Source organism: Callospermophilus lateralis, chromosome 11 (assembly GCF_048772815.1).
Source record: "Callospermophilus lateralis isolate mCalLat2 chromosome 11, mCalLat2.hap1, whole genome shotgun sequence".
NCBI classification, from domain to species: domain Eukaryota; kingdom Metazoa; phylum Chordata; class Mammalia; order Rodentia; family Sciuridae; genus Callospermophilus; species Callospermophilus lateralis.
Window position 1 is genome coordinate 42,542,977 of NC_135315.1, and position 72,089 is coordinate 42,615,065.

The 72,089-nt window shown below is 37.3% G+C and overlaps 1 protein-coding gene across 1 annotated transcript; it reads right to left on the reverse strand.

Moving 5' to 3' along the window:
• Positions 1-657: 657 nt before the first annotated feature.
• Nufip2 (nuclear FMR1 interacting protein 2) lies at positions 658-27,972 on the reverse strand. The gene is made up of 4 exons (XM_076871749.1): positions 27,624-27,972; positions 21,064-22,788; positions 9,915-9,947; positions 658-7,678 (listed from the first exon to the last, which is right to left on the reverse strand). The coding sequence occupies exons 1-4, from the start codon at positions 27,901-27,903 to the stop codon at positions 7,626-7,628; spliced, it is 2,091 nt and encodes a 696-aa protein (XP_076727864.1). The 5' UTR covers positions 27,904-27,972; the 3' UTR covers positions 658-7,625.
• Between the last annotated feature and the right edge of the window lie 44,117 nt (positions 27,973-72,089).

A 72,089-nucleotide genomic window follows, 5' to 3' on the forward strand; every position in this document is an offset into this window, starting at 1 on the left:
TTAAAGACAATTTTAAAAGATGATTTGACAAGACCTGGCCAGTACATCTATACAACCTTATTTATACACATACATGTGAAGTAAAGCTATTTAGTACATGCAAACTGCAGCGACTGAATCAAATGTGCCTGACTTCTAAACTTATTCTAATCAGCATGAATATTTTTATAAGGATACACATTACCTTTAAAACAATCTGTGCTTTAAGTAACTGAGTGAAACTAATTTCAAAACAATCATTTAGTAAACCAAATTTATGCTAAAGCAATAAAGCTATTTAGGCTATCCTACCTTTAAGCCAGCTTTAAACCATAAATTGTCAGAGCTCCATGTGGCAAAGGTTCTTACTTCATTTCAGTTTGAATTACTTCCCATTTCTTTTCCATGAAACAAACCAATATTCACTGAGAAAGAGCATCCAATGATTTATAAGGGGATAAAACTGCCCTGTTTCAAGAAAAGCCCTTTAATAATACAAGTCAAGCTCTTGTTTAAACTTAACTTTATTAATACAGGTGCCAATTAATTTTCCTCTCTTCTAGTCCCACTCATAAGCTAGCTCAGAAGTGTAGTAACTTTGAGCCATGTTTCCAAAGGTGGTAAAACTAAGAACAGAAACATAATAAGGACAGGTCACTTTTGGTAATGACACACAAATTAAACTTTCAAAACATGTGCATAGCTTTATTCATCTACTTAGATCTAACCTTTTCACGGAGCTTCAGCAAAATTCAAGTGTGCAAAATGCATTTCTAAAACGTAATGCAAGCAAAGCTTTTCACATTTACACTGGCAGGAAATACAGAGAAACTAACAAGTCACATTAGGGAGAGTTCAGTTCAGATCTTTTTGTTTTTAATGACAGGAATTGCACAGTTTATCATTTTGAGACAATTGTTGCAGACATAAATATTTAAAATTTTCTAAGCAAGGTGCTTTAACAATAAAAAAAATTTAAGTTGGAAAGAGCCAATAACTTGGATTAAAGCTCACACAGAATTCCCAATTAACCTGGACTCCATTATCTCCCTATACTTTGCAAACAATGCTTAACAACACTTTTTATAACACTAAAGGAGACAGCAAGCTCAAACTTTTTTCAAAGCACACAAGAAATGGTGTCATCACATTACTTAAAGAAGGTGCTAAAGGGGCAGGAAAGGAAGTGAAGAATCCTTTTACTATTTCCCGCTACAGAATAGCCACTAACAGACTTAAAATTAAAAAAAAAAAAAAAGAAAATCACTTCCCCAGTTTATAAAATAGTTCCAGTTTGACAAGATCTATAACTTTTAACAGAGAGCACCAGTTGGGCAATAGAATGAGCATTTCATACTGCATAAAAATTAGTGAGGTGGTTAAGAACCATCAACTATCTCAGGCATTACTACATGGTCTTTCCAAAAATTTTTTAATATACATGCAAGGCACATTGATATAAAAATAGATCTCTGGCCAACAAATATATTAAATAAGCAAATTAAAATTTTGGCTCTGCGATATTGGCAACATCAAAATATAACCAGATAGCTTTGGACCACACATCATTCTCATATTCCTCCACCTCATTTGGTGTTTCCCCTGCCTTGTTTTGGGTTCCATCTCCTTCAAGTTTGGGGATGTGCTTGAGAAATTCTTTTCCTTTTTTCAAGTAGCATTCCTACTATATTTAAAGTTTACCTTTGCTAAGTAAAAATTATACTAGAGAAACAGAAGAGTTGGGAATTTTGACCGATTTAACTAAAACCGACTGGTTTAGAACAGCATTCTCTTTTGTATATAAGCAAAAAGTAAGATCCCCAGCTCAGATAGCAGATAATTGTTTTCTAAAAGAACAGCAACTTCCTTTAAGTCATTCTTCCTCTTTTTGAGGCAAAGGGAATAATAGAAACAAAACTAAGATTTAAAATATTTTTCAGTAGTAGAAGACATTTTAAGGCCAAAAAGTGTAATATTAAGCAAATCTTTTACTTTCCTAAGTTATTGTCATTCATAGGCCAATACCAACTATGGATTAGCTACTTGTACAGACAGATTCCCTCCCAAAAATAACTGTAAAATTCACTCACTTTTGTTAGTGGCTGTGCTACAGAAAAGGTACCAAAGCAACCTATGGTATATGTATGGTATATAGTAATGTAAAAAGTGCATCACATTCTTGATTTTCAGTTTTTCATAGCAGCAGCAGGATTAATCTAAGACAGAAAACAGCTGTATTTTCATTCAAAAAAAAAAAAAAAACAATACCTATTGAAATGTACTCAAGATCATAAAAGAATTCACCTCTATAAATGAGAAGAGACATTAGACAAACAAGGGCAAACTAAAGGCAATCATTCATATTTACATATTAAAACTTTTCTGTTAACACCAAATCTTTACACTAGATCTAGTAAAAGAAATAATGCATTTTAATAAAGCAGATGTTACTAAAGCAGTATCCATTTTTGGAGCCTTTGTTTGTTAGCACCTGAGGAAAAAAAGGGTATATAGAAAGCTATGTAATTTACCTCAAGTTAATTTGTTGGTCTATATAGACTACAACTTTTAAGATATACTGTGAAAGTTAAAACTGAACTGGAAAATAAACATTTGTAGGTGTTTTTAATAAGGCTGTAGAAAAGGGATACTGCACTATCAGAAAATGGTTTCAGAACCCTGAACACAAAACTTTATGTATAAAGAGGGAAGTTTGAATCAGCAACTATCACGTGAGGATGGGTGTTCCATAGTTTCTAGCCCATATTTGACATTCCCAGTAATATAAAAGCAATATACCATTCTTGCTTCACTGGGTGTTTATTATTATGGAGACAACTTAAAAAAAAACATTCATAACATTGCTGGAATCCTTTAACTACTTTAAGATCTTTCTTGAACAGCAAAACGGTGTGGAACTTAAAACTCAGTGAAGCAGTGAGCAGAGTCGATGTTTCATCATTCTTTAAACCAGCTCCCGGTGGTTCTGGTTCTCACACATCTGAATAGACTGATGTTTAAAAAGAAACCTTTAAAGACACTCATAGCAGAAGCCCATCTTTTTTCACCATAAAAGAATCCTGGTGCCCAGTCAATTAATAAAAGCAATATTGACTTTAAGAACTACCATGCCTCTGGCAAATTCAGAGCAGCAAAGTCTAGCCTTGTCCTCTGTCCTTTCCTTTTCCTTAAAATCTAGAAGCAGGGCTATCAGAAAACACCGTCTTATTAGAATCCACCTGCTGGTGTAGCATCAACAGGTCTTACCATAAAAAATTGTCATACTTGTATACATTTGTCCTACTACAATATCAATTCTGCAGTTAGCACATGAGGGATCATGTGTTATTTGAGGACATGGCCCAGAGGCACTCCTATACCCATATCCCTTGGAAATTGCACTTTTAATTAATTTATTTCTCCTAAGAAAGCCTTACAAAAAAATGACTCCCCTCTTTATTTGGTGGAATTTAAAATTAAGCAAAGCCCTATTATAATTTCCTTGCCTGTGGCCATTTGTTCCATGACAATTTCACACTAAGTGGCTTTTTAAAAAAAAACTTATTGGCAATTACAGAAAAAAAACCATTAGATGCCTCTAATATGAGTTAGCAACAAACTTAACAGCCAAATATGAAACTACTGCTGCTATGTCATATTTTATGAAGAAACACATTTTGTATTGTGGACAACTGATAGCTGAGGTTTGTCATTTTGCCTAAGAACTGTTACTTGAAAAAACAAATGCAGCACTTTTTCTTTTTAAGTTTTTGCAGATTCTGAGTGGCGACTAAGTATGCAAATGATTAAGGACAGCAAAATTCTAAAATGGAGACAAACTAGCCATTTATTTCAAGGAAAAAAATAAATAAAACAAGCTGCCATTAACAAATCCCTAGTTATTGGCTATCTCCTCCTAAAAAAGCAGGGGAGAAAGATGAGCTACTACAGATAGTGTAAATATATTTTATGTTAATGGTTCATTACTAAGGAAGTTAGAGGAAAGGCTATGCAATTAACTTCAGTCCAGCAAAGTGGGGTGAATAAAGAGAAAGATGAATACACCCTGTCTTTTGTGGGGACATCTACACAAGAGTGGCATGTGACACAAAAGCCTACAATCAAGACAAATTTAAAAAAAGAAATCTTCACCCATAATTAGTATCTTCATAGCTATTAAAAAAATAGGTCATGATTTCATTCTTAGTGCCATTTTTCAAATACTACCCCTTTAAGGATTTAAACCACCTGACTTATTCTGTGTAATGAAAACAAATGGCACAAAATAAATACAAGTTTCATTCTGAATACTAATGTCTTATACACATTCACTAATCTTTTATCCTTCCCTCACATACAAGCACCCAACACACAAACATGCATGCATACACACATACACACAACCACACACACACCCATAGATACACACAGCTTTTTCAGTCTTTTTATGGAGGGATGTTAAAAATCCCCTCTAGACTGTATTTGGTTTATGCTACAGTACTAATACTCTGAGTCGAAAGAAAATTTTATAATGAACAGAAACACATTGTTATTTAAATGTGCTAAATTAATCACAGCTGAAGTTTGTTTAGAAGCTTACACAAAAATAATCAGAAAACAGATCAACTCTTCAGATTTTTTTAATAAGTGCTCTGTAAGGAATTGTGTGAGGACCTAAGGAGAAAGATTGCAACAAGTAGAGTTAAGTGTAACCAAACAGCACAAAGGAGAATTTGTCCCAAAGTCCTGCTTGTACCTCGGCAATTAAGTCCATTAACCCAATGCCCAAAAATACTGACAGTTAATATGATGGGGCACTAGGGTTCCCAGAAAATTAAGAAATTCCTAACCACTATAATATATACCTCTAATCATATAAATTTCAGTTCAGAAATAAAAGTGAAATGTTGCATTGTTTCATTTAGAATTGAGACTCAAAAAAAAAAAAAAAAAAAAACCTTTGGACAAACAGAAGGGTTACATTCTCTTCAGCTTCTCTGAACCCAGAGGCTTGAGGGATATAGGAGGGAATTAAGAAAGCAAAGACTTTTTAAAAAGTATTTAATTGTTGCTTCCAAGGTAAAGGTAAAGCCCAATTCAGATGGGGGTTAGGGTGATTTTTTTTCTTAAATATATGTTCATTCAACTCTGTATGTCACAAACCAAGAAAGTTTGTGAGTTGTGAAACAAAAAAAACTTTAAAATTCCAGGCAAGCAAAATGGACATTTAAAAATAAGAGGTGTGGGGTGAGGGTGGGGATCTGGCCCTAAGACAAGTGGTTACACAAGGCAATTGAACACACAGCAGAACTTTAAAACCTGTAAAACAAACTGGAGCCTTTTTTTTTTTTTCCTTTAATCAACCTTTTATCTTTTTTTTTAACTTTTTGAAAATTTTTATTAAAAAAAAAAAAAAAAACACAAAACACAAGACTTTTTTTCACTTCAGTATGTGGTATGTTGCATTTTCCAGTTTGTTCAATGCTTTAAAGCTCAAGGATGCCTCTGCTTTCAATTGTACATGGGCCTGAAGCATCCTAGCTTTTGGCAAGCAGGCAGGAGACTCAACAAAAATCAAAATAGGAACAAGGCAGACTAAATGCAGGGCACATCTGTAAACATATTATACATTTGAAAATTACAATATCAGTAAAAGTGATACAGTTTACAGGTGAAATGAAACTATCTGGAACTGGCCTACCACAAGTTTCTGAACCTGGACTGATACAATAAGTTATTATATATATATATGTATATATATATATTATGTATAAAAAGTTTTGTTTACATCAAGTGGAATTGGCAATCCATGCTTATAACTTTTTTAAAAATCTAAGCAGGGCAGAAATCCAGACTAAAAAGATATTTTCTCTACATTGAGTCCAACAGCTTCTTTCATGAACTACTTATTAAAAGCCTCAAATAATCAACGAAACAAGAAAACCATCCACACTACAGTCGCTCAAAACTGGACATTTCTTAAGCAAAGGGGTAGAGCAAAAAAAGCAGTTCCTTTCTCCCCATATATTCCTAGGGGATCCAGCTTACTTTATTAGAAGACTACAACTCTATACAAATGCCCTGCTATTTTAACCTGTATTTGACATACATGGATATACTAATTTCTCTCTGTGTGTATATGTGTGTGTGATGTTATGCTGTGTCAGGCCAGAGAACTTGTTATTATATCACTAACATCACCCAATCTTAAATTGGACCCTTAGTTTCTGCACACACACACAAAAAAAATTTATTTCAGCATGCTATACACAAGCTGCAGTGCAACAGGATGGCAATGTGATGATAAGACAGGGCTAATGCTCTTTTCTGCCCAAAAGAAAATTTCAGAATTTCACATTATTTTCCTTAAAAACCCATTTTGCTCTAGTAATAAAATATATTTACTAAGATATAATTAGAAGCTAATAAGCTCAGAAGTATAATTTGCATGAAAGCACACCTTCTATAAGCAGGGTTTGTTACCTCCTCACTGGCTAAAAACATGAAAAGTTTAGTTTTCATTGCCTTTTTTTCTTCCCCTTTTTAGATTTTGCTGAGAAATCAAGAGAATTTACAGAAAAGTACAAGTTTCTCTTAGATGTTTGATGAAAAAACAAGGAAAACTGCACATTTAGTGTTAGTGACGGAGAGCAAGTCTGGAGCACCTACAGTTGAAAAGCAGAATATATTTTTGCTCCCAGTTATACAATTACATTAAAATATGGGCAAAGGATTCCCCCCATATCTAAGCCAATTGCTTGTTCTGCAACTTTTCTTTAAATGACACTCATGGATTCTTCAGTTGTTAAAAGTTCAACATATAACCAAAACAAGTTAACTATGTACCCACCAACTACTCCAGAATTGTAGAACTTCAATGCCCTCCCCTATCCCCACCCCACCAAAAACAAAAGGAAAGAACAAAAAGATTTCCCCAATACCCCACAGAGGCTGCTTAAACTCCTGGCAAGACATGCAAATCATATTTGCTAAAACAAAACAAAACAAAAAAATACAACCCTGCAAACTTCAAGGCATTTATCCAGCATTCTCGCAGGGCTTAAAGTAAAACCAAAAGATCGAGGGAGGAGTAGGGGAAAATGTTGAATCATTCTGGGTTCCCCGTGATTAGTGTATCACTTTAGTCACAGAACAAGATACAGAGATCTTTTAAGTGGATTTGCCTTTCCAGTGGGTCATTTGTTGCCCAAGTTGATGACAGCAGGAACTTTAGAACCACGCTTGTAAGTCTGTATTCATTAATCACTTGCATTCACACTTAAACAAAAACTTACAAATGAAAAGGAAAAAAAAAAAAAAGAGGAAAACAAACAAACAAAACAAAACAAAACAAAAAAAAAAAAAAACAAACTATTCAGTACCGGAGATTAAATAACCATGTGTAGTCTCTTGAAATAAATTTGATTCCTTAAGAAGTCTAATTACTTTCAGTTGCCTTTTTTTAAATAACTATATATATATATATATATATATAAATGTATATATATATATTTGTATATATTATCCTGTGATTCTACTTATGGTTCCTCTGCTGCGTTGAAGATCTAGGAGCATAAAAGCCTTGTGTCCCCCATGAACGGTGGCTCTAATGCTGCAGAAAGGTTACAAACAGGCAGTCTGGTCCTTCATTGATCTGGACTATCCATGGCTTCATTGTAAGTGATTATCCTTTTGGGATCTAGAGGGAAGGTTAAAAAAAAAAAAATGTAAAGATAAGAAATGAAATCCCAAAACAAAACCTAAGTAATCATAGTTTAGGTTGCCCCCTCTTATTAAAAACACAATTTAAAGGCTACTCTTTATAAATACACATCCAGTTCTTAACTCAAAAATAGTTAAGTATTCCGGCACTCCAACTGATTCCTGCAACAGGGTCCTCTAACTTATGATAACCTCAATTCCTACAGACTAGCAATGGCTAAGTTCATTTAATAAAAGTTTTCTTTATATGTTTCTCTGGATTACAAAAGTAGTAAATTTGAGGGATTGGGGTTGGTAGAGAACTTGCCTAGTAAGTGTAAGGCACTGGGTTCAATCCTCAGAACCACATAAAAATAAATAAAATAAAGGTATTCTGTCTACGTATAGCAACAATAACACAAAACGTAAACTTAGCCAGGCATGGTAGCACACACCTGTAACAGGAGGATTACAAGTTCAAAACCATCCTCAGCATCAGCGAGCAACTCAGTGTCTCTAAATAAAATACAAAATGGGTTGGGGATGTGGTTCAATCCTTGAGTGACCCCTAGTTCAATCCCCAGTACCAAAAAAAGGAAATCTGAAAAAAGTGGAGTCCCTTCCTTGCAAAAAACAAAAACAAAAACTTAAACCATCAAATCTTCATACAAAAAACAACAACAAAAACCACTTTCCTCTTGTTCCTTTCAGCAACTGAAGTTAAAATTTATTTTAACTGGTACAGACTGTCCAACAAGGACCAGTTTAATTAAAAACTTAGCAACCAAAAACTTCACTGTAAAGTTTTTGATGTTAGTTCTAATCATGACTCATTGATTCCTTCTTATTTTCCACAAGACCACGAGCCTTCATTCTCAGCAAAAGCAGATGCTGTAGCTCAGTGGTAGTGTGTGTGCAAGGTCCTCCGTTTGATCTCTAGCACCAGTGCATGCACACATATGAAAAGAAAAGGAAAAAAAATTAAAAGCCTAGGATCTTCTGGGTTCAAAATACAAAACTGTCAGAATATGCCCGGGCAAAGCCTGCAGGGGTATTCTAAAGTATTAAATTTCTATTATTTAGCTAAATGCTCCCATTTTCTGAAGGGACAATATTTTTATTACATACTACTTCTACCTATACTAAGAATTTTTTAAAGTACACATACTTCAATGCAAAATAGACAAACCAATAAAACTTGTCACCTAGTGGAAAATAATAATGGCCTGAAAATAGTAACATAGAACATAAGCTCATATCAGCTTAAGAATCAATCTAAGACTGGATTGTAGCTCAGTGGCAGAGCGCTTGCCTAGAACATGTGATACTGGGTTTGATCCTCAGCACCACATAAAAATAAACAAAATAAAGGAATTGTGTCCACCTACAACTAAAAAAAAAAAAAAAAAAAAAATCAATCTAGTCCAGAAATTATGTGGTATCCTTTCTGGGACTCCAAGGCCCTCCTTCTGGCAATCTATTATGAAAATAATGCTCACTTTTAATAGTAGTCACTTTACAGTACAAGGTAGGTCTACTTTTAAGTTGTGTGTTTGATAGAGAAAGTACCCCCCCAAAAAATCTAAATAATCTAAGAAAAAGACTTGACCCTAAGAAACAAGGTGAGGTCAAAGTTGTAGTTAAAACAAACAAACAAACAAAAAAAAAACCTGGAGTAGTGTTAGGACATTAGGGGAACCTACATTCGAATCCTGCCACTCTCTAGTTTCCATACCCGTGATATTTTAATATATTTAGGAAAAAGGCAAACAATAATTAGTATGACCAATTTTAACTTTTTGAAGATTCCAAATAATCCACATGTTGATTTTTTTCTTCCCTCCTGCTAGTCACACCTTGGTTATGGGAGGGTGAAAATAATTGCGTGCACCCACCCACGAGAGTTCCAGAGACTGAATCCAGGATCCCTTGCATGCTAAAAACACTATATCCTTACCCCACTGATCTTCCTTTCTATCAGAGTAAAAAAACAATTCACTGCTTTGTCCAGCAGCTGGAGTATTTTCATACTTATAGTATTACCTGATCCTTATATGGCATATTTATAGTACCTGATCCTTATATGGCAGCTAGTGCCTTGTGACTGCAATAATTAAATAGCACAAAATACAAATTGTATTTGGTAGGTCACTTCATCTGTTATTCCCAGCCAAAAAGAATATGTAACAACTGCTCATTAATACTAACATTTCAGGTAATCTAAACATTCTTACCTTGCTTCTGCAAATTCCAAATAGATTCCATTTCTGCAGGGAAAAAAAGAAAAAGGATTATTTTATGATAACTTTCAAGGAACAAATGCTTTTTCCCTTAAAAAAAAAAATACATATATATAACCTAGACTGATTACAGCTGGGCTAGGGCTGAAAAATAACAATTCTACAAAGCACTGATGTCTTTCTGTAATTCTTTTTTTTTTTTTTGAACTAGGGATTTGAAACCAGAGGTGCTCTATCACTGGGCTACATCCCCAATCCATTTTTAAACATTTTTTTTTTAGTTGTTGATAAGACCTTTATTTTATTTATTTATATGTAGTGCTGATAATCGAACCCAGAGCATCTCACACATGCCAAACAAATGTGCTACTGCTGAGCCACAGCCCCTTTTTATTTAAAGACAGGGTCTCCCCTAAATTGCAGAGGCTGGCCTTGAACTTGCAATCCTCCTACCTTAACTTCCCTAGGTGCTGGAATTAAAGGCTTGCAGCATTGCACCCTTCTAAGAGATGAACCTATAATTCTTAATTGCCATGTTTAATACAGAAAGTTGATTACTGTTATCTGAAATTCGCAGAACAATTCTATCTCCACTAACAGCAAAGTCATGCACAACCATGTTATAAATAAAACGGTATTTCAACAGCTCATCGTTATTAAAAAAAAAAAAAAAAAAAACAAACCACCCACACAACCAAATACTTCATGGCAACTAATCACTTCTGAAGAAGTCTTTTGGACACAGCATTTATCAAATTTGATTAAATCCGATGCTTAATATAAGCATCCAGGCATTTGGTTCTACCTCTACCTACTTGTCATTTTAACCCATAAGGTCAATATGCCAATCCATACCCAGTGACTAATGACAAAATCCTCATTTGCTCCAATTTCATTCAAAACATTGACAAGGAGCGTATTTGGCATTTTCATTAAGAAAATATGAACACACCCAAATGACAGCAACAGAGAAAATGCAGGACAAATTCTACCAGGCATACAAGAAAGCTTCACAAGAGATACCTGAAGCACTGATGAGTAAGACAGTAGATGACTATTATTTTATAAGAATCAAAAAATCGACCTTGAAAGGAAACACTGTACCTAGTACATAAAGTAAATTTAAAAACTACTTAGTAAAAGGAATAAACTATAATAAAAATTAAGAATAAATATTTCTTTTATGGTCATACAACAGTTATTTGGAAAAGCTGAAGATTATTCTACTCTATTTGGATTCTGTGTTAAGTGTAATCTAATTTATTAGCAATCAATATAAAGAAAAATAAACTGGAGCTCATGAGAAGGGATGTATCTGGACACCAGTTACAGCTAAGTCACAATCTAATCCCTCTCCAGATTTAAAAGAAATTAAATGTATGGACCTAAAATTGTAACTGTCATAAGCATATGGATGGGGAAAGGAAATAATATACTCTCTCCCTGCAATGAGCCAAGATCAAAACCATATCTAACCAGCATGGTGGTACACACCCGTAATCTCAACTGAAGCTTTACTCAAATGCTACAGATATCTGCTAAGAAAACTGCATTATCCTCAAATGTAGGATCTGGAGTAGTCAATTTGATTATATCTGATGAGGGAAAAAGAAGATATAATTCATAGCTTAAAAGCTAGCCAGTGGGGTTGGGCGTGAGGGTTGTGGCTCAGTGGTAGAGTACTCGCCTAGAATGTGCAAGGCCCTGGGTTCGATCCTCAGCACCACATAAAAATAAATAAATAAAGATATTGTGTCCAACTAAAAAATAAATATTAAAAACAAATAAGCAAGCCAGGAGCCAGCATAATACAGCCAAAAAATAAGCTAAACTAAAAGAGAATGCAAATTCCTTTCCTGCATTAATATTCCTTCTGTGATTGCTAGCAACTTTATTTCCTCAATGGGGATAAAATTCAAGGCATGCTAGGCAAGTGTTCTATCACTCAGCTACATCCTCCAGACCTTAAAATTTAAGTTTCCATGAAACTCAAGGTTGCAACCAGAAAGAAAATGTAAATAAATAGTCTGATGCCATACTTAACCCTAACTAAGGCTAATAAGAACTAACAATAGATTTGACATTATATTTTTGGCTCCTTATAGCTTACATAAGTCTCAACTAATTATGAATGTGAATGTAACTGGATAAATTAAACCAACTAAGGTTGGAGAAGGTACTTTTAACAATACAAATCCTGATAGGACCTCGCATGTGCTAGGTGAGTGTTCTACTGCTGAGCCCCAGCCCCCAGAGCTAATTTTTTAACTTGACAGTTCTTTATTGAAGATGGATCATATTATATTCAATCATGCATGTCATGAGAAATGCCCAGAGTCAAATCAGATAACTAAATAAATATATTAAACAAAGGTCCATAAATGGCTAAAAAAAAATATTTAAAAATAAACAAAAACAGCTGGGATGTGCCTCAGTGGTAAAGCACTGCCTAGTTCAATCTACAGTTCCAGTAATTAAAAAAAAAAAAAAGAGAGAGAAAGAAAGAAAGAAGGGAAGTTTATTATTAATTATACAGGTGAAGGGAAGTAATTGAAGGAATCATTATTATACTAAATATTAGAAATGATTCTTCCAGGCAACTGAAAAGAATGAGATAACATCAAGTCCAATAAATGCTACTGCAAAATAAGTTATGACAGTTTGTTGTCAGAGACAGAAAAGAAAAATGGAGACATTAAGAGACTGGATCTATATAATCTAATGACAAATTGGACTAATGTTAACTCACTGAGAGGAAAGGTGGGGAAAAAAGTCGGGGTGGGGATACTGGGGATTGAACCCTGGGGTATGTAACTGTTGAGCCACACGCCCAGTCCCTATTTATACTTGGCAAACTAATTCAAATGTATATACACCTTAACTCTGTGTATATAAAATTGAATTCATTAAGGTGATACAACAAAGTAATAGCAGTTTAAGAAGTCTTAAAGTTTAACATACAAGAGAATTGTCTGAGATTATCATAACTTTGTGTAGTATGAAAAAGGAACTCAAGTAATGTCAAAATTTAAGGAACAGAATGATAGAGAGCAAAGAAATTCAAAGTAGATAATTTAGGGAAGGAATATTCAACTACGATGATTCTTAACCAGTATTAAGACACTTGCAACTTTCTAGCCATCTATTCCTTTTTATTCAGACCAATGCCACGGCCCTGGTTCAAGTATAATGATATCTACAATTTACATACCTACATTTCTACTTTCTATAAAGCAGGCACTCTACCAACTGAGCTATATCCCCAGCCCTACAATTACCTTTTAACTTGCCTCTTTGCCATTAGTCAGTCCAGCTTCACTTTCAATGTTTACCACTCTTCCTTTAAAAAGAATTCTGAAGGTCGTGTTTGCCTTGCATGCACAAGGCCCTGGGTTCTGGGTTCTAATCCCCAGCACCCCAAAACCATAACACAAATTTGAAGGCTGGGGTTGTAGCTCAGTGATAGAGCGCTTGCCCAGCTCATGTTGAGGCACTGGGTTCAATCCTCAACACCACATAAAACAATTTAGAGAAGAGCAACTTTTACTTAAATCTAACCAGACATGGTGTCACACACCTGTAATCCTAGTGACTCAGAAGGTTGAGGCAGGAGTATTGCAAATTCTTCCCATAGTGCTTGGTACTATAAATACTGATTTGAATGAAACATTCAAATAAGCCAGGAAATAATACAACATAAAGTAGTAACTAAGTAAGATCCCCTTGATACCATTAATATTCAACTTTTGACCTCCCAAAACAGCAATTTCATATGATCAAAACCGATTTAGTATTCAATTCTAAAATTTCTCAGAGAACAAGAATGAAGTTATGAATCAAAGTCAACTTGAAACTTATTTTGTCTTTAAAATTGAACAATGATCCTATTCTCTGGTTAACAAAATGTTAAAAATTAACATCTAAATTGATGTTGATCAATACATAATAGAACTCTCAAAATAAAAAGTCAAGCCAGATGCAATGTTGCATGCCTGTAATCCTAGCGGCTCAAGAAGATGAGGCAGGAAGATCAGGAGTTCAAAGACAGCCTCAGCAAAAGCAAGAGGCTAAGCAACTCCATAAGATCCTGTCTCTAAATAAATACAAAACAGGGCTGGTATGTGCCCAAGTTCAATCCCTGGCACCTAGCTAACTAATTAACTAAATAAATAAATAAAACATAAGGCCAACTCCCATAATTGTGAGCCCTAAGCCAATCTACAGTTAATCACATTTTTCAACCACTTAGAAGCCATTTTATACCAAATTCCTTAAGATTCAGCAATTATGGTAAGATCTTCAATTTCAATTCTTTTTCCTAACCTAGATTTACCTATCTTTTGATGATACAAACTATCCCAATACTATGTTTTCCTATTCTGATTTCCTTTCTCAACTAGTCAACTGTACACCTGCCTATTCATTTACAAAGAAATCTTTCAGGGGGTGGGGATGTGGCTCAGTGAGCGCTTGCTTGGTAAATGCAAGGCCACAGGTTTGATCCCCAGGACATGGGTGTGTGTGTGTGTGTGTGTGAGGGGGAGGGTCTTTTCAGAAATCTCACCTATTCATTACTTTTTCAATTTGACTGTAACTAGAAAGAGGTACATATTTTCAGATAACTTTGATTTATAGCAGTTAGAAGTCACCACCTTTTCAGTAAACAATAAAACCTTCATCCCCAATTTGAAGCACCAACCAATCAGAATAAGCACGATAGTCTGGACCACCTCTAAATCCATAACAGAAACTTAATAAGTTGGTTTTGTTACTTTTCTCTTTTCTACAATACTTATTCTAATCTGGTTCATACTGTAAGGGTGAAATATCAAATTCAAGCTGCTTGGAATGAAACTTGGAAAGATGAGGCAGGAAGATCAGTACTTGACAACAGTACTTGACAATTCTACTTTAACAGCATGGGTGATTTTTTATTTCCTCCTTACTTAAACTAGTGAAAACTGGGGCTTTAATTTCAGCTTCTTTAAAATTCTTACAAGTGATCTTTTGGATTAATATCAAAATAAACTCATTATTATTGTATTCATAAAGCAGACATAATAAGAAATCAACCAAGCAGTATAGATACAAAACTGGCAAGTCACTAAGGTTCTTAAACCATCTTAGGGATTATCATGTCCTATGAGAGAAAAACAGGGACCCTTTCCCAATCTAGGAAATTCTACCGAGCTAAAACTTAAGCCTCATTACTACCAGGCAAGCTCTCTACTGCTGAGCCACAACCCAAGCCCCCAAACATTAACTTTTTATAACAGATTTGTTTAAAGAAGAAGACCTTTGTTATTTCTCTACCTGGAATATCCAAGAATCTAACTGATCTTCCACTTTACATGGTCACCAGAAAAATGGGGAAGCAGACTTAGGGCTGTAGCTCAGTGGCAGAACACTTGCCTAGCATGGAGAGGGCCCTGGATTCAGATCTCCAGCCCCGCCTGCTACCCCCCACCCCACACACACACAAAGAGGAGAGGCAAAATGAAAAGGAAACTTGGGGGAAACAACATTGTCCAGTTGGGATTTTTCTGCCAACTATGCTCCTCATCCATCTATCTTTCTTTCCTTCCTTCCCTCTCTCCCTCCTCTCCCCATCCCCTCCCTCTGTACTAGGAATTTAAACTGAGACTCTACAACTGCCACCCCCAGTCCACTATTCTGTTTTCTTAAATTAAATATCTTCCCCATCCATCAAAACTCATTTTAAATGCTCCTTAAAAACAAGACTCTGTTCTTTTCCTACTTTCACTCCATTAGAAATTCTCTTCCTTCACTATGACATTTAAAATATTGCATTAAACACTGTGTATTGTTTTATCCTCTACCTGATCAAATTCTGTAAAGGAAAAGATTCACCCTGTTGAAATAATTTTTCCATAAGTAAGCAAAGTACTGTGCCTACATAGGTACTTGAAAAAGGAAAGGAAAAAATACAGAAAATATTGTTCAACTCCTTAGTTAAAAAACAAAGAACAAAAAAACCTACAAAGTATCTGAGAAAAGATTACTTACACTGAGTAAAAAAGTCTTATACCTATCATTCCTAATTGCAACTGGCAATCAGAACTACCCAGAGAGCTAATTTTTTACTCTAGATCCTACCTCAAATCTAGTGAACCAAACTATCTATACCAATAACCTACCATCTGTGGAGATAGTAGAGAAATTTTTAAAAATGTTATGCAACAGTCTACAGTTACTTAAGGAGTATTTTATACCAGTAGCTTCTCCATCTATAGAAAAGACACCTCCCAAAGATTAAAGAAAAAGAGCATCAGAACTTAAGTAGAGTTACTATTCCTCCAAAGTAGTTGATTTAGGTTTCATACACCCTATTTTTAGGACAATCACCTTCATTTTTTATTTGATCATTAACTAATTTTACAGTCAAAAATAGCTTTCATGTTCTCAACCAAATCATCAAGTACATTTTTTTAAATTTTTTTTTTTAAGATTTAGTTATAGATGGACACAATGCCTTTATTATTTATTTTTATGTGGTGCTAAGGATTGAACCCAGGGCCTCACATGTGCTAAGTAAGCACTCTACAACTGAGCTACAACCCCAGCTTCCTCAAATATAAACCTTGATCATCTCTCTAGGCTCTCTGTGTCTTAAGTCAAATTTACCATATCTTTTTTTTTTTTTTAAGGAGGTGCTGGGGATTAAACCCAGGGCGGCCTTGAACATCCAAAGCAAACATTCTGTACCAACTGAGCTATATCTCCAGCCCCCATATCTTATTAGCTTCAATAAAATGTCAGCATTTCAGTTCTCTATATTCTTCAATTAAGTATTAGCCAGGTAAGAAAAATAACAACTCAGCTTAAATTAGCTTTTTAAATACAGGGCTGTTATGTAGTGCAGTAGTAAAGTACTTGTCTCAGATGTTCAATGCCCTAGGTTTGATCCCAGCACCAAAAAAGTCAAGAAGATCAAAAAGTCAACCAAATACACTCTTATCAATCTCTTATTGAGGCTTTAAATGGCCAGGCCATTTAAAAAAAAAAAAAGTTAGGATCTAGAGTTAGAAGCCTTTGAAGACAAATCAGAGTTTCATTAAACTAAGAATTCTGAGTAAGCTACTTCAAAGGAGGTAACAGTTACACATCTTAGGTATATGCATTAAGAGCTATTACTAGCCAGATATAGTGGTACATGCCTATAATCCCAGGAGATCTAGAGGCTGAGGCAGGATGGTGAGTTCAAAGCCAGCCTTAGCAACTTAGTGAGACCTGAATATTAAAAAGGGCTAGGGATGTGGCTTAATGGTTAAGTGCCCCTGGGTTCAATTCCTGATACAAAAAACAAAAAGAAAATTTGTAAACACTGTACATAAAAAAAAAAAGTCCACAGACTGGGAGAAAATATTTGCCCATCACATATCTGAAAACAGAATAACCAGAGAACCCCTAAATCTAAAAAAAAAAAAAAAAAAAAAGCAGACCAAGTCTAAAACCGCAAAGCGCCTAGACATTTTCCCAAAGATATACAAATGGCTAATAAGTACATAAAAAGATGCTAAACATTACTAATCACTGGGAAATGCAAATCAATACTACAAAATACCAGCATGGTGGTGCATTCCTGTAATTCCAGTGGCTTGGGAGGCTGAAGCAGGAGGACTGTGGGTTCAAAGCCAGCCTCAGCAATTTATGAAGGCCTTAAGCAACTAGGGAGACCCTCTCTCTTTAAAAAAAAAAAAAAAAAAAAAAAAAAAAGCTGGGGATGTGGCTCAGTGGGTAAGTGCCCCTGGGTTCAAAAAACTAAACTACAAAATACCACCTCTCACAACCAATGGGACGGTTACCATCAAGTAAACAAAATCTATGTTGGCAAGGATGTGGAGTAATTGGAACCCTTGTGCACCACTACTCATACAATGCAAAACAGTACGGTGATTCCTCAGAAACTCAGAATTCTATCATATGATCTAGTAATCCCATTTCTGGGTACATACCATCAAAGAACTGAAAGCAGGGTCTAATAAATATTTCTACATTTGTCTTTGTAGCAGTATTATTTATAATTGCTAAAATACGCAAACAACCTAGGTGTCCCAACACAAATGAATGGATAAAGAAATGGTGGTTGCCAAGGTTTCTGAGGAGAAAATAATAGTTGTTTAGTGTCTAATGTGCTTGTTGCCTGGCATTGTAGTACACACCTGTAATCCCAGTAGTTCAGGAGGCCGAGGCCAAGAGAAGAACAAGTTCAAAGCCAGCCTTAGCAATCTGGTGAGGCCCTATCATAAAATATAAAGGGCTGGGGATGTGGCTCAGTGATCAAATGGGACCCTTGGGTACAATCCCAGTGCTCCCCCCTCCCCAATGACAATGCTTTAAGGCCAGGTGCAGGAAGTACACCTTTAGTCCCAACTAGGCAAGGGCCAGCAAATTTTACAGCATAATATATATCAAATGCTAAGAAAAATCCCCCAAACTGTAATTCTCATAAATCAATTTTTATGCTTTATTTTATCTTCCCTTCACAGCTGTTAATTGTTCTGAATTAAATTTTTAAAAATCCACAGTACTTGTAAGGCTGCTAGAAACTAATGCTAAACCGAAAAAATGTACCAGCCCTGCCAAGACACACTGGCACATTCCTATAACCCCAGTTACCAGGGAGATTGGGGAAGAGGGATCCTAAAATTATGATGAGCCTGGGCAACTCAACAAGACTCTGTCCCAAAATTTAAAAAAAAAAGGGGGGGGGGGCCCGCTGGTGACCTAACTGCGTACCAGAATGCTTGCCTAACAAGTGTGAGGCCCAATACCACAAAATTAAGTGACACACCTTCCTATCTTAATGAATGGCTTATTTCTGAAGTTAGGACTACACTACAGAATAATACAGGTGCTCTTAATATGCCAATAAGCCCAACTCATTATTACCTCTTCAAAAACTTTTAAGTTTTCATTTAAAAAAATGTCCAAAACTCAAGTTGATGTACTTCACTAGAACAAATATTCTCAATAACACCAACAAAACAAAACTACCCTTATGAGGCATTTAGTTTATCTAAACCATTGTTATCATATGTAATTAGTCCATGTATAAAGAAAATGCATGGGCTGGGGCTATAGCTCAGCAGTAGAGTGTCTGCCTCGCACGTGTGAAGCACTGGGTTCAATCCTCAGAATCACATAAAATATATTGTGTCCAAGTACGACTAAAAATATTTTTTAAAAAAGAAAGAAAATGCATAAGAAATAAGCAAGTCAATACTTCAATTTAGAAAGGCCTGCAATTTTACATTAAAAAAAAATGCAAGGTCTAGCCTGGACAACATATTAAGACCACCATCTCTTAAAAAAAAAAAAAATCACCTATAAGACCACCAACTAACCTACTACTTAAAGGAACATGTCAACATACTTTTTGGAGGTACCCTACTTTCCTAAAAACATCCAACTTCTGGTAACTCAAATTTATTTCCAAAGAGAAGAGCTGAAGAGCAAGTGAAGACAGTAAACTATCTGTTAGGATTCCTACACTAAGACTTCCATAAATCAATCCTTATTCCCATTTCTTAAAGGAAAAAAATATGAAGACGACTTCCATTCATTTTATTGTCCTCCAATTTGATAATAAGGAAAGATATGCAGACTAGGTAATTCGATTAAAAGGTCATATAAACAACTTTGTTATTCATCTCTGAGGCAATGATTTCTTTCAGGCTCCCTGAAAGAATTGGCAATTACCTGGTCCCTACAATCTGATAGGCTACCCCTTTTCTTGGGAGTTCCAAGTCACTGTTTGAATAAGCCCATGTTAAAGATGGGAATGTGCAGTTCATATTAGGTATGCATACACAAATGGGGTATGACTTTATTAGGGTAGGGAAGAAATGAGGCAGAAGAGGTAAGACTAAAATCCATTGTTGTATATATCACCATTATCTCATTACTTTAAAGTAATTATATCATTCAGCCAATTTTTTTTTTTTTAGTCGTCAAGACTTTATATATATGGGGTGCTGAGAATTGAACCCAGTGCCTCATTACAAGTGTTCTACCATTGAGCCACAACGCCAGCCCATTCAGCCTATTTTTAAGATCAAAATCAGTGTTGGGTGCCCACACCTGTAATCCTCAGGAGGCTGAGGCAGGAGGATCACGGGATCAAAGCCAGCCTCAGCAACTTAGACCCTCTCAAAAAAAGGAGAGGGGGGATGTTGCCCTTTGGTTAAGGGCCCCTGGGTTTAATCCTGGTAACAACAACAACAAAATTAAAGTCATATTATAAGAAAGTATTAGCATGGAATTTGAAAAATATCTGGGTTTTATTAAAAAATTAGGGACAGGGTCTTCCTTTAATGTTGCCTAGACTGGCCTCCAACTCCTGAACTCAAGCAATCCTCTTGTCTCAGCCTTTCAAGTAGCTGGCACTGCAGATGCAAACCACTGCATCCACAACTGGTTCCCTTTTAACAGGCTTTGGAGCTATGGAAAGTACAGATTCCCAAGCACCTGGTCTCTACAATGCTCATAAACAAATATGCTTGACATAGTAACTTGTCTAAATTCTTTCAGTTACCATTCAGCACCCATTATTCCTTGTTATAAGAAAAAATAGTCTGACATTCCATTTCTTTGGACTCCTTGAAAAAACACTGTTCTTATTCATTTTAAGCAAATTAGAACTACTAAAGGCTTCACTAATAAAGCAGCATATGATACAAACACAAAGAAGGGAGTATCTGCAAAATATTCTCTACTGTAATATATAGATAGTAAAAAGAAAAAGGAAATATCTGTGCAAAGGAAATAATTTTTTAAAACCCTTATGAAAACATAAGGCAATCCATTCCTTGAGGTAATCTGCCCCCTCACCACCAATATACATACACCTCTGTAGTCTCTGAACTAGATAGGGTCAATTATACCTATTTATATAAAAATATGCTTAAGTTGAAAAACTGAACATTTTTTCTAAACTTTAACCATACTATTTCCAAAGATCCTGAATTAAGACATTCTTGTCTTTGCCAGTTGCTTCTCCACTGTCATTCTCAACCAAGCTCTCCAGTGTCTTAAAGAATCACAGAATATTCAAAATTTACCACAAACAATATGCTAAATTGGCCAATAAGAATCTCTGTATAGGAAACAAATGAATTACCTTTAGTGTGATATACAATAGCAGCCCTCAGGTCAAAAGAACCCCAGCTATCATTCCTTTCTAGGCCTCTCTGGTATCTCTGTTCTTTGGCGGAGCCTAACAAAGTGTTCGTAGGAGAGGCCAGAGGATTTTGATTTTCTATCTCGTAGTCCTTTGAGAGAAACACTAAAGCACCTTGACTACTGGTGTCTGCTTTCTGCAGGTCACCTATATGACTGGATTCCAAGGATAAGGCTCCACTCTCACTAACAGTCCCAGGTTTTAGAATGCTACCCAGAACTTGAGGACTAGTCCGTTTTTCCAGCTCATAAGCCTTGGGAAACACAGGATGCTCCGTTCCTGAGGGGATTATTTCAGCACCCTGTGAAACCAAAGTGGCAGGATATTCTCCTTGAAATGTCACCTCCATCACTTTATGATCTGATGACTTCCCAATAACAGTCTCAGGGCCAGCACTGGGCTCATTTATAAATGATAAACCCCACTGATTCTGGAAGATATCCCCCAGGTTTTGCTGATCTGTCTGAGAGGGCAGATCCACTTGTGCTGTGCTCAACAGCACAGTTTGCATATTTGAAGGATAGATAAAAAGGCTAGACTTAATTTGTTCAACAGCTGCTGAAGTTAAACTCATGTCTTGGAGTACTGAATCAGTTCCAGAAGAGACGGGTGTTAGAGTATTAGCAGCAGTAGTTAGCAGTGGCTGGCCCCCTGAAGGATACACACTTCCATCAGTCCCTGCTAAAACAGGCCCATTGGAAAAGTTGGCAGAAGTAACAGATTTCAGTGCTGACATAGGGACCTGGGATAACCGACTTGAAGACTGGGTCTGAGTTTCCCCAGCAGATGACGAAGAAGATGAAGATGAAGATGGTGAAACAGAAGAATTCTGTATAGTTTTGTTGAGGTTTTCCTTAACTTTGCTTGCATAACTTATTTTAGGAACTATTTTAGCACTGCTATTGTCCACTGGAAAAACTGGGGGTGGTTTAAATAGGGTCCATGAGTCCTCTTTGGAGGCAACAGCTGAGGCATGCTTTCCTTTGGGCCGATCATCAAACTTTTTGCTGCTCACACCAGGTTTAATATCTGAACTTTTACGAAGCATATCACCCATGGCAGGTTTTCCTCGAGTTGTTCCTCCAGGCCCAGTCTCATATTTCCAAATGGGCTTTGAACCATCTACTCGATTTCCCTTTTGTTCACTATAGTCAGGCTTGAAAGTTTCAAGTCCCTGTTTTAAAGTTGGGACACTAGTCTCTTGTTGCATTATTTTGTCCTGCACTAAATTAAGGTTTTCACAACCCTTGGCACTATTGCGCCTAGCTTTCCTTTTTTTAGGAGTGGTATATCCACTCTCGGATCCACTACCATCATTATCTGCTCCTTTGCCCATATAACCATTAGTAATGTAGCCTGAATTATTTGTAATGACACCATTTGGAATTGCTACAGTATCGGTCTTATCTACAGACTGGTTTTCTCCAGATTTATTTTCGTAAGACTTCCCATTCTTTTTGTCCATACTGTTTTTCTGAATGAAATTCTTGGTTTTAATTCCTGCTTTCCCAAAGGTGCTGGCCTTTACAGTCTGCTTCAGGCTAGTGTCTACAACTTGCTGGTTGCCATTGAGGACCCTGGAAATAGGGTTGGTAGCTTCATCAGAACCCAGGCTCTTTAAAGATATTTCTCTTTCTCCAGCATTACCATTTATTTCACCATAGCCTAAGGGAGAGAGAAAAAAAAAAAAAAAAAAAAGACTTAAAAAAAAATCACAACATTCAAATTACAGTGGTTTCTAACACATAAGGACTATTTACTGTGCACTATATACAATGCTTAGTTGTAAGTTTGTTATTATTTCATATCTCCCGAAAAGACACTTGTAAGCTTCACTTTACAAATTAAAAAATGTAATCTACTGTTAAGCAGAAGCAGAACTAAGCCATGCTTCAAACCAAAATCCACAGTATCTGAGAGAACATGACCACCTCTTAAGTATGCCACAACACCCCTCAATCTAAGAATTAACTTGCCCATCATCCTCACAAACCACTGTAAATTTTCCTTACAATTAAGAGTAGATCTACCCTCTGGGCAAAAACCAAGTTTTATTGATTTAATAACATTAAAAGGAGGGCTAGGAGTACCATACTTGAACCTCTGAACACAGCAAAACAAAAGGGTGGGGGAATAGGAAACAAGATTTCATTTCTATGAAATCCTGAGTGGTCAGTCGTCACCAAGTAGTATCCATTGCATCTATCAGACAAGCTGCAACACTTATAAACTTTTTCTAATAGTCAAATTCATTTTGACATTCGATCATACGATACATAAAAAAACAACAACAACAACAAAAAAAAACCTGTATACCATTGTTTCTAACTCTTCTAAACCATGTTTTCTTTATTTTTCATTTGGACAAACAAATTCTCACAGAGATGAAGTAACTTACCCAGGTCACAAAGTGGCAGAACTGGAAATCTGAACTCCAGTCTGGAATCCACAGTTTCCTACCACTATGCAACACTGCCTACTCAAGAAATGAAATATTTACTAACAAAACTACAACCAAAGAAATCTAATTTTCAAGTGTTATGTTAATTAGATATTAGATATAATAATTAGATATAATGAAAGCCTTCAACCACCCAAAAGTTAACTCTATGATTATAGGTGATTCAATTGGGTTAACAACTTTTTCTGCTCCCTTACCAGTATAATAGTGATATTAGTTATCTACCTTTCCTTGAAAAGTTTACAAAACATATCCTGGGGTCAAGTAAGCCATTAGAAACAGATATGCAGTAGAATACACACACATACATTTATGGAAGTTTTTCAGGGTGGAGATCCAATATGAATATAAATTATTTGTTTTTAATTACTTTCATTCATGGTGTTAAAACCCCTGGCCTACCTATGAAAGCTGAAAAGCATGTGAGTTTGTATAATTTTTTTTCCTTCAAAATTTGTTTTAATTTCCTACATGGTAAATATCCATCAATATAAACCACATCAAAAACTTTTTGAGGCCCTCAGTTTTAAGAGAAATAATAATAAGGGGAAATGAAAATTTTTTTGAGCCTGAGAATCATTATGTTTAAAACATGATATAGAATAGAACGGTTGGGAAAGATTCACAAAGAGTCCACTAAAACTTCAGAGAAAAAGATGGAAATACTGAAAATGAATAAACATTGTCTTCTAATATATAAACCTGCCAGAAAATAATTCAAGGTATCATCATTTTTAAAATAGTGGTATAAAATTTGTATCATGAGAATACATTTCATAAAAGTTCTTAACTTCTGCAGTATTACATTTCCATTATTCGGCTATCCTACAGCCAATCAAAAAATTTTGGTGGAAAACTTCTAAACTATATAACAAAAAGGAAGAGATCATTGTTTAGGATGTTTTCTAAAAGGTTTTCTTTAGGAAATCACAAAGTTCTAAAAGGATGTTTTTAACAGATAGAACTATACTCCTGGTACAACTCTGGACCAAAGACAAGAATGACCCACATCACTTACCATGCAAACAGGTTAAACAAATGGCCCATTAGTGATAACTTTTCAAATTCCAATTTATGATAAGCAGTCTTAAATACAAAAATAAAAAATTAAAATAAAATCCAGTGTCCAAACTGCACTGAATGAGAGCAAAGATTCTAGTGAACTAAGTTTACTATCTAGGGACTTAAATATCAGAAAAATACCAAAAATCGCCAATAAAAAATAGCTTAGTCACTGTACTGAACCCCAAACTTCTTTACTTTTTCTGTGCTTGGGATACAACCCACGGCCCCATATGTACCAGTCAAGAGCTGTACTAAAGAGCTATATTCCCAGCCCCCACCCAGAAGTTTTAAGAACCAAAAGAAAGACAAAAAACTCATTTAACTACAAAAAAAATTTTCCTATGGCAACTTTGTGGGTATTGTATAAAAGTATGCCAGAGAGGCATTTTATTTTTAAAGCTTAGGTCTTTAAGAAAAATGAAAACATTAAATTACTGAAAGAAATTAAAAGACTCCTGGTTTAGGGATGCCATGTGACCCCTACTTCAAATAGACTCAGCAAAACTAAATTCTGATACATCTAGTGTTTGGATTAGAAACTGAAATTACTCAACACGTTTGGTCTTCTCTTGCGCCCTCTTCTGGATAAAGAAAAATGATGCCTTTTTATAGGTTTGCGGGTAATGGGTCATAAAATCCCACCTCAAGATATTACAGATAACGTTTGAAAAATAACCTAATATTTTCTTAGCTATTAGCATTGCACACTCTGAATCAATAGTACTGTGTGACTAGGCAGCACATTAATGCTCACCCCAAATTGTTCACATTCTCTCAAAATTGCTAAGCTGTTTCCCTTCTTATTCTTTATTCCAGGATACGACATTGAAGAATGCCACCTTGAACAGATCAGGGGCTGCTTCTACAGATGGAGAGGAGCTCTGCGTTAATAACCCGACTAGTAAAACACAATTTAAAACCCAAACAGTAATCCTGCCTTACATATTCCAAGCAATGAGGTAATACTTTTTCATCTTTTGAAAAATCTAATGTTAAAAAGATCCAGTATTATATAGTTCCTAACAATTTAAACTGCTCCAAATTCTTAAACTCTTATAGATCTATGTGTCCTCTACTGAACACCTTAGATTCACCACCCCCTAAAAATGGAAAATCTGATATGCCAATTTCAATCTTCAAGTTACAGCACATCTGCAACAGAAAAGCTGTTAGTTTTTCTCCAGCTCCCAATAATTGCTGGCATTAAATTTGATATGCTGGATTTAACATGAGCTCTCTAGCCTTCATATCTCAATTTTAATGAAGAACCCCATATTAAAAAAATTGTGCTTGATTATAAACTTTAAAGCTTATTTCATCTCACCAAATGACTTTTTCCCTCAACTTAACGTTTGATAGTTTGGAAATCAATATCGGTTCTAAAATGCGAAAAACATCTTTCATGTTATCATGGAAAAGGACTCATCTGAGGCAAAATGATAGTGGATCCAACCTCATGGAGGAGCCACTTCAGTTCACCCTTAAGGACAAGAAAGGGGTCAAAAAAAACTGCCCGTCTTCCGTATCCAATCAAACTTGTTTAATCCCTCCCCTTAAAGACACTGCCCCAGCCCAGAAGGTTAAATATTGGGTGGGGAGACTGATGGAATACGGTTTGGGGGTTTTAACCCCCCTTTTGGTAGAAAATGAGCCGCTCGAAAGAAAAGGCCCAAGTGAAAGCCTCAGAGGCGGAGTCGTGAGCGAACCTGGCAGGAGACGAGGTTCCTGTGGCAGAGAAACTCGTGACCGGGGAGCTTGGTTCCCGCTGGGTACCCCACCCGGCCAGAGGCACCGCCTCAACCCAAAATGAATCCCCCGGCCCTCCTGCCCGAAGGATCTCCGCGGCCGCCGCCCGGGGCCTCCTTCCCCTCACTACGCTCCTAGTCCGGCTCCCCGCCCCGACCGCCCGCGCCTCCCGCCGAACCCGGGAGCGGGAAACGCGGCCGCCGGCGCGCGGGGCTCGGCACAGGCCGCTCCCCTCGTGGCCGCTTCCCTCCCCCACCCCAACCGCCCCCGCCCCTCACCCCAGGGACCCGCCCGGGGCCGCGCGGCCGCCACCGGGTTACACAACCCGGCCGGCGCCGGGGGGAGGGGCGGCCTAGGGGCCGGGGGCGCCGGCGCCCCCGAAGTGCTGGGGGATAGGCGATGGCCCGTGGGGTTCCCGGGTCGCTGGCTCCGCCACGCCGCGTGCCCCTCTACACCCTTTCCCCTCCGCTCCTCAGTGGGCCGGAGTCGGTGACAGGAATCGGCTTCCAACATGGCGGACAGGAAGCGGCCCCGCGAGGAGGAGAGAACATTCCAGCCGCGCCGGCTCTGGGGGGAGCGGGCCCGGGGCGCCGGCCTCGGGAGGAGCCGCGGGGCCGGACTGCGGGGTCCGGCACCCAAAAAGGGCATTTAGGAGTGGAAGTGACCCCAGAGACCAGGGGTCCCAGTCACCCCCCACGACGGGGGGAACCCCAAGGCCACAGGTGGGCTTGGGGTGGCGGGTGAGGACGCTTCCTTAACTCAGTCCACCTACCCACTCCTCGCCGCCAGCAACAGGGCCTCGCGACACCACCCGGGTCGGGATTCGCTAGGCCTTCCTGAGTTACACCTCCAGGGGATTTTTAGGGAGATAGGTTCACCCCACTTAAGGACTCCCAAATTAAGGTAACTCAGGGCCACAGAAAGGTGAACGGGAAAGGAATAAGGCTGGATCATCAAGGCCGACCCTGCGGGTCTCCCTTCAGCCGGGGCGGGGGCCGGGAAGGTCACGCTGGCCTGGTTGGGCCTCTCCCATGCCTAAGAGAATGAGAGGGTGCTGCAAGCCCCTCCGCCCAGCCCGAGCTTCGGGAGAATGAAACGGGGCATCCCCAGACCCCGAGGAAACACACACACACCCCGACCCCGTCCGCGCTTTTCAGATCTAGCCCCACCCCCAACTCCCCGTCCCCCACCCCCAACCTCCTTCCCCCACCCGTCCTCCCTCCCAGACCTGTTTTCTTCTTCGGCGTTTCCTGGTGCTGCTGGAGGGTGTGTTTCTGCTCATGTTTCAGCGGCTTTGGCTGGGCCTTGGGGCTGCCCTCGGCTCCATGCTGCAGGTATTGGTGAGGCTGCTGGTGATGGTGGTGGTGGTGATGGTTGTGGCTGTGGTTGTAGAAATAATAATGGTGGTGGTGGTGCGGCTGCTGCTGCTGCTGCTGCTGAGGATGATGGTGCGGATGGTGGTGGCTGTGATGGTGCTGAGGCTGTGGCTGGCCGGGCTTCTCCTCCATTGAAAGCGGCTGGGACTCCCTGGCTGAGGCTGCGGGCTGCTGCACCGTCAGGATCTGAGGCTGCTTCTCAGAGCTCGCTCAGTATATCTGAGCGCGTCTCGCCAGCACACTGGTTAACCGAGCGATTCTGCGAGATTGGCAGCCGCGCTCCAGCAATCAGGAGCCACGCTGTGCCGCAGGCCCCGCCCCTAGCCCAAATCCTCTTTCCTTCCCCTTAGCCACTGCCTCCTGGCCAACGCCACTTACCCTGTGCAACCTCACAGGGCCGGGCCTTCAACGTCAGCACTATGGCTCTCTCTTCTGTCGCTTTCTCTCCTTCACCACGCAGTCTGCGAACAGCACTTTCTACACTCTCGCCGGCAAGCAAGCTCCTGTCGAGTGTAGCAGATTCCACTGGCTCTGGGAGCCATCTGTTGGTTTTGCACCTCCTAGAATCTGTTGGCTTTTTTTTTTTTTTTAATCCTTTTCCGGGTAACCAGAGGGGAAGCTCTGTTCCCTTAACCCTGAGACCACTAAAGGGGCAATACAAAAAAAGGAAATAAATACATTTTTTAAGAATACAAGAGCTTCACAATTCAGTAGATCATTTTGTATTCTGGATTCATTTTGCTTTGTATTCATATGCTAATCTCTTCCTTTCCACGAAGGGATTATAGGGTTCCACAATGGGGTATCTGTGTAATTTTCTAAAAGGGCACAAAGGGTTTAAATCATTGTTTCTTTGTAGTTGGAGGCAAGGGAGAAAGAGAAGAATGAAAACCTACACTAAAGATTTTTTTTTTAATTAAACTCTGCAGGTGAGGTCAACTGTGGAACCAAAATAGGTCTTAGAAGAGTTTCAAGAGTAAAGGAGAGAAAGAGTGTTTTAAAGTTTTTAAGGTTCTTTTTGTTTTTGTTTTTGCACTTATAGAGAATATTTAAATTAATTTAAATATTTTAAATTAAAGAAATACTTTTGTTCCGTTTTGTACCCTTGATCTAACTTAAGCTGCATTATCACATAACAGTCTTGATTTTTAAAAGTCAATGTTAAGAGTCATGGTAGTGTTTATTCAGGAAGAAAGAGGTTTGATGAGGGACACTGGTATTCTCGGATAATATATTATTTCTTGAGCTAGGTGGTGATTACACATATATTTGCTTTGTAATTATTTTTTTAAAGTGAGCATACATACATAATACACTTTTTTCAGTGTATATAATATTGGGAACTTTTTTAAATTATGATAAAAATATACATAACAAAATTTACCATCTTAACCATTTTTAAGTATGCAGTTCAGGGACATCAGCCCCTGAACTGCAACATTCACATTGTTGTACAACCATTACATCCATTTCCAGAACTTTTTCATCTTATAAAACAGAAATATCCATTAATGTCATACCCATTTAACAATAAGTCTGCATGGCATGGTGACATACTCCTGCAATCCCAGCTACTCTGGAGGTTGAAGCTGGAGAATTGCAAATTCAAGATCAGCCCAGGGCAGTGGCCCAAACCTATAATCCCAGCCGATGGGGAGGCTGAGGCAGGAGGATTGCAAGTTCAAACCCAGCCTAAGCAATTTAGCCAGGCCCTAAGCAACTCAGAGACCCTGCCTCTAAATTTAAAAAAAAAAGGCGGGGGGGGGGGGGGGGGGGGGGGGGGGGGGGGGCTAGTGATATGGCTCAATGGTTTAGTGCCCCTGTTTCAATCCTGGTAACAACAACAACAATTCTAGGCAATTTAGTGAGACCCTGTCTCAAAACAAGGTAAAAATGGGGCTGGGGTGTAACTCAATGGCAGAACACTTGCCTAACTGTCCAAGGTCCTGGGTTTAATCCCCAGCACCTCCAAAAATAAAATTAAAAAAAAAAAGGTACTTGCCTAGCATGTACTAGACCCTGGGTTCAATCCCCAGTACTGCAAAAAAATAATAATAATTTTTTGTTGTTCTTAAATATTTACTTTTTAGTTGTAGCTTAGGACACAATACTTTTATTTTATTTATTTATTTTTATGTGATGATAAAGATCGAACCCAAGGCCTTTCACGTGCTAGGTGAGTACTCTACTGCTGAGCCACAAACCCAGCCCAATAATAATGAATTAATTAAACCAATAATTTCCCTTGCCCTCCTCCCCCATCCTCTGTTTTCAGCCTGTATGAATTCAACTTCTCTAGGTACCTCACATAAGTGGAATTACAGTATGTCTTTTTATGACTGGCCTAGTTCATTTAGTATAATGTCTTCAAGGTTCATTCATGTAACATATATAAGAATTTCTTTCTTTCTTTTTATTTTTTTATTTTTTGGTACCAGGTATTGAACCTAGGGGCACTTAACCACTGAGCAACATCCCCAGCCCTTTTGGTATTTTATTTAGAGACAGGGCCTCACTGAATTGCTTAGGGCCTCTCTTTTGCTGAGGCTGGCTTTGAACTCCAGATCCTCCTGCCTCAGTCTCCAGAGCAGCTGGGATTACAGGCATGCACTGCTATGCCTGGACCATCTTTTCCTTATTTGGCAATGCATGTGTGAATTATTTCATAATGTATGTTATATTTCATAGTTTTTTAGAATGACTTGAGTTCCTACAAAGAAGCTTAAAAGCAAATACTTGTGTTCTGAAATTAATGAATGTCAACACAAAAGAGTATTTAAACCGGGTTTGGTGGCACACATCTGTAATCCCAGTAATTTGGGAGGCTGAGGCAGGTGAATGGAAAATTTGAAGCTAGCCTTAGCAATTTAGTGAGTGAGACTTTGTCTCAAAATAAAAAGGCTGGGTATGTAGCTCAGTGGTAGAGTGCCCCTGAATTGAATCCCTAGTATTTAAACAAAACCAGACCTTGATTTGTTCCATACAGTGAAGATTTATATTGCATTGCTAGATTTTAAAGACAAATCCCTCTACCCAATTTTGAGAGCTAAAATCCCAATGTTACCATGATAAATAAGTCTTTGCTATATAATAGTATTTCAACACTTTCCCATTAAAGAAGAAATTTAAATATATATAGAATTTAGGATTATGCTGATATATGTATCTTATTTATTTATTTAGTTAGTTAGTTTTTACTGACAGACATTTAGTTAGATGGCTAGAATTCCTGAGTTCTAACTTCTTTGTCTACGTTTCCTACATTATAGTTGTAGGCAAACCAAAAACACTGATTTATCTGATTTATCACACCATTGCCTTCCTGTTTCCTGCTCTAGTCTCTATGAATGCTGTCTTAGTAATATGTAATAGTGTACAGAAGCTCTTGTGATATAATCTAAGAAAAAATGCAAAATATTAAATTATATATTCTGGAGTCATAATTTTGAAAAGCACAAATTTTTGAAATAAGGATAGATATACAGCAATAAAACATGTGTCCCTTTTCTTGTACTTGATTTTCTGAAAGTTGTGTGTAAAATGTATTTGAGATTTGCCATGCATTTGAAATACTCCATTATAATAATGCTATATTTGCAAACCTACCTGAAAAAAAAAAACTATTGGGTCTGCTTATTTCAAGCATATTTTTATAAAATAGAACCTGCATTAGGGGAAAAGTACAAGAAGGAAATACAGCACAAGTCTAGTGAAACTATAGATGCTTTTATTCCTGCTTTCACTATTTTCCATATATTCTATAATAGAGTTATTACTTTTCATAATAATTTTTTTTTCATTTTTCAGTGCTGGGGATCAAACCCATGGCCTGTGTATGCTAAGCAAGCACTCTGCCACTGAACTATATCTCAAGTCCTAAAAACATTATTTTTTAAACTGAAATTAATTTTATTTTTTATTTTTGTTTTATTTATTAATTTATTTATTGAAACAGTGTCTTACTATGTGTTCAGGTTGGTCTTGAACTCCTGGACTCAAGTGATCCTCCTAAGTAGTTGATACTATAAGCACAAGCCACTGTGCCTGACTAATTTTAATAATTTTAATCTGTATATTACTTTGAAATTCACTTTACACAGTATTTTACTTATAGTCAATGAGGAAAGTTATAATGGAGAAACAGAAGTTCCCATATGTGTTAGCTTAATATTTTAACTATCAATATAATCATAATAGTCCATATTTACTGGGTATTTATGTCAGGAAATGTACCAAGTATTTATTTATTTTCATTTCTAATTTGAAATAAATATTAAGCCCATTCTACAGATGAGGAATTTGAAAACTGAAGAAGTTAAAATACTTGCCTATAATTTAAAAGTCAGCAAATTCGTAGTGGAGGTTGAATTAGAAAAGGAAGGAAGGGAGGGAGGGAGGGAGGGAGGGGAAGTAAAAGAATTTTATTACTAAACTGCTAGGGGTATAGCTTAGTGGTACTTAGTATGTGCCAAGGCCCTGGGTTCAATTCTCCAGCACGAAAATACAACCAAAAAGTATTTCTAATGCTATCCAAATGTGATGTGGGGCTTGGGTAGTAGCTCAGTGGTAGACTCTTGCCTAACATGTATGAGGCACTGAGTTCATTTCTTAGTATTGCATATAAATAAATAAATAAAATAAAGGTCCATCAACAACTAAAAAAATATTTTTTAAAATGTGATATGTAGCCGGGTGTGGTGGCGCAGGCCTGTAATCCCAGCAGCTCAGGAGGCTGAGTGAGTAGGATCACAAATTCAAAGTCAGCCTCAGCAAAAGTGAGCCACTAAGCAGTTCAGTGAGACCCTGTCTCTAAATAAAATACAAAATAGGGCTCAGTGGTCAAGTGCCCCTGAGTTCAATCCCTGGTACCAAGAAAAAAAAAAAAAGTGATATGTATTTCTAAACTTTTAACAAACTTCTAAAAACTATTCAAGCTGGGCACCTTAGCACTTGTTTATAATCCCAGTGACTTGAGAGGCTGAAGCAGGAGGATCACAAGCAAAACAAAAAAAGGACTGGGGATGTTGCTCAGTAGTAAAATGCCCCTTGGTTAAATCCCCAGAACCATGAATAAATAAATACATACATACATACTATATCAGGACCACCATGAAGATAGTGTCTAATTATTAACCAAGACAGATATACTGTGAAACTAATGAAGATTCAGTATCCTATAGGATTCCTAAGAAACCCTGGAGGAGCCCTAAAAATGTTTGGGTTTTTTAAACAGGGTTTTTAATTATTAATATTATTTTGTAAGGGGGCTAGGGAAATAGCTCAATTGGTAGAGTGCCTGCCTAGCATGCACAAAGCCCCAACACCACCAAAAAAAAAAAAAAAGTAAAATTTTAGAAAGTAATATATTTTTGTAAATTTTTTTGTAAATGAGTACCATCTGAAGCTTGGATCTACCTTGTTAAAATGTTAAGATTTAAAATTTGACTCAGAAATGTCATAATTTCAAAAGGTATTTTAAAAGGTTATATTTTTATAACAACAGAAAAAATATTTGATGTCATATTTTATTATAACAACATAAAAAATACTGACACTATAACTGAAGTGCAAAAAGCAAAGCCACAAATTATATCTATGAAAACTATAAAAAATGAATCCAAAGACTATGAAAAACTTGAAAAATATTATATTTTTATTCATTTGTTCATATATATATATATATATATATATATATATATATACATATATAAATAAATTTGAATATTTTCGCATGGTACTGGGGATTTTATACCCAGGAGGGCTGAAATACATCCCCAGTCCTTTTTTTAATCTTTTCTTTTGAGACCGGGTCTTGCTAAATAGCCGAGGCTGGCCTGGAACTTTTGATCCTCCTGTCTCAGCCTCCCAAATTCCTGGGATTGCAGGTGTCCTAGCTATTTGGATTCTTGAGTGAGTGGGGAAGGGGTTTTTTTTGTTTTTTGTTTTCTTATTTAAACACTTTTGGAAACTGGTTAAATATATTTCCAAGACCATCTCAATTATCAAATGAAAATCACATTTCACATATCTTTTGTCTTATACTTTGGATTCTATGGCAATTTAAGAAATACAGAGAGCTGGGGTTGTGGCTCACTGGTAGAGTACTCGCCTAGCACTTGTGAGGCCTTGGGTTCAATCCTCAGCACCACATAAAAAATAAATAAATAAAATAAAAGTATTGTGTCCACCTAAGACTAAAATAACATTTTTTAAAAAGAAAGAAATACAGAAACCTTTAACTCTCTGGGTTTTAACTCTCGGTTTTCTCATCTCTAAAATATGAAGAATGGAACTGAGCAAGCGTTATGGCATACTCCTGCAATCCCAGCTACTCAGGAGGGCTTTCCCAGCTATTCTAGAGCCTAAGGCAGGAGAATCCCAAATTTGAGCCCAGTCTAGGCAATTTAGGGAGAAACTGTCTCAAAACAAAAACTAAAAAAATAAAAATAAAAAGCGGGGCGAGGGTGGGGGGTGGAACTGGGATGTATAGCTCAGTAGTAGAGCATATCTGTATTCAATCACCAGTAATGGGAAGAAATCAAATAAAAAAAGCATGAGGCTGGAAGCCTCTAAATTTCTCCTCACTTTAACATTCCATGATCATATTCTCTGTTCTTTCTCCCTAAACAACTCCTTTTTTCCATTATAATAAAACTATGACCAGCAGGAAATTTAGCTGAAAAATGCTAGTTTTTCAACTATAACAGTGACTATAACTTAACAGAAATTTTAATCAGAAACGGTTTTATGTAGTTTTATATAAATGGAAATTGGCTCTCTGATGATAGTTCTAGATTCCAGATGAGGCAAATCACTGGTAACATCCACTGTTTTATTTCAGCAGGAAAAAAATTTTATTCATGTATATTTCTTTTAGATCTTAAAATTTTTGCCTGGAGACACTAACTTCAAAAACTTTCAAAGGAATTGTATAAAGGTATGGATAAATTAGGTTAGTCTTTTAACAACCAGAATACGACGACTTTTCTGAATATGAAAATTTTTAAATATGACATTGCTTTTATGAAAAACATATTATGGGAAATATTTGAGGAAGATGCTGTAGCAAAGTGGTGTGAACATAAATTTTGTAATGAGAACTGATATGTAATCTCTATTCTGTTTAGCTTTATACTTTGTTTGGTCAGATTTCTTAAACTCTCTAAGCTTTAGTTTATTCATCCGAAAAATAGGATAATATTAAAACCTAATTCACAAGGTTTGGTGAGGTTTAAATAAAGTTGTTAAGTTATTGCTTATCGCATCAGCAAGTGGTATTAAAATTTGAATATAGAGACACTAAATTATTAAATATTATATATGTTATGGTTTGGATCTCGAACAACTCCCCAAAGGCTCATATGTTTAAAAGGATTGGTAATGAGCATATGGCACTGTTGGAAGGTAGTGGAACCTTGAAGAAGTGGGGTCTAGTGAAAGGAAGTTGGGTCATTAAGGGATTCTGATACCCTGGCCCCCTCCTCTCTCTGCTTTCTGATTACCATGAGGGGAGCAGCTTTGATGTTCTGTTTTGCCATAGGCCCAAAGTGATAGGGCCAACCTACCATGGACTGAAACCTCTGAAACCATCAGCCACATAAATCCATAAATCTTTCCTCCTTTTTTAAAAAAATATATATTTTTTAGTTGTTGATGGGCCTTTATTTTATTTATTTTATTTTTAATGTGGTGCTAAGAATCAAACCCAGGTGCTAAGTTGCTAAGCCTCACACATGTCTGGCAAGCACTGTACTACTGAGCTACAACCCCAGCTCTTTTTCCTGCTTTTAAATTGTTTATCTCAGATATTTTGTCTCAGTGATGGAATTTACCACAATATATAAAGCTAAACCTTTAGATAGTTAATTGAGGAACTGAGTTTTAGAAAAATTAATTAGCAAGTTAACCAAAAATAGAGGTGTTTCTCCCCCCAAGTTTTAAAAAGACAGGCAAATGCTGTGAAGTGAAATTCAAGAATACCGTTAGTCTAGAGTGTACCCTAAGTAGCAAATTCAAAGTTGACTTTCACTTTCTTCTTTTTGCTTCTCTATTTTCTCTCGATTGTGTGTTAAACATTTATTTCTTTTGTTAAAAAAAAGAAAAGAAAGAAAGAAAGAAAAAAGTATTTTTTTGTAATAGGGCCTGGAGGTAGAGCACTTGCTAAGCACTTATGAAGCTCTGGTTAGAGCCAAGAATTACAAAAAAATAAAAAATTAAAAAATTAATGGTTGCACATGCCTGTAATCCCAGGTAATCAGGAGGCTGAGGTAGGACTATCACAAGCCCAAAGACAGCCAGACCTATCTCAAAATAAAAAGGGACTAGGGATTATCTTAGTGGAAGAGCACTTGCCTACCATGCATAAGGTTCTGGGTTCAATCAACAGCACCTCAATAAAATAAATAAATCTTATGAAGAAAACAAAGTCAACATACAATTGTGAACATAAATTCAGAATAGAGAACAAGGGAATTAAGATGATATTTTGGCTGCATTTTGAGTCTCCAAGAGACAAAATGAATTTATGTTTGAAGAATCAATATTTAGTTGTCAGTATATATAGTCAGAACACATTAGAGTACCTAGAAGTTGGACTGAAGGTGACTCCATCAGAGTAAAACTAGTAAAACTCAGCATAAACTGGATTAAGTTAGTCTGTAAGAGGGAATCTTGTCGGTGTGATTAGAGTGTCTAAGAAGTTATAAGAAAATAGTTTGGGCTGGGGTTGTAGCTCAGTGGTAGAGCACTTGCCTTGCATGCGTGAGGCACTGGGCTTGATCCTCAGCACCACATAAAAATAAATAAAATAAAGATATTGTGTCCATCTACAGCTTATGTGTGTGTGTGTGTATATATATATATATATGAAAATAGTGTAACCATGGAAACTACAACCTATTGATTTTATTTCTTTCTCTAATGTTTCTAAACTAGTATTTCAAAGTCAAACTGTTGTTATCAGTAGTTATTGATTGCTGCGTAACAATTTACTCCAAAACTTAACCAACATTTATTGTCTCACGGTTTTCCTTGAGTCAGGAATCTAAGTGCTGAATAACTGGTAGCCTCCAGCTCAAAGTCTCTCACAAAATTTCTGGAAAAATCCACTTCCAAATTCATGTGGTTGCTGGTAGGATTCAGTTCTCATGACATGTTGGTCTGAGTCTCTCAGTTGCTCACTGGCTTTGGCAAAGGGTTTGTCCATAGGGGTGGCTCATAGTAATTGCCTTCCTTCAGAGTGAGCAAGAGAACGAAAAAGAACTCTCTTAAGATGAAAACCCAGGCTTTTTGAAACCTAATTTCTGAAGTGACATCCTATTAATTCCTCTTTAGCCTATGGTTAGAAATGAGTCATAATATTTTGGAAATTATCTCCTTATTGACCATATATTTATATTTACAAATATTTTCTTCCTTGCCTTTCCTTTTTGTTGATTGCTTTCTTTTTTTAAAATATATTTTTAGTTATAGATGGACACAATATCTTTATTTTTATTTATTTATTTATTTATTTTTATGTGGTTCTGAGGATCAAACCCCAGGGCCCTCATGCATGTGAGGCAAGCATTCTACCACTGAGCTACAACCCCAGCCCTTGGTTGCTTTCTTTGCTATGCAGAATCTTTTTACTTCAGTGTAGTTCTACCTGTTCATTTTCACTTTTGCGTGCTTTTTGTATCAAATACAAAAAACTGCTAAGACTTAGGTCAAAGAGTTTTCCCCTGTTTTCTTTTAGAAGGCTTAAGGTTTCAGACCTTATGTTTAAGTCTTTATCCATTTTTTCAAACCGTATGTTTAAGTCCTTATCCATTTTAAATTTATTTTTATGATGATAAGAATAGAAGGGTCTAATTTCAAAAAATTTTTTTTACATGTGCATATCCAGCTTTTTCAATACCATTTAATTGATAAATGTATGCCTTCTGCATTGTGTATCCCTGTGCCTTTGTTGAAAATTAGTTGACTGTATATGTGCAGGTTTATTTATGGCTTTTCAATTCTGTTTCATCAGTATTTATGTCTTTTTTTATACTAGTACTATACTGGTTTGATAACTATATCTTTGTAATATAGTTTGACATCAGGATGTGTGATGCTTCCAGCTTGTCCTTCTCAATATTGCATTGACTACTTGGGGTCTTTGTGGTTCCATACTAATTTGGGGATTTTTTCTATTCCTGTGAAAAAATGCCAATGGAATTCTAACTGGGATTGCACTGAATCTGTAGATTGCTTTGTGGAATATGGGCATTTTAATATTAATTCTCTGATTCCATGAACACAGGATATAGCTACATGTATTTGTGACTTTTTCAATTTATTTTATCAATACTTTGTAGTTTTCAATATTCACAGCCTTCACTTTCTTGGTTAAATTTATTCCTACTAGTAGTAGTTAACACTAACTACCTGGTTTGAATTTTGTGCTATACGTATGTAAGGTATCAGTATCAGGGAGACTTGGTGGGCACATTGATGCATGCCTATCATTGCAGCCTCTTGGGAGGCTGAGGCAAGAGGGTTACAAGTTGAAGTCCAGTATGGGCAATACAGTGAGATCCTGTCTCAAAATAAAAATGAAAAAGGCCATATCTCAGTGGCAGAGGGCCCCTGGTTGCATCCACAGTACCACAAAATATATATATGTTTATGTTTATGTTGGAGGAGACTGGAGGAAGAATTCCCTATGTATTTCTTGTAACATCCTGTAACTATTTCAAAATTAAAAGATTTTTTAAAAATCCTTTACTATAATAAATTTAGCCCACAATCTCTTCTATAATTTCCCCACTATATATATATATATATATATATATATATATATATATATATATTTTTTTTTTTTTTTTTTTTTTTTTTTTTTTTTGAGACAGGGGGGTCTTTCTTTGCTGCTCTGACTAATCTCGAACTTCTGAGTCAAGGGACTCTCTTGTCTCAACCTCTGGAGTAGTTAGGACTACAGGAACATATCATAGTGCCCCAAAACCTGACTATCTTTAAATATAATTATAATATAAAGTCTTACCTTCATAATATTGACTTAGAACCATGAAGTCTTTTATTTTTTTTTTTTGATACTTGGGGATTAAACTCACTGCACTGGTACTTAACCACTGAACTACACCCCCAGCGCCCCCCCCCCTTTTTAAATATTTTGAGACAGGGTCTCGCTAAGTTGCTTAGGGCCTCAATAAATTGTTGAATTGTTGAGGCTGGCTTTGACCTTGTAATCCTCTTGCCTTAACCTCCTGAGGCTCCGGGAGTATGGGAGTGTACTAGCATGCCTGGTTTCGAAACACAAAGTCTTAACAAGAAAAGATAAGATCCCTATCCATAAGAAGTTTCATTTAAGACAATAATAAAGAGATATGGGGACTTATGTGGCATTTTGTCAACAATGAAAGTTAAGTTCATATACCGATATAAGGTAAAATTGTACTGTTTAGATCAAAGTCACTGTTATGCATCAAAAGGAAAATCATGAGTAACCTAGCAGTACACTATGGATATTTCAACCGTCTTTTGGTGAAAACAGATTTACCATTTGTCAATTATTTAGTAAATGTTCCTTTATCCCTATTATCCATTCATCCAGCCAGCCAATCATGTAGTCATCTATTCTATTTTGTGTGTGTGTGTGTACTGGAGATTGAACCCAGAGGACTCTACCATTCAGCTAGATCCTCACCCTCTTTTATTTTTTATTTTGAAACCAGGTCTCACTAAGTTTCTTAGGGCCTTGCTAAGTTGCTGAGGCTGGCTTCAAACCTGTGATCCTCCTGCCTCAGCCTCTGAACTGCTGGGATTACAGGCATTTGCCATTGAGCCTGGATCCAGTTTTCTATCTTCTATTTGCAAGTCTTCATCTACTTTAGTCATAGGAGTCTTTAATATATATATTAAACTCTTTTTTATACATTTTATACTTATATAAATATATATGTTTGCCTTTTTTTCTCTGTAAGATAATCATATTAAATAAAATAATCTTACCTTTTAATTGGGTTTACAAGCTGTATTTGAATGTCTTAATCTGCACAATTTCCTAAACCTAAGGCTCAGTACTGTGTGAGTGCATTAGAGATTTAAACACAGGAATAATGTGTCCTCACATGCTGCTTTAGACCTGTCCCCTACTAGAGTTACCTAAGACAAATGTAGAACTGTCTGATCAGTGAATATATGATCTGAAAATCAACATGTTTAGTGTATAGAAAAGAGGTGGGACTTGCTATACACCCTAAATTCAGGGAATAAGGGGCTAAATTCAATTCCAGTGGCTGCTGTCACAAGCTGCCACAAACTTGACAGTATAAAATAAAAATTTATTCTTTCACAGTTCTAGAAGCCAGAAGTCCAAAGTCAAGTTGTCAGAACTACACTCCTTCTGAGCGCTCTAGAGGAGAACCTATTCTTTCCCTTTTCCGGTTTCTGGTGTTTGTCAACATTTCTTGGCTTATGATCACATCACTTCAAGCTCTGTGTCTATGGACATATTTCCACCTTCTCTTCTGTCCAGCATACCTCCCTCTTTCTCACTTTTTTTTTTTTTAATTTTAGGGGGCTGGAGATTGAACCCAGAGCTCACACGTGATGAACATGCACTCTACCAGTAAGCTACTCCCCCAATCCCGATTAGGCAATTTTGTTTATTTATTTATTTTTTGTTTGTTTGTTTATTGATGCTGGGGATTGAACCCAGGGGCTCTCAACCACTGAGCCACATCCTCAGCCGTTTATTTATGTATTTATTTTGGGTACCAGGACTTGAACTCAGGGGCACTCAACCATTGAGCCACATCCCCAGACCTATTTTGTATTTTATTTAGAGACAAGGTCTCACTGACTTGCCAAGAACCTAACCATTGCTTAGGCTGGCTTTGAACTTGCAATTCTCCTGCCTCAGCCTACTGAACTGCTGGGATTACAGACGTGCACCACCGCACCCAGCTCTTTTTTTATATTTTAAATGGAGACAGGATCTTGCTAAGTTGCTGAGGCTGGCTTTGAACTCATATTCCTCTCGAGGCCTCAACTTCCCAAACCACTGGAATTACAGGTGTGCATCACTGCACCCAGTTCTTTATTTTTTTATATTTTCAATTGCAGACAGGCATAATACCTTTATTTTGTTTATTTAGTTTTTTATGTGGTACTGGGGCTCAAACCTGGTGCCTCAGGTGTGCTAAGTAAGAGTTCTACTATTGAGCCACAACCCCTCCCTTATTTATTTATTTATTTATTTATTTATTTATTTTTGAGATGAGTCTCACCATGCTGCCCAGGGTGACCTTGAACTCCTGGGCTCAAGGAATCCTCCTGCCTCAGCCTCATAAAGAGCTGGGAATACAGGTACCTGCCACAATCCCTGGCTGCCTGGATAGGTAATTTTATCCTATCAATTTGTTCATTTATTTTTATAGTATTGATTAAACTACTATAATACTTGTTTGCATATACTAAACAAGACTTTTACCACTGAGGTACATCCCCAGGCTTTGAGTAAGCAATTTTTAATATCAGTGATAAATAAATACTCCGGTGGAGGTGGATCACTCCCAACACCTCCCCGACTTCCAATATGGCTAGTCGGCCTTCCTTAACTATTGAGGGCCAAATACTGCAAAAAACAATTTGGTGATTCATCAATGACCAAATATACTCCCTAGTCTTAGTATGACTGAATTCCCGACCTCCAAGAATCAGTAAATGAGGAGCTACGGTGTGGCCCAGTAGTAGAGCATTTCCTAGCACGTGTGATGTGGGTTTGATCCTCTGCACCACATAGAAAAAATAAACATATACATTAAAGGTTTTGTGTCTGTTGACAACTAAAAATATTAAAAAAAAAAAAAAGAGAGAGAGAGAGAGAGAGAAAGAAAACAATCAGTAAGTGAACCAAGCATGTCAGTGAACACCTGTAATCCCAGTGGCTTAGGAGGCTGAGGCAGAAGGATCAAAAGTCTCAAAAAATAGAAAGGACTGTGGATATAGCTCAGTGGTAAAGTGCTTCTGGGTTCAGTTCCCAGTACCAAGGGAAAAAAAAATTGGTAAATGTCGCCTCCTCAAGAAGTTTTCCCTAAAGATCCTGTCTAGACAATGAATACTGTCTCCCACTTATTTCCTGTATTTGTTTGATTTTTTTTTTTCGTAGCTCATGCCACAATTTGCAGGTATTTATTTGTAGGTTAATTTCTTTCCATTTCCCTTCCTAATTTGTAAGCTTCAAGGCTTGTCTATCCAGTTCTCTAAGCTGTCCCCAGAGTACTTGGCACACAGTAGGTACTCAATAAATGTATATCACCACTGAGTTCTCCTCAGCCTATGTACTACCAACAAAGTATATTTGCTTAATATTGGACGGATTCTTCATTTCATGTCTACTACTAAAAAGAAAGCCAGGTGCAGTGCTATACAACTGTAATCCCAGCTACTCAGGAGCCTGAGGCAGGAGAATCATAAGTTCAAGGCCATCCTGAGCAATTTAGCAAGACTCTGTCTCAAAATAAAAAATAAAAAGGGCTGAGAATGTAGCTCAGTGGTGAAGCACCTCTGGGTTCAATCTTAAGTAATGAAATAAATACATAAATAAATAGTCATTTGTCTAATATTGGTGACATTAAGAGCCATTTAGCCACATAACTCAGAAATAGCCGCAGCATCATGGATCTTAGTAAATTGTTTTCTCTCTTTCCAAATTCCAAATCAGCCAATGATTAAGAACATTTTATTCTGAAAATTCACAGAGAAATCCTAGAATTGATTTTTTCAAAAATTTAAATATGACATAAAATTATGAAGGAAGGTCTATATGCATTTTTCCCAGGCACCATAGAAATGACTGGTTGATACCCCAAAACTTACCAGTTTCCATACATAAGTCATCAATATCCTTGCCAAACCACATGTTTCTGTTAATTTCCTTCAGTATTTCCTTCAATGACACAGTTGTTCACCTGGCTAATTCTCCAAAATCAATCCTGAGGCTTTTTTTTTTTTTTTTTCTACTCTCTTTACATTGTCCTCCCATCTCCAAGGGTGTTGCCATGTGCCCCAGTGATCACCACACCTGGCTTCCAAGGTTGAAATATCGTTACTATAATGTCCACTCTTTTTTTTTTTTTTTTAAACTGGGGATTGAACTCAGGGGCTCTTTACCACTAAGCTACATCCCCATTCTTTTTTATTTTATATTTTAGATTGCCCTATCTATTTCGTGGAGGAATGGGTAGGAAGTTACTAAAGGAAATAATACAGATACCAGTAGCTTAGACTAGGAGATAGAACGGATGGGAGAAAGTAAATCCATTAGAATTTATATATTTGTGAGTAGAGCAGTAGGACCTGTGCATGAACTAATAATGGTGAGTGAGGGAGGGAACTCAAGTACGCTTCCAGGTTTCTGGAATAAGTCATTTAGTATAGATGGGGATGGTCAGGGAGAAAGACTTTGGAGAAAAAAAAAAAAAGGTTTGGTTTTGGACATGATAAATTTGAGATTCCTGTGATATATTTAAAAAGAAATAACAAGTAGACAGTTGTGTCTGGATCTCAAGAGAAGACTGAGGACATACCTCAAGAATGAACACTGGGGGCTGGAGTTGTAGCTCAGTGGTAGAGCACTTGCCTAGCACGTGTGAGGTAGGTTTGATCCTCTGCACCACATAAAAAAGAATAATAAGAAGAAAATAAAGATTTTTTAAAGAAGAGTGAACATTGTAACTGGCACAGGATCACATGCCTATAATCCCAGTAGTTCAGGAGGTTGAGGCAGGAGGATCGCAAGTTGGAGGCCAGCCTCAGCAATTTAGTGAGAACCTGTCTCAAAATAAAAAGGGCTGGTATGGATGTGTAACTTATGTGATTCTGCAATCTGTATACGGGGTAAAAATGGAAGTTCAAAATCCACTTGAATCAAATGTATGAAATATGATACGTCAAGAGCTTTGTAATGTTTTGAACAACTAATAATAAAAAGTTTTAAAAAATAAATAAAATAAAAAGGGCTGGGAGCCAGGTGTGGTGGTACATGCCTGTAATCCCAACAGTTTGGGAGGTTGAGACAGGAGAATTGCGAGTTCAAAGCCTGCCTCAGCAATGGCAAGGTGCTAAGTAACTCAGTGAGACTCTGTCTCTAAATAAAATAGGGCAGGGGATGTGATTTCAGTGGTTGAGTGCCCCTGAATTCAATCCCTAGTACCCACCCCCCTGCAAAAATAAAAAAATAAAAATAAAAGGGTCTAGGAATGTAGTTCAGTGGTAAAATGCCCTTGTGTTCAATCCCCAGTACCATGAAAAAAAAAAAAAAAAAAAAAAAGCAAACACTAACTACTTGAAAGGTTGAGGCAGGAGGATCACAAGTTCTAGGCCAGCCTGGGCAATTTTTCAAGACCTAGTCTCAAAATAAAGAGAACTGGGGTTGTGGCTCAGTAGTAAAGCACTCCTGGATTCAATCCCTAGTACCAAAAGAGCTGGGAATGTAGTTCAGTGGTAGAACACTTACTTGCCTAGCATATGTGAGGCACTGGGTTCAATCTCCATCACCATAAAACAAAAACAACAACAACAACAACAATAACAAACAAGCAAAAAAAAAACCTTAGCACATTCTGTTTGTAATATTTCTCCCTTGCTCTTCCCATAGTAGGTTCTTTCTCATCCTAAGGCTTGAATTTTGTTTAATATCTTAAATTGTAGATGGACACAATACCTTTATTTTGCTTATTTAGTTTTTTTATTTTTTATTTTTTTGTTGTTATTGGACATAATAGCTTTATTTAATTTATTTATTTATATGTGGTGCTGAGGATTGAACCCAGGGTCTCACGCGTGCTAGGTGAGCACTCTACCACTGAGCCACAACCACAACCTTTGATTTTGTCTTTTTTGAAATGGGAACTCTCTATGTTGCACACGATAGTTGTGAACTCATTGGCTCAAATGAATCTCCTGCCTCAGTTCACATGGTGCTGAGATTACAGGCACACACCTCCATGCCTTGCTTCTAGGTTAGGTTGAGTCTTTTCTTCCTTGACCTATATAAGTAGATCTCTCTTCTCTTACGATTTATTATATGCAGTTATTTTATCCTATACCTTTCCTTCATAGCAACTTATCCCAAATAATGTATTAGTTCTCCCCACTTGATTTGAAGTTCCAAAAGGACAGAAACTATGTCCTGTTTACTGATGTATATCTAGCTTCTGTTGCAGTGTCTGGTACATTGTTGAGTGTATTGAAAAGGATTGAATAGGTTCCCTATTCTGTTTTGGCCCGTGGGTTACAAGAGTGATGTATTTGCAACAACATGGTACAGAAAAAAGAAATTCTTAATTTTATTTCCATTACTTAAAAAAAAAAAAAAAAAAAGGCCCTCATCTACTGACATAGAGTGCCATTTATCTCTGTAGCACAGAAACAGCTGCAGTGTCATGGATCTTAGTGAAAACAATATTTTTTCCCATGGTTAAGAAAATTTCATACCGAATCTTCCAGAAATTTCAAAAAGAAATTGAATTATAAACTATAGGAAGGATTAATAGTATAAAAGGGGGTAGAACCTGAAAAGTTTTGCCTAAGGTCATAAGATACTTTCTTTAAACTTCTAAGATAACCATAGGGATGTTTCCTTTTGCACACTTTAAAATCATCCTACAAAAATAGACAACATCTGCTGCCTTTGCTGGCCAGAAGTACAAAAGTTGTTTACGAAGGCATAATTAACCCACCCAGAGGCCTTCATTTCCATGAAAAGAGGGGAGGCAAACTAATTTCAGATAAACCTGGCATAGTAATTTGAACTAACAAAAAAGTAGGACTGTGTTTGCCACTCTCTTGAATCGCATACAACGTGACAGTGCCCAAAGCTATAGTGTCCCCCGACTACACTTCAGAACTGGTTTGCATATCCAGCTTCCCAGCAACCAGGCCTCATTTCTATCCCTCAAGCAGACACTCTCTGGGCTAGATTGAAAGTGCTCAAAGCTATAATAGCATTCAAACAATAACAAAAAGGCCTCAGATTTCCTTAGTGTCTATCTTTGAACAGTTCAAAGGCTTCCACAATTTTTTTTTTTTAAACTGGTGCTTTCCTTGTCACACTATGACGTAAGAAGAGCTGAGATTAGAGAACCTGAAGTTCAAATAGTTCGTTCAAAGCCACAGCAAAATTACATGTCACAATCAAACTTCCAAGTAGACCCACTAGACCATGTAGCTTCCCAAGGAATTTGAGACCTTTTGTGAAAAAATTTTAAACTACATGTAATTGATTTTTTCCCTAACCTTCTTAACATAGGGGTGGCGGAGGCGGGGGTTAGTTTGAGGTTTTTAAAATAAGAAGTCTTTGTGAGGACAAGCTTCTAAATTGTCTCATTCTAAATTCACATTGAAATCATCAAAGAAGCAAAAATAAAGGAAAAACCTTTCATATGCCAGAAACTTTGAGGAATTTCTGCAGTTGGAATATAGAAAGGGCCAATTAGAAGGTGAGGACAGGTCAAGATTCCATTTCTGTAAAAATATTTTATCACTCCAATAGAATTCCATGAACATCCCCTTTCTCTAGAATTGAAGACTTAAGTGAGGGCAGATGAGGGATGCACTTAGAACAATTACAGTCTCTAACAGAACTGAAATTCTAATACTTAAGTAATTCTTAAGCAATTCTTTTTTTTGGGGGGCGGGGTACTGGGGATTGAATTCAGGGCACTCAATTACGGAGTCACATCCCCAGCATTTTTTTTTTTTTTTTTTTTTTTGTATTTTATTTAGAGACAGGATCTCAGTGAGTTGCTTAGCGCCTCACTTTTGCAGAGGCTGGCTTTGAACTTGCCATCCTCCTGCCTCAGCCTCCCGAGCAGCTGGGATTACAGGCATGCACCACCAAGCCAGCTTAAGTAATTCTTACTTGTTAACCAAAGCAATACAAGTATACAAGACTTCTCTATGTTAAGTAATCAAATGGAGAAAAATCACAGGATTATGAAAGGATGCAATAATTCAAAGAATGAGGTCCTTTTTAAAAATCAGAACAAACATGTGATATGAAGAACAGATTCAGAAGATCCAATAAAAAATGCATTTTTGTTCCTAATGATGGGTCCCCAGTAGTTGCTCAAAAAAGTATGTGTTGAGTGAATTGAATGAAGCATTAGGAATCTCAGAAGTGGGGACAGAGTAGGAATAGAATCACTAATTAAATAAATTTCTTTAAACTTAAGCTTGCTGGCCAAATGAATGGAAATAAATCAACATTAACCTAGACTAGTCAGGAAATTTTTTTAAAAGCATTTCAAATATAATGGGAAAAAAAAAAAAAACTTTAAGAATCCAGGCAGGAAAAGGAAAGGAAAAATAAATCTCCAAGGAACAAAAATCAAACTAACCTCAGGATTCTGAAGTTTCATAAAACCCATCAATAGAGCATACCCTACCGAATTCGGAGGGTAAATGTTTATCATTTAAGAATTCAACATGCAGCCGTATTGTTATAAAGACCTCAAAAATAAGAATGGTACAAATGATACCACACAGGCTATCTATTCTGAAAGAAAAGATTACGCAAATATATACTTCTGCTGACTGAGAATTCAAGAAAAAAAGAGACAAGTCATGGCCTAAAGGATTCATGCATAATAAGACTTTATTTAAGTGTCTAAAATAACTTTTGTAAGAAAAAATAATGTAAAAAAATAAAAAAGAAAAGAAATGTCTTTTTCCCAAGAATAATAATCAAGGTCTAAAAGGACAAATAGCATAAACGAAATCAAACTGAGAGGATGGGGGAGTGGGAGGTAAAGAATATGGATAAATAAAAGTGTGGTAAATGCCCTATCAAAATCAGAAGAAATAAAGAGCTATTATTTCATTGTGATATTGAAAATAACGAGAGGCTTAAAAAAAAAACATTTATTTAAAGGTAAATACTTTTAGAATAAAAACAGGATGTATAATTTCCAAAGCTTTAAAAACCAAGAAAACATGGTTGGGGTTGTAGCTCAGTGGTAGATCGTTTGCCTTGCACATATGAGGCACTGGGTTTGATATTTGGCGCTGGGTTTGATCCTCAGCACCACATTAAAAAATAATAAATAAATAAATAAAAGCATTTTAAAAAGAGAGATGCATTCTTTAAAAAAGCAAGAAAACATAGTTCATATAGTAAGAAGACAAGAAAAAGATAAAATCACATAGAATACAAAAAATGATTAAGAAAATAAGATGATAAACTGGGTGTAGTGGTGAATACCTATAATCCCAGCAACACAGGAGGCTGATGCAGGAGAATTGCAAGTTCAAGGCCAGCCTCAGCAATGTAGTGAGGCCCTAAGCAGCTTAGAGAGGCCTTGTCTCAAAATAAAGAATAAAAGGGGCTGGGAATGTACCTAAGTGGTTAAGCATTCCTGGGTTAAATCCAGAGTATCAAAAAATACAAAGAGGGGACTGGAGTTGTGGCTCAGAGGTAGAATGCTCATCTAGCATGTGAGAGGCCTCGGGTTCAATCCTCAGAGCCACATAAAAATAAAATAAAGGTATTAAAAAATTAAAATAAATAAAAAGAGGGGCTGGTGCTGGGGCTCAGTAGTAGAATACTTGCCTAGCATGTGTAAAGCACTGGGTTCAATCCTCAACACCACATAAAAAATTAATTAATTAATTAAATGTCTATCAACAACTAAAAATTTAAAAAGAAAAAAAAAGAGCTAGAAATATAGCTCAGTGGTAGAGCAACTCTGGGTTCAATCCCCAGAACCACATACCAAAAAGAACCAAAATAATCTGAAGCATCAGAATGTCTATCCAATCTATCCTTTGTCAGAATAATGTGTAATAAACATTTCATTTGTTCACTTATTATTTTAGTAATTTCATGGAACATCATAAAACATTAAAATAAGATTAGTAAAAGATTTGAATTGTTATAAGAAATTATTATTATTATTATTATTATTATTATTATTATTATTATTATTATTTGTAGTTGTAGATGGACAGCATGATTTTATTTTAGCTGCTTATTTTTGTATGTGGTGCTGAGGATCGAACCCAGTGCCTCACACATGCCAGGCAAGCACTCTACCACTGAGCCCCAGCCCCAGCCCCAAGAAAATATTAACAAAAATGTTAAAAAAGCAGGATAAAACCATTTTGATGATAATTCTAACTTGATTTAAAACATAGAAATGCAGGATAATCATATGGCATATGAGACTGTGGAGTAGAATCAGATCTAGATTTGCATCTCAGATTTACCATTTACTAACTAAGTGATCTTAGGCAAATAAATATACTGTCAGCCTCTTTGTTCATTTGTAAAGTGAGAATGATGTCTTCTCATAGAACTATATTGAGATGATTGCAAGAGATAATATGTATAAAAAGGAAATCAAGGTTCCTGGCATACTCAATAAATAATAGATATTACATATGTGTGCATATGATAACTATTATAATGCATACAAACAAGGTTGACCACTTACCAAGGCTGACCAAGGGTACACCACTGAGCTACACTCTCAGTCCTTCTTTTGTTTCTTTTTTTTCTCTTTCATCTTAACTGCATTATCCAGAATGTACAAATAACATGCTTGTTTCTACAATTAGAAAAATTAAACCATTAATTAAAATAGATAACACAAAGTTTATAGGATATCAATAAGAATAAAAAGAATGTGTCAATACCAAAAGCAATACCCATTGTTGGATGCCTAAAATTCACAAAATTATATTTAAAAGCAGCAGTGTCTTTCATATAGTTTTAGTTCTAGCAAAACAAAACAAATGTCTTTTCCTTTGAATGGTGAATGCCTTAGAGTTACTCCAGAATAATATTGAATTATTCACATTGAATAGTGAATGCCTGGAGTTACTCCAAAATAATATGAAATCAAACTCTATTTCAATAAGAACTTTTAAGCCTAAAATCCTGTAAATTGAATCAGTCTTGGTTCATCTATCTATTCCCAAAAGTAGTCTTCAAATTTATAGAGATTAGGATTTAGCTCTATAAAATTAGATGTGCTAGACAAAGGCTACTTGATGGTGAGAGTAGAGACAGGGAGGAATAAAGGATGTTTAAACCCAGCATCAAGGAATGGAGGTGTCTTTCAATGGTAGAGTACATGCTTACATTAAATCCTGAACAAGGCCCTGGATTTAATCTCTAACAACAAAAAATAACTAAAGAAATATACCAAACACTGACTATTAAAGTATTGTTCATAACATCCATTTCCAGTCCAAGCTATCCTTTACTAGAGTACTATGTGCTAAACAACATTTTATTCATCCATTTATTCCTTCAGTTAATATTTATGTAAGAACCTGGTACACATGCAGCACTGAATTAGGCCCTGGGTTTACAGTGGAGAACAAAACAGATCTGGTCCCTGCTTGCATAGGGCTGACAGCCTAGTGGGAAAGACAAATACATAAACAAATAGACCTGTAATTGCAGATTGTGATGAGTGCTATGGAGGAAAGTAAGAATGCTATGAAAGAGAATGGGGTGGGGGAGGTTAGGGTAGGAAGAGGTTAGTCAAACATGATCTCTCTGTTGGGGGTGGGAAAAGCAAAGGGCAGGGAGAGTTAAGAGAAGGATGGAGAGGCGTATTCCAGGAAAAGAAAATGGCATATGTAAAAAACCATAAAGTAGAAAAAAGCTCAGAGCCTTGGGTAATTGAAAGTACAGTGCAATCTCTTATGGAAAGGCATGTTTAAGCACCACTGTTTCTACTCCAGTTTATTCCCAGCCACACAGGTCTTTCTCTGGTCTGTCACTTTATTTAACTTTATTGTTTGGTCTTTTTTTTCAGGATCTTCAATATGAGAAAAAGGGATTTCTTTCCTGAACCACTTGCAAAAATTCATTTTATTTCATTTTTAAGATACTTGCCCTATTATGATATTACATAAACATATATGCAATAATCAACAAAATGTGGCATTTTTACTATTACAATGCTTGTCCTGAGGAAGAGGAGTAGGAACACCAAATCAGTTTAGGAGAGTGAAAGGAGAGAATGATAGTCACTCATTTGCAATTGTCATTCAATTCCAGAAAGCTAATTATGATCATGAGCTAGGTCATCTATTTTTGTGAAAGTAAACTGTTATTTGCAAGGAAATGGTCTATTTGAAGCTTTCTCAAGGGAAGCCCAGCCAGTGGCTTAGCCTGAGAGTTTTGTTGTAAAGTTTCTAGATCTTCATGACTTTCATTTAAATATACTCCAACTCTGAACCATGTATGAGCACCTAGATAACTATTAAAATCAAACTAACAAGAATATATCCAGAATGAGTCTTACTCTTAACTCCACTCAACATAGCTCTTACCCTCCATGTACCAGTTGCAGTGCTGAACATCTGCATGCAATGGTTCAGTTACAACCCTACAGGATTCAATTAATTCTTTTAATTTATGGTAGTTATGTTTAATAAAAGTGACTGCAACCACTGAATTAATGAATACCAAACTATTGTTCCTATGGAAAATATAAGCATGGCATGGTGGCACATGCCTGAATTCCAGCAGCGCCAGAGGCTGAGGCAGGAGTATCGGGAGTTTAAAGCCAGCTTCAGCAAACAGAGAGGTGCTAAGCAACTCAGTGGGATCCAATCGCTAATAAAATACAAAATAGGGTTGGGGATGGGGCTCAGTGGCCTAGTGCCCCTGAGTTCAATCCTCAGTAAACACAAGGTTACTTTATTGAGAGCCTCTCGTCACAATATTTACATCCACTGAACAGAGACACTGTATTTAAAATATATTGTTGATTCCTTAACGTTGAACTCATAGCCAACAACAATATAACTCATATCTGAATAAACTTATCTAACATGTATTTTCTTTATCACCTTTTTTTGCTCTTAGGAACAATAGTCATAACTTCAAGAATACCCTTGGTGCTATTTTAAATAGCAAAACCATATCCAGCTGGACACAGTGGCATACACCTGTAATCACAGCGGCTCCAGAGATGGAGGCAGAGGATCACAAGTTCAAAGTTAGCCTTAGCAACTTAGCGAGGCCTTAGGCAACTTAGCAAGACTCTGTCTCAAAATAAAATATAAAAAGGGCTGGGGCTACGAATAAGGGGTAAAGTGCCTCTGTGTTCAATCCCTGGTACATAAAAAAAAAAAAAAAAATCCCAAACAGCACAAAATGCAAAAAACAAAAATAAAATATGCTGCTAAATAGACCACAAAAAAATTTTGTTACAGTATGAGAACTGAAACAAAGATAGGCAGAGATTGCCTTGTGCAATCTCAGCTGGGAACATGTACTTTGGGTAACTCATATTCTTCACTGCTTGACATATGTCCAGGGAATTACACAAAAGTGCCACAAGTATTGATTTTAGGGTTACAGATAAATTATAGTAAGTAGGCAAATTCGCAAATATAGAACCTGGAAATAATGAGAATCAGCTATAGGCTGGGGAATCTCATTAGATAAAGAAACTGAAGATCAGAGAGGTAACATCACTTGCCTAAAATCCTTCTGATAATAAGTAGTAGACATGGGATTTAAACACAAGTCTACTCAACACCAAAGCCAAATGCACTTCATCATTATTACCTCTTGAAGTCTTGTAATGAGGAACTAGTTTTAAAAATTATGATATTCAAATTCTACATGAAGTTATATAAGATGATAAAGAGGTAATATTTTAGTATTATATCTCCCTTACTTAATAAAAGCTACCAAATTAGGTCTTCAATGTAATTTGTTTAAGGCTGCATAGCAAATAAGAAGTCTAGTCCTTTAACCTTTTTTTTTTTTTTTTTTTTGCATTGCTGCAAATCAAACCTAGGGTCTCACATGTGCTAGACAAACACTCTCCCACTGACCTACACTCCCATCCCCCAACCGCCTCATTTTTCTTATTCCAAGAATGGTCATGTGACCTAAAGAACACCAAAAGGTCAGAAATTGGAAAATGGAAAAATCTGATAAACCGAATGATAATTATTAAAAACAAATAATAATTATAAAAATTATTTAAAATGACAATTTTTATTCCCAGCAGAAATAAGCTCAGAGTTACATTAGCTGGCATGCATGAAGCTCTGGGTTCAATTCCCAGTGCTATAAAAAAATAAAATAAGTAAGGCAAAAACACTAAGTCTTTTTAAAATATTTTTAGTGTACAACAAAGAAGGAGGGTAAGATAGGGATTTGTCTAGTTAATGTTAATCTATTTAGTATGCAGTTAACAGAGATGTTCACAAAATTTTTATTGCTTGATCCTTATGTTAAAGTTAGTCACTGGGTACAGGAATCAGAAAGAGTAAAGAACAGTAAAAATTATTTGTATTATGCCAAAGGATGGAATGTTCCATATAAATCTTCTCTTGTTTTGATACCAGGGATTGAACCCAGGGGCACTCGACCACTGAGCCATATCCCCAGCCTTATTTTGTATTTTATTTAGCGACAAGGTCTCACTGAGTTGCTTGGCACCTTGCTGTTATTGAGGCTGGCTTTGAACTTGGTGATCCTCCTGTCTCAGCCTCACGAGCCCCTGGGATTATAGGTGTGCACCACTGCCCCTGGCTATCCATATAAATCTTTAGGAAATTTTTGTAATGCATCAAGCAGAACAGTCCAGATGGTGGTCAAAGGCTTTTCTCCCAGTCAGTGCAATACCATTAGGTTTTTAGAAAAATTGTGTCAAGCTTCATATGTGAGTTAACTGTTTTTTTTTTTTTTTTTTTTTTTAAAGAAAGAGTGAGAGAGAGGAGAGAGAGGGAGAGAGAATTTTAATATTTATTTTTTTTTAGTATTTGGCGGACACAACATCTTTGTCTGTATGTGGTGCTGAGGATCGAACCCGGGCCGCACGCATGCCAGGCGAGCGCGCTACCTCTTGAGCCATATCCCCAGCCCCTTAACTAAGTTTTTGACTCACTATCTTCTTCCTTAAGTTCAAACTCCGTCCAGATCCATGGAAATCGGGTACATGTTAACTATCTAGGAAGAGGGCTATTTTTCTAAGAAAAACTAGATCTATTTTAGAAAAATCTGTGAACTAAAACTTTCCCTTGATTGTCTTGCCCAGGTTGTTTTTGGGTGCAACTAACAGAAAGCTCAAGTTCAAATTATTTAAATGATAAGGAAAATACATTATCTCCCAAAGGGGCAGGAGATGGGATGGTAGCCAGAAATTACATTTTCACAGATGTAGATTATCTTTCTACTCTATCCTCTTCGATGTATTGACTCTTGTCCTCAGGCTTGTCTCCTAATGGTTTCAAGATGACTGCTGAAGTTCCAGAAATCATTTGTAGACGTGACCACATCAAATAGAAGAGGAACCATTCCAATGTTGTGGGTGTCTTAATATTAGCAAGGAAAATCTTTCCCAAAACTTTCAATTGACTTTCTTTTTTTTTTTTTTTTGCAATCAATTGACTTTCAATTCTTTATACTTTTGAAGGTTACAGGCCAGTTATTTTTTAGAGTATTGCTGAATATTGCCCCAACCCCAGCACACCTGCTTGCATGTATCATTATCCAGAATTATAGCACATATTCATGCCTAAACCATGACTAGCTTAGACCAGGAAATATTCACCTCCTGGAGGTAGGAAGGTCCAGATATCCATATCTCAAGAAAGCTGGAATTCTGTTAGCAAAAAAACAATGGAAAGGGGACTGAGATTGTGGCTCAGTGGTAGAGCACTTGCCTAGTATGTATGAGATACTGGGTTTGATTCTCAACACCTCATATAAATAAATAAAATAAAGGTTCATTGACAACTAAAAAATATTTTTTAAAAAACGGGAAGAGGAAACGACAGTTGGGTTGGCAAATAATAGGGTTTCTGTCACACTGCTAAATAGAGATTATTTGATGTCATGCCCATAGACTAGGATCAGAAAATATACTGGGTATTAATATCTCATACATACAAAGATGTTATTGATGTTTAACAGTATTCTAATGAGTCACGTACTTAACATCATGGGTTCATTCTACTTTTTTTGCAAGAATAATACAAATAAATTGCTGAGCATGGTGGCACACACCTATAATCCCAGCAGCTCAGGAGGCTGAGGCAGGAGGATCAGGGGTTCAAAGCCACCTTCAGCAATTTATCAAGGCCCCAAGTAACTCAGCAAGACCCTGTCTCTAAACAAAATATTAAAATGGCTGGGAATGTGGCTTGGTGGTTAAGTGCCCCTGGGTTTAATCCCTGGTGCCAAAAAAAGAATAATACAAATAAATCTACCCCACACCTCAATCCATGTGAGAGTTGATAGCATTATACCCTATTACTCACAAATACTTTAGAGTGTAATTCCTACAAACATGAATATTCTCACATATAACCACAATTACAACCATCAAAGTCAGGAAATTAGCCAGATGTAGTGGTGCACACCAGAATCCCTGCAACTCCAGAGACTGAAGCAGGAGGACCACAAATTCATTGCCAGTCTGGGCAATTTCCTGAGACCCTGTCTCAAAACAAAAAATAAAAAGGGCTGGGTCTGAAACTTGGTGGCAAGCACTCCTGGGTTCAATCCCTAGTACTGAAAACAATTTTTTTTAGGAAATTAATGCTGATACATTATTATCACTTTATTCCAGTTTTCCCACTGATCCAATAATGTCCTTTGTAGCTATAGGATTCTATTCAAGATCATATGTTATAGCTGGATGCAGTAGCACATGCCTGTAATACCATCTCCTCAGAAGGCTGAGGCAGGCAGTAGGATTGCAAATTCAAAGCCAGCCTCAGCAATTTAGCCAGGCTCTAGGCAACTCAGTGAGTCCCTGTCTCTAAATAAAATACAAAATAGGGCTGGGAAAGTGGCTCAGTGGTTTAGTGCCCCTGAGTTCAATTCCTGGTACAAAAAAAAAAAAAAAAAAAAAAAAAGTGGTATCTTAGGGAGATTTCTAGGTCATGAGAGTGGAGCCCTTGTGAATAGGATTAGTATGCTTATGAAATAGGGCTAATGGAGCTTTTTACCCTCATGCCATATGAGCACACAGAAGGCACCATCTATGAGGAATAGGGCCCTTGCCAGGTACCAAATCTGCTGACATTTTGATCTTGAACTTCTCAGATTTCAAAACTATAAGCAATAAATTAATCTTGTTTATAAATTACCCAGTCTAAGGTATTTTGTTACAGTAGCCCAAAACTGACTGTTTTCTTTTTCTTTTCTTTTTCAATCTGGAGGTGAGGATGCCAGGCCTCATGAATACTAGGAAAGCACTCTACCACTGAGCTACTCCTGCAGCTCTGACCTAGGTTTTGTGGTTGTTATTGAGTTGTAGGTATTTTTTATATATTCCAGGTGTTAATCCCTTACTAGCTATATGATTTGCAAATATTTACCCACATTCTATGGGTTGCCTTTTCACTTAATTATGTCCTTGGATCCCCTAATTTTGATGTAGTTTACTATATCTATTTTGTGTTCATTGCCTGTGAACATTGTTTGTTTGGTTTGATTTGTGGTGCTGGGGATCAAAGCTAGGGTATTGCGCATATGAGGCAAGTGCTCTACCACTGAGCTGTGGGTCTGTAGCTATTTGGGAGGCTGAGGCAGGAGGATCACTTGAGCCCAGAAGTTTAAGGCCAACCTGGTCAACATAACAAGACCCAATCTTTTTTTTTTTTTTTTTTTTTTTTTTTTTTTTTTTTTTTTGGTACTAGGGATTGAACTTGAGGCACTTGACCACTAAGGCACATCCCCCACCCTATTTTATATTTTTTTAGAGACAGGGTTTCACTGAGTTGCTCAGCGCCTCGCCATTGCTGGCTTTGAAGTTACGATTCTCCCACCTCAGCCTCCCAAGCAACTGGGATTACAGACATGCAACAAAGTACCCGGCTGCAAGACCCCATCTCAAAAAAAAGTAAGGGCACCTTTATCTGGCTAGTGATTTACAGACTAACATCTGAAGTAACTTTATCTAAAGTAAAAATAAAATAAATAAAATAAAGCCCCATTAGATTGCTTTGCTTTCAGAATCAACTTTAGATGAGAAGACTAATTTTTAAAATTTTTCATATTACAAAATGTCAATATTTTACTGGGTATGGTGGTGCACTCCTGTAATCCCAACTACTTGGGAGGCTAAGGCAGAAGGACCACAACAAGTTCAAAGCCAGGCTGGGCAATATAACTAGAGTCTATCTCTAAAAAAAAAAAAAAAAAAAAAAAAAAAATTACACATCTTTTTTCTCTAAATAAAAAAATTTATATATATTTTTTAGTAGTAGATGGCCACAATACCTTTTTTTTATTATTTGTTTCTTTTTTATGCTGCCAGGGATCAAACCCAGTGCCTCGCGCATGGTAGGCAAGCGCTCTACCACTGAGCCACAACCCTGACCCTTAATATTTTTTTAGTTGTACATGGGCACAATATCTTTATTTTGTTTATTTATTTTTATGTGGTGCTAAGGATCGAACCCAGGGTCTCACGTGCGAGGCAAGCTCTCTACCGCTGAGCCACAACCCCAGCCCTCAAAATAAATTTTTTAAAAGGGAACTGATAATGTCCTTAGTGTGTAATGTGTGTCTAGCATGTGGAAGACCCAGGTTCAATCTTGAGTACCCCCCCAACACACACACACACCACTTCAGTTCTAGTACCCCCCACCACACACACACACACACCACTTCAGTTCTAGTACCCCCCACCACACACACACACACACCACTTCAGTTCTAGTACCCCCCACCACACACACACACACACACACACACACACACACACATCACTTCAGTTCTAATACCCCCCACCACACACACACACACACACACATCACTTCAGTTCTAGGCTCAGACAGTTCTAAGCTCAGTTCTGGACTCAGATATTAATTAGTCTGTGACATACTGGCTGTGAAACTTTGAACAAGTCTCTTAAACTCTCTGAATTTTCTTTTCTATCTTTGGAGTACTTAAGCTTGTGAGCTTTGGAATAAGAAAATCTAGTTCTGAATCTTGCTTCAGCTGCTTCTTACCCATGTAGACTTGAGCAAACTATTTAATCTCTTTGACCCTCAGTAAAATACAGACCTAGTTTAGAAGTTTGTCATGGGAAAATGCATGTCAAGTTTTAGGACAGTGTCTTGGCACATATATCCAATTAATTGTAAATTTATGTTCTTCTTTTAATTTTGGGGTGGTACTGGGGATTGAACCCAGGGTCTTGGACATGCTGAATGTGTGTTCACCACTGAATTGTATCCCCAGCCCACCTTTTTCAATCTTAAAATAAGGAGTATAAATATCTACAGCAAAAGTGGTTATGAGGGGGCTGGGGCTGTAGCTCAGTGGTAGAGCGCTTGCCTTGCACATGTGAGGTACTGGGTTCGATTCTCAGCACCACATAAAAATAAATAAAGATTTTTTTTTTAAAAAAAAGGTCACATTTTATTAAAAAAAAAAAAAAGTGGTTGTGAGGAGGGCTCGGATGAGATAATAGTCTCTAGAGTGCCTGGCACAAAGTAAATGCTCAGTAAATATTAGCTTTGATTGTCTCATAGGGTTGTTGTGAGGATTTGTTGGGATTAGATAGCATGATACTCATGATTATTATTGTTCCCTCCTAAAGTGTTTAATTCTCTCCTTGAATTTCAGAGAATTTTGACTATATTGTTTGTAACTTGCATGCAGGTTTTGATTTTATTTTTAAGCCATTCTATACCTACTTAATCCCCAAGCTTATCATTTGTTTATATGCCAGGATGCCACAAAAGACAGTAACTGATTATTTCAACTCAGACCTGGCTATTTGATAATACTCCTTTGATCCAAAGGTCCAGCTCCTGAAATAGCCAGCAACATCCAGTTCTTCCCAGATGTGTGGCTGGATTTGGATGGTGAAAAGGGAAAAGGAAAAGCAGGTATCTTCTTTAAGATCAATGGAAAGGACGGCATCTACCTAGGAAACAACTTCTTTAAAGGCTTCGCAAAGGATAAAAGGAGGAACAGTGGAAAGAGCAGCATCCAATTGCTATGGCAACTGGAATTTTGCAAATAAATACTTCAGCATAGCATTTCTCAAACAAACTGACCTATTCTTTCCATTCTTTGGTTCCCCTCCTGTTTCCTCCTCCTCCTTTCATTAGTACACACTCATTTCTTCCATACCTTGGAACAAAAGAAAAAGAACTCCCTCCTGAATCTCCTCGCCCCTCAAAATGTAAAACCTGGCAACATATTGTTTGTTTACATGCTAAAACGGGAAGCATCCCTATTATGTATCAGGAACTTTATCCCTTCATGGGCGTTGCCTTATCCTGCTGCTGGGGAGGTAAGCCAGGAACCTCCCCAAAATCCTGACAGTTAAAACAATACTGCTCTACCAATGCCTTGCTAAGTCACCAGATTTCTTTAAGTGTCTGTCTGAGTTCACGGGAAAGATATTGCTTAAATTATAGGAAATATGGGCAAGATTTGGGTCATTTGTATTCTTACCCAATTGACCCAGTTTGGACCAGTCTCTTTCCAGCCTAAGCTCTCACTGGTCTCCTGTGCTTTAGCCAAACACGTCTACTTGTTCCTGGCGCACATACTTCTGTGCCTTGGCTCTTGCTATTCTCTCTGCCTGGATTGCCCTCTCCCCTTCTCTTTCTTCCGCCTATTTATCAAACTCTCATTGGTCTCCCTATATACCTCAAACTGAATAGCATCTCTTCCCCTTAGCCTTCTAGATTTCCATAACTGGTAAAGAGCTTGCTTTTCTTATTTGTGTTCTCCTCTGGTATTTGTAGTTGTCTATGTACATCTTTCATCCTCCCTCCCAGAACAAATTAAGCCCCTTGAGAGGAGAGACCCTGTATTCTCCTTAATTCCCCAGCATATTCCAAAGTATAAATGGTCTTTTTCCATGTAGGTATCCCTCCCCAATCAACCCTTGATTTATAAGCTCTTTGAGACCAAGGGCTATTTCTTGTTCCCTCTTAAATACACAGCACCTAGCTCGTTGCTCGGCATGTAGTTGATATTCCAAAAATATTGGTTGCATTAATCAATAAAAATAAATGCTTTGATGGAAAATGAATTCAATTAGTTTGTAAAACTAAGCTTCAGTGGGAAAAGTCTATTGACTAGTTCCAGGTGTATGCAGTGTTTCATTTGTTGATTCAATCGTGATGGAGGCAAATAAGAATCCTGGCTTTATGAAGATTATAATTTAGTGGGACAAGCACGGAACTAACAAATGAAAATAAATAAATAAGGTAAATTCAGATTGTGATAAGTAATGTGAAGGAAATAAGGCAACCAAATAGAGCCACTTTAAGTAGGGTGTTTAAAGTATTATTTGAAGAGTTTCTCAACATCTGCACTATTGACATTTTGATCTGGATAATTCTTTTTTGCAAGGGGGTAATCCTGTGAATTTTAGGATGTCTAATAACATCTGTGACCCTTACCCACTAGATGCCAGTAAAATACAACCCCTCTAGTTGATGAAAATAAAAAATGTTTCTAGAGCTGGGGTTGTAGCTCAGTGGTAGAGCACTTGCCTAGCATATGCAAAACACTGGGTTTGATCCTCAGCACCACATAAAAATAAATAGATCAAATAAAGGTATTGTGTCACCTACAACTAAAAATATTTTTAAATAAAATAACATTAAAAAATGTTTCTAGAGCACTTGCCCAACCACATGCAAAGCCCTGGGTTCAATCCCCAGCACCACAGAGTAGGGGGAGAAAAAGAAAAAAAAATGTTTCTAGATATTGCCAAATCTCTGGGTGATGAAATCTTCTTTAACTGACCACTTTGTTAAAGGAATGCTTTTTTTAAATGTATTTATTTTTTAGTTGTAGTTGTACACAATACCTTTATTTATTTTTATGTGGTGCTGAAGATTGCAGACACAATATCTTTATTTATTTTTATGTGGTGCTGAGGATCGCGCTCTACCACTGAGCCACAACCTCAGCCCAAGGAATGCCTCTTTGAGTGACATGAGCTGAGACCTAAAGGACAAGGTAAAAATAAAATAAAAGTAGGGGCTAGAGATGTGACTCCATGATAAAGTCTGCTTGTTCAGCATATGTGAAGCCTTGGTTTGATCCTAGCACCTCAAGGGAAACTAGTGCATGACTGTAGTCCCAGCACTCTGGGAGGCTGAGCTAAGAGGATAGCTTAAGCCCAGGAGCTTGAGCAATATAGAGAAACCCTGTCTCAAAAAAAAAAAAAAAAAAAAAGCTAGTGTAGTGTATTCCAGTCAGAAAAGTAGACTATAGCAAAAAATGAATATGCTACAATGACTAAAGATAATAAGTGAGGAAGGGAGCGAGAGTGACATATGATGTAACTGGAGAAAAAGACAAGGGCTCAATCTTATAGTTGCTTGAAGTTATATAAGGAAGCTTAGATTTCATTTTAAGGCAACAGAGGCCATTGAATTTTTTAGGCAGAGAAGTAACATGATCTTTATGCTTTGGAAGATACATTGACTGCAGTGTGGCAAATGGATTGGACAGAACTAAAAGCAAGGACACCAGGGTTGGGAGCATAGTTCAGTGATAGAATGTGGTAGAATGTGTACTCAGCATGGGTGAGACCCTGAGTTCAATCCCCAGCATCAAAACCCATTAAAGACTTACTGTAAGCTACAGTAATCAAGACAGTATAGTATTGCCAAGAGAATAGGCAAATAAATCAATGGAAAAAATTAAAGAGGACAGGGAGAGTAGCTTGGTGCTAGAGTACTTGCTGGGCATGTGTGAGGCCCAAGGTTGAAACCCCAGCACCACAAAAAAATAAACATATATGGGCTGGGGTTGTGGCTCAGAGGTAGAGTGCTTACCTAGCATGCATGAGGCACTGGGTTCGATCCTCAGCACCACATGAAGAAAATAAAGACATCATGTTTTCCTATAACTAAAAAATAAATATTAAAAAAAATTTTAAAATAAACAAATAAAGAAGGCTGACAGGAAAGTAAAAGAGAAGGGGAGATGGAAGGAGAGGGATGAGATAGAAAACTGATAGAAGGAAAGTGTCAGGGAATACCAGAACAGGATGTGCTCTAGAGCACTCAAAAGATAGCCTCAGAGAGCAGACTGGAGTTCATTTTTCTTGGAGATTGGGGGTAAAAGATGAGGATTGTTGGTAACACAGAGATATTCATTCAGAAGGGCAAGAAGTAGAAGTAGAAGTTGGATGAATATGGTATTCATCCAAAAATATTTTGGGGGACAAATTTTATGTGCCAAGCCCTATGCCTAATGCTAGGGATTCGAGGGTGCTTAAGGAGTACGGGGGAGAAGGAGTAAAGGATTCAAGAATAATGGTGGATATTTAGAAAGCTTTTTCAGGGAATGGGAAAGCAAAACTGAGTAGGAAATTTTACAAGGATTCTTGCTTCCTGCAAAGGATCCATTGAGAACAGATAAGTTTATGGTAGTATGAATCTATAAAAAAGTTATGTTATTCTTTTTCCCACCATAGTTCAGTAAATAGCCCAGACAAAGTTGGACAGAGGACAAAATGGTAGATTCATCTAAGATTGGAGGTTTATGAGGCAGTGGCAAGAGAAGAATTGAGGTGATAAACTATTGGATGGGACATTAGGCTCTTTGAGAGAGGCAAAGAACAGAGACACCCTCAGTTCATGTATAAGGTGATGACACTCCAGCAGAAGGGAGGAAGCCTAGGAAATTGGCTCTGCAGACAGACATCACGGAGAAATAAAAAAAATGACTAGGGTACAAAAAAGTTTTAACATCCTAATGTCACCTCTGATCACGTGTCTTCTAACTCTCTCTCAGAACTGGTCGCCCATTTGCTCAAAGGACTCTACCATATTTATAACTAACTTAGCTTCTTACTGTCTAGTGCCTCTCTTCTTCTGCATATACTTACTACTCCTCCGAACCCCAGCGATTGCACTGATTTTTCTGTGTGTCTGGATCCAAACTCACCGGAAAGAGGATTTGATTGCATCAGTCAGGCCCGTCCTATATGGATCACATTAACGTTTGTCTTTTGCTATTACTATAGACTTACGATTTAACCAGTCATGACCAGGGTTAACAGGATTATATGACATAAAGCATGGTCACCCCAGGCTACTTTTCTCTGGAGGAAATTGTAGAGTTTCATGGTCCGTCTAGAACTGAATAATAGGGAAGGAAATAAAGGCAGGAGAGAACCATTGGCTTTTGGAAAAATGAAGTGAGTTCAAGGGCTGGGGATGTAGCTCAGTGGGAGAGCATTTGCCTAGCATTATGGGAGACCCTGGGTTTTGATCCCCAGCACCACAAAAAAATAAAAATAAAAAAAAAATAAAGTTCAATAATATTGAAGAACTAGAACGTTAAGAATAGCAGAATGTAAGTGTGAGAAGGAAAGACTGTTGGGGTCAGAGAACAGTTTGGCGAGTTTCAGCTTGTTAAGAGGGTGGAGGTTTTCAGTAGAAAAAAAAAGTTTAAATGTGAGCATAGTAGAAAATTAGATGTTTACAAAGGAGAGCTATTGAAATGGTATATCAAAAAAACTTTGAAGATGGAATCTTAGATGACTCATCCACATGAATGTTGAAGTTTCACAAGCCAAAATATGACAGGCATTGGGTTGAAAATAACCAGATTGCCAAAGTTTGAAACAAATGTAGAGGCATGCCTGGAGGGTCGATCCAAAGCAGTGATAGGGAGAGGTAAAAGGTTAAGATGATAGGAAAGCATGGGCTTCAAAGGAAGGGTAGAGTACTGGTTAGAAAAGCATCTGAAGGATGATGATATTTCCCCTCACCCTTAAGATCCAGGGGACATGAGAGAATGCATAGGGGAGCGTATATTATATATTATATATGACATATAGTTAATGCATATTATATATTAAGAAGTTCTATACAGGATTGGTGTTGTAGCTCAGTGATAGAGCACCTGCCCAGCACATGTTAAGCACTGGGTTCAATCCTCAGCACCACATAAAAATAAAATAAAAGCATTCTGTCCATCTACAACTACAAAAAAAAAAATGTTTTAAGTAAGTGCAGAGGGCTGTGACTGTGGCTAAGCAGTAAAGTGCTCGTGAGGCGCTGGGTTTGATCCTCAGCACTACATAAAAATAAATAAATAAAGATAATGTGGTCTGGGTGTATAGCTCAGTGGTTGAGCACTTGCCTAGCATGTGTGAGGCCCTGGGTTTGATCCTCAGCACCACATAAATAAATAAAATAAAGGTATTGTATCCATCTATAACTATAAAAAAATATTTTAAAAAAAAGATAATGTGTCCAACTACAACTAAAAATTTTTTTTTAGAAAGTGCAGTACAGGGGGCTGGGGTTGTGGCTCAGTGGTAGAGCGCTCGTCTCGAACACACGGGACCCTGGGTTAGGTCCTCAGCTCCACATAAAAAATAAATGAGTGAAATAAAAGTATTGTGTCCAACTATAAAATAAATATATTTTTAAAAAGTGCAGTACAGGGGCTGGGGATGTGGCTCAAGCGGTAGCGTGCTCGCCTGGCATGCATGCGGCCTGGGTTTGATCCTCAGCACCACGTACAAACAAAGATGTTGTGTCCGCCGAAAACTAAAAAATAAATATTAAAAAAAAAATTCTCTCTCTCTCTCAAAAAAAAAAACTTGTAAAAAGTGCAGTACACATAAAGTCTACATACTAGACACAGAAAGGAACCCAGTGCAGTGCAGTGGCACAGGCCTGTAATCCCAGTTACTAGGGAGGCTGAGGCAGGAGGATCAAAGTTTGAGGCAAACCTGAGTAATTTAGCGAGATCCTATCTCAAAATTAAAAAAAAAAAAAAAAAAATGGAAGGAAGGGGATATAGTTCCGTGGTAGATGATGCTGGGTTCAATCCCTAGTATAGCAAAAACAAAAAACAAACCCAGAAATGGATTGCTAATATAGCTCAACGGTGAAGTGCATGTAATCTACATGGAAGAGGCCCCTGGGTTCAATCTTTAGCATCCCTCCCCCTAAAAAAGACCAGAGAAAGTGTCATTCTTTTATTTCCCAATTTTTGTCTGAAATTAGTACATGTGTAAAACAAACATTAAATTTTAAAGTTAATGATTATCTTACTAATATGATTTTTGAATTTTGAAAGATAAAGAATTTACATAAAGCTCAGTGGCTCAGTGGTAGACTACTTTCCTAGCATCTGTGAGGCACTGGGTTCAATTCTCAGCACCACATGTAAATAAAATAAAATAAAGGTCCATCTACAACTAAGAAAAAAAAAAAATTCTCCTGGACGTGGTAGCACATGTAATCCCAGCTGTTCGGGAGGCTGAGGCAAGAGGATCATGAGTTCAAAGCTAGTCTCAGCAATTTAGTGAGGCCGTAAGTAACTCAGTGAAAGCCTGTTTCTAAATAAAATATTAAAAAAGGGCTGAGGGTGTAGCTCAGTGGTTAAGCACCCTTGGGTTCAATCCCTGGTACCAAAGAAAGAAAAAAATATTTTTAAAAAAAGAGGGTTTTAGCTCAGTGATAGTTTGCCTTGCAAGTGTGAGTCACTGGGTTCAATCCTCAGCACCACATTAAAAAAATAAATATATAAAATATTGTGTCCATCTACAACTAAAAAATATTAAAAAAAATAATTTAGAAGGATTTGAGTAGAAGGATGACATTGATGACCCAGATCTGTAAAGTTTGATTTGATTATATTTTTTATTTTTCTTTATAAATTTCATTGTAACACTGAGCATGATGGACATGCCTGCAATTCCAGTGACTGGGGAGGCTGAGGCAGGAGGATTGCAAGTTCAAGGCTAGCCTCTGCAATTTAGCAAGACCCAGTCTAAAAAGACAAAGCAAAAACTCATATAACAAAACAGGAGGTGGGGTTTCAGGGTATAACTTGGTGGAAGAGCACCCTTAGGTTCAATCCCTAGTACCATAATAATAATAGAAAATTTCCTTGTAGCAAGGAGAGGCAGTCACAATTAATATAATGTTCTTCCAACTATTTCTAAAATTAGGAGCTCCATAAATATTATAGTTGATGGTTTTGGCATTTGTCCTATAGAAACCACATTTTAAAGTATTGACTGGTCAAATATTTCTCCCTTTCCCTTTCCTCCTTCTCTACATGTTCAACTCTTAGATATCAATTCAAGTCTATCACTGTATCTCATATCCCCTTAATTCCTTGTACCCCCAACACCACAAGTTCAGGAATGGGTATGTGAACATATATCCAACTCAGGATATTTGAGATTAATAATACCAAGTTTGGGGACCTTTCTTCCAGCTGTTAGGGAAATTGAATCTCTTTTCTACCAGTTGAAAGTATGTATCTCTAGACCTATCAGCAACCAGCCTGGCACCATGATTGGAGGGCCCACCTAAAAATGGAATCATCACTAAGGAAGTGGACATCATTTGAATCCTGGAAACAAATTTCATCAGAAGTGGCAAGAAACTACTTGCCTGGTATGTGAGCCAATAAACAAACCTTTACTTATTTTGTTTTTGTTAAACCAGCTGTGGTGGGATTTTCCAACATTTACAACATAAAGAGCTCTAATTAATATAGATATGTTCTAGCATACAAAACTACAGTCCCCATGTTTCTAACTGTATACAGGTATACAAAGATACAATTTTGGGGGCTGTGGTTGTGGCTCAGCGGTAGAGCGCTTGCCTAGCATGTTCAAGGCTTTGGGTTTGATCCTCAGCACCACATAAAAATAAATTAATTAATTAAATAGAGGTATTGTGTACAAAAAAAAAGATACAATTTTCAACTGTGACTTTTAGAATGCTTAATCTCCTTAGATATACCATCATTTCACTTCACACTTTGGAAAACTATCCAAAAATTTTCCTATGTCTTAAATACAGATTTTGAAAATATATTCAAAAATAATAAAACTGAATGTTATATCTCAAGTCAATTAAGTGGTTGCAAAGTGTAAAGCACTTCTTTCCATTTTCTGTACTTTGCTTTCATCCAAACGTAGACTTAAATATAAACAGATATTTTAAGTGGTTCAACAAAATATTTGATTGATATTTGCTAAGATAGATATAAAATGGATTTCTGACTTGCCACATAGTATTTTCCCCTTTATACCAAAACTTGGAAATGAAGAAGTAAAAAGTGATTTAAACTGAGTGCAGTGGTATACACCTGCAATACAAGCTATGTGGGAGGCTGAGGCAGGAATATCGCCAGTTCTAGACCAGCCTCGGCAACTAAGCCAGCCTGTTTCAAAACTTAAAAAAAAAAATAAATAAATAAAAGGTGTCAGGATGTAGCTGAGTACTAAAGCACCCTGGGTTCAATTCCCAGTAGCAGTGGGAGGAAAAATTGCAGGGGAGCTAGGCATGTAATCTCAGGTACTCAGGAGGCTGAGGCAGAAGGATCACTTGAACCCAAAAGTTCAAGACTAGCCTGGGCAACATAATGAAATTCATCTCAAAAAGAAAGAAAAAGAAAGGAAGGAAGGAAGAAGGAAAGAAGCATATGCAAAGTGCTTTTGGAAGCACAGAGAAGGGTACAGTAATGCTGGCAGAACCAGAAAGGAAGTGACATTTGAATTGTACTAAAAGACGAGACGAAATTTGCCAGACAGCAAAGAAAACAGTCATAGATGCAGAAGGAAGAGCATAAGTAAAGAGATGGCATTTTCAGAGTTAAATTTTTTCCTGTAAGTCTTAGAAAGCAATAGCTGAAAAATAACCTATTGCTATTTGGATCTAGACTTAATAACTGAGGCAAATATAAAGATGGGTCAGAGGAGGTAGATTGTAAAACCCTGAACATCTGATGATACTGTGATTGTCTAGAAGTATAAAGAATCTCTTTGAGTGTAGTAGGACGTGCATTGAGGAACAAAGATCTATGAAAGCAATTGCCTGTTAGCAGCAGCAGTGAGAAATGGGGAGAGGTTGAAAACAACTTTGAATTTTCTTGTTTCTTCACTTAGGTGGATGTTGCTACCAATTTACAAGTGAAAGAACAAAACAGAACCATGTCTGTGAACAGTGAAGAGAATATAAACATTTATTTTAGTCTACGTCTATGAAAAAGAGGATTTCCCTACAAGTATACCTATAGCTTGGAAAGTTAACATTTTGGGGGAGGAGGGATACCAGAGATTGAACTCAGGGGCACTTAACCACTGAACCACATCCCCAGCCGTTTTTTTTTTTTTTGTAGTTTATTTAGAGACAGGGTCTCACTGAGTTGCTTAGTGCCATTGCAGAGGCTGGCTTTGAACTTGCAGTCCTCCTGCCTCAGCCTCCCAAGCTGCTGAGATTATAGGCATGGGCTACCACGCCCGTCTTGGAAAGTTGATTTTTATCTGCCCTATAAATTTTTTGTTTAAATTTATTTTAGTTGTTGATGGACCTTAATTTTACTCATTTATTTATATTTGGTGCTGAGAATTGAACCCAGTGCCTCACACATGTGAGGCAAGCACTCTACCACTGAGCCACACCCCCACCCTTGCAATATAAATTTTAATTTTGCCTCCTCTTTTTAAAAATTTTAATTGTTACATGGTCTTCTATTGTATGGCTGTTCCATAATTTTTTAAATATTTTCTTTTTAGTTGTCAATGGATCTTTTATTTATTTATGTGCGATGTTGAGGATCAAACCCAGGGCCTCACACAGGCCAGGCAAGCGCTCCACCATTGAGCTACAACTCTAGCCCCCCATAATTTCGTTCTCAAATTTTTTATTTATTGTTATTCATACTGTTGGTTATAGATTTTTTCCTCCTCTGGTACTGGAGATTGAACCCAGGGGTGCTCTCTACCATGGAGCTACATCCCCATTTCTTTATATATTATCTTGAGACAGGAGCTCTCTCAGTTGCCAAGGCTGATCTCCAACTTGCAATCCTCCTACTTAGCCTCTCAAGTTGCTGGGATTACAGGTATGCACCACCAACATCAACTATAGATGATTTTAAATTTAAAAAATTTTGTTGCTTGTTTACATTTTCTTCAATATGTCTATACTATTAATTTTTCTTTCTTTTTTTTTTGTTGTTGTTACAAAGGATTGACCCAGAGCCTACCACATGTAAGCAAGCATTTTGCCATTACACTACATTCCTAGACTCTACACCATTAATTTTTTATTTGTTTTTTAATTAGAGCTTTATAGTTATACATAGTAGTTGGGTATAACATTAATTCTTTAAAAGTAAAAGAAAAAAATGATGTTAGAGTTTGGGTAAGGGTAACTAAAATATTAGTGGTATCAGTTATCAAAAAAAGGAAAGTCAGAAGGATGAAAGTTATATTTGGGACAGTCCTAAAGGGCCGAATGAGGACCACTGACTTTGATTCAAAACTGGTTAAATGTGGTATGTTAAAGAAATTTAAAACATGAGATTAAGATTCAGAGCTGGGGCTAGGTATGGTGGCCCACACCTATAATCCCTGCTATTCAGGAGACTAAGGAAGAATTGCAAGCTTGTGGCAAGCCTGGGCAATTTGGGCAGATCCTGTCTCAAAAATAAAATTGAAAAGGACTGGGTGTAGCTCAGTGGTAGAACACTTGTCTAGCATGTGCAAGGGCCTGGGTTCAATCCCCAGTACTGTAAATAGATATAGATAGATAGATAGATAGATAGATAGATAGAGCGAGCTGTGGCTCAATGGTATGAGTGCTTGCCTATCATGCCAAGACCCTGGGTTCATTCCCAAGGGCCACAAAAGGAAAAAAAATCAGGATAGACTTAAATGAAATATTATAGAGTTGGAGTCATCCAGAGAGAGAGAGCTGAAATTATAGAAAAAACAGAGTGTCAAGAGAAAAAGAGGGTAAAAGAAAGAAGGCAAGGATCACACACACATATACACATACACTCTCTCTATAAGTGTGCAGGAGCAGGAGGGTAGGGGGATGGGATGAGATTTTTGTTGGAAAATAGGCATGAAGGCTTGCTACCAGTTTGGGTTCTAATTCTAGTTCTATCAATTACAATCTGTTCCAAAAGTTATTAGCTATGAGTCCTTGGGCATGTCACCCTCTTTAGTAAAATAGGTATAAAGAAATGAAAACATTTACATGGAATACTGTAAAAATGGAGGAAATGTAGGAAAAGTATCATGTGTATTAGCCATTGTTATACAATAAATTAATAATAATAAACAGTTTCTCTTCCTGCCATATTCATTCATGCTGCTCCCTCGGTGACCTCATAACTTGTCTCCCTTCTACTTTGTTGTTGTTGTTTGTTTGTTTGTTTTTTGGTACTCCACAGTGCCAAAAAACCCAGGAGGGGCTCTACCACTGAGCCACATCCCCAGTTCCTTTTCATTTCTTTTCTTCTTCTTCTTCTTCTTCTTCTTCTTCTTCTTCTTCTTCTTCTTCTTCTCTCTCTCTCTCTCTCTCTCTCCCTCTCTCTCTCTCTCTCAGAGACAGGGTCTCACCAAATTGTTGAGGATGGCTTTGAACTTGCATTCCTCCTGTCTCAGCCTCCCAAGTTGCTGGGATTACAGGAGTGTGCCACCATGCTTGGCCCCTTCTACTTTTGCCTCCTTACTATCCATCTATACACAGTAGCTACAATCATCTTTTTTAAAAACAGATCCAGTCATTGCATTCTCCAGCTCATTCAAGGGTTTCCATTGTATTTATAATGCAACCCAGATTCCTTATTATCTCCTGTAAACCCTGAATTATCTGGTCCCTGCTTACTTCTCCAACCTCATATCATCCCACTCTCTTCCTCTGTAGTAGACATTTATTATTGTTTTCAAAGTGCAGCAAGAGAAGCCTCTTCCTATGTTCCAGGAATTCTGAGATTTGAACCTTGATGAGAGGCAGAGTTGCATCCTTGATAGGAACTTCAAGTGCTGGCTAGGCATGGTGATGCCCAACTATAATCTCACTTACTCGGGAGGCTGAGGGGAGATGATTGCAAATTCAAGATCAGTCTGGGCAACTTAGAGAGACCCTGTTCTAAAATGAAAAATCAAAAGGGCTAGGAATGTAGCTCAGTGGTAGAACATGCCTGGGTTCAATACCTAGCAACACACACACTTAGAGACGCACGCACACCCACCCATAAATGTGTCAGTTACTTTTTCAACCTCCTTTAAGTAAGGGTGTGGACACAGAATCTACACTTTGCCAAGCAGACATAGTTGCCCAGGTTTTTATCAGGAGCTAGTGGTGCAAGGAAGGGAAATTTGGTGGGATAGACTCCTACAGTAAGAAGAGATTCCTGGTGGACAGTGGCAGTAGTGAAAACCATGTTGTCTGATCCCCTGATCCAATGATATTGGCAGTTTAAGTTGTTCTTATTGATACTCCATAGCAATGGCAGTGGTGACCTCAAGGATGGTTTTGTGGTTAGATTTTTGGGCATTGTCCTGGGGCATATAACTGTGAACCTAGATCCCTAACCTTACCAGTGATTCTTAGTGACCTAGTTACCTTGGTTTTTGTTGGAAAGGACCCTGATTTATATATCCTATTTCTGTTACCTGCCAAATTCTTTTTGGCCAATAGAAATGCAGGACCTATTCTGCTTTGCTTTGTACCCCCAATACTCAAAACAGTCTTTGGCAAGTAGCAAGTACTTGGTATATGTTAATTTAATTGAGTAGAATTGGCCGGTCATAGATCAGCATACAAAATTTTATTTAACCCTTGTCTTCCTTTAAAACTCTAGCTCCACAGAAAAAAAGTACTATTGAGCTCAATTTCTGATTAGGCATGGGCTAGGGTATAGCTCAGTGGTGGAGCACTTTCCTAGTGAGTTCAAGGCCCTGGGTTCAATCTCCATTTTCACACAGACACACACACACACACACACACACACACACACACACACACACAGAGTTCTGGTTGGACAACAGGAATTAGACTTGCTCACTAACTAGGTTTTGGCTCTACCACAGGGCCTAAAGATGGGAAAGGGAGGATAGTGGGAACTTGGGAGGAAATTCTAGAAGTAGTAGCCCTTAGAACTCTTGCTGCTACTTTTGGCAGGAATCCTAGAAACTTCCACATGGGGATCTGAGAGGGGGTAATTATGAGGATATAGGTAGTACAGCAGTAATTCTCTCTCCAAAAGATTGTTCAGCTGAAAACATCAAAGTGATTATAGCAGTTCTTATTAGTACTTTTAGAAGATATTCTTTTGTGAGGTAGAATTATAGTCTCCAAATGAGAAATTAGAAATTTTATGGAATTGAGGGTATAGGAGCTTACTTGAGCTCTAGAAGCACAGTAAACCTTCCTAAGGCAATTTTTCAACTATACAGGTCTCACCTGGGCATAGTAGTACATGCCTGTTAAACCCAGCAATTGGGATTGCAAGTTCAGCCAACCTCAGCAAATGAGTGAGGCCCTAAACAGCTTAGCAAGACCCTGTC

Excerpts from the sequence above, each read along its gene's own strand:
- Nufip2 (XM_076871749.1), bottom strand. The coding sequence starts at position 27,903 with ATGGAGGAGAAGCCCGGCCAGCCACAGCCTCAGCACCATCACAGCCAC. Across the intron at positions 9,948-21,063 it reads TATTGTATATCACACTAAAG|AAATGGAATCTATTTGGAAT; the intron begins GTAATTCATTTG and ends TTTTCCCTGCAG. Across the intron at positions 7,679-9,914 it reads TTGGAATTTGCAGAAGCAAG|ATCCCAAAAGGATAATCACT; the intron begins GTAAGAATGTTT and ends CCTTCCCTCTAG.